A 72,089-nucleotide genomic window follows, 5' to 3' on the forward strand; every position below is an offset into this window, starting at 1 on the left:
TCTCACATGTCTTCAGGCACGCATGGAGCCTCCAAGACCAAATGGTGGAGTATTTGGCTGTGCCAAAAAATTCACTGATGACACAGAAAATAAATCTTTCAAAGTAGTTATGCAACCTGAGAAAACACAGTGCATCCTACTGTGTGCATCCTAAGTCTGTCTATGAACACATTATTTCTATATTTTTCTCTTCTGTAAGCTTCAGCATTGAAAACCATTATTTCAAATAAATATTTTACCTTTTATTTGTAAAGACATGCCATAGAGAATGCAAGTCATTATTTCCCTATGCATTTTTCAGGTTAGAGAATTTCTATTTTAATGGTCAATTATATCATATTTTAAATTTGTAACAGACTCTTTTTTATATTGAAACATTCTTTGCCTTGTTTTATTTTGAATGTTTCAATATAAAAATGAAGATTAGAAAAAAGGAACAAAACAATTGCTCATCCTAAGAAATCTCATTAGGGAAGTAGGTTTTGTTCTTTCCATACTCGTTGTCATTTCTCAATTTCAGTAATCATTAATATTTTTAAAACTGCCAGCAGATACAATATTCCTTTTTAGCCACTGTTTCTATTTTCAAATGATCTTTTTAACTTTCAGTTTTATTTTTCTATTGTTTTCAGAGTATTACTAATTCCTCCAAGTTTATTTTAAATCTTGTATAAGCCTTCTTATAACCAAACAACTTTTTCTGTAAAGTAAGTTGTGTGTGGATGATATTTTAAGAACATGTGATATTAATATATTCTGAAATACACATTAGAGTTATTTTCATAAAACTAACTCTTCAATAAGGAATCTGAAATTTGGGAACAAACAGAGGTGCTCTTTGAAATTTTTTTCACATTAATGTCACTACTTATCTAAACAATTTAGAGGAACTTCTCTTGACTAAACTTCAAAAAGTGTTGATACTTTTCAGTCTTGAGAAGTGATATGGTCAGCAAGACAATTTTTGAAACATAAAATATAAAAGAAGAAAATAAAAACCTTCCCCCAAATAACCATGGGATAAGCAAGGCAATAAGCTGTCAAATCAATAAATACAAACTTGTGCAATACTTTAGAACTGGGAGATAACCAAGGACTCCTTGAGGCAATTTGATGATGCCGATGCAAATTAAAAACTCAAATGACTCCTTACACTCATCTTTACTGAGAAAACCATTGGGAACTCTTTCACTTCCCTTTTTCCTTGTAAAGCTTATCCTTGACAATGACACATGCAGAGAGTTAAAAAAAATATTGCTGTGAAATACACAATGTTTCTATGACATCAAGTGCAGCTAGTAGTTTAAAGTGTGCTTGGGGTGGAGGGGAGGAGCCTGTGACCAGAGTTGATTTGGCTTGATTAAAAGTAATCCAGGAGAGTAACGATGGTGCATAGACTAGCCAGGTGGTGGCTCGGACTTCAGTTGCTCCACTGAGGGTCAGATGACTTCATCTTTCTCTGCTGTGGTCTCCTCGTCATCACACAGGGAATAACATTATTAATAGCTCTGTCATAAGGTGGCTATGAGTTCATAAGTTAGTCTTCATAAACATATAAAGTACTTTGAACAATGTCCGGTGTTTATTTCTGTGAAAATTCTTTAACAGACAATTTTTTAAAAAAAGCAGCTTCGCTTCACAGGAAGAATTTAACGGAATACACAGAGAATTCCTATATGCTCACTACAGGCTCACCCCCCACAACTTCCCTACTATGAACATGGTGTACTAGAGTAAGTAACATGGTAACATTTGTTACCATGGATGAACGCACATTGACAGGTTATCACCCAAAGCCTGTAGTTTACTTAAGATTCACTCTTGGTGTTCTATATTCTGTGGGTTTTGGAGTATGTATAACGTCCATGTATTTTAGTAATAAGAAGTGGTTTTGGTGTTAGAGACTAGACGGTGACACTTTTGTTACAAATGGAATATTGGGGGATTGTTAATGAAATTCCTTTCTATAGGGAAACGTAATTCTCCCTAAAGTTTCTTCCCCACCCACTGGAAGTTATGATGAGCAGTCACTTGGTGGTTAACATGCATGAGCTAATGGGGGAAAAAAAATGTGGTTTCTGTAAGAGGAAATCATGATGACTGGACCATCATGGTTCTTTGTAAGACGGTGCCAAAGGAGAAAGAAGTAGATAATATTTAAGATTTAGAAAAAGCAAAAGAAAAGTTTTCATGTTAGTGAAGTTATGTTACAGGTTTATTTATTTATTTCTTTTGTAGAGGGAGGCTAATGACATTTTGCTGAATTGCTTGTACTCAGTTTTAACAAAAATAAAATTAATTATTTTGCAGAAAAGGGAAGGATAGCATGGAATCAATCCATTGCATGGAAGATTGAAGACATAAATTAGTGTACATCAATTTCGGTCATTTAGGTAATTTAGGTCAATGTATGTCAATTCGTAAATTACTGAGATACATTAATATACAGAAGATGGAGATTTTCTCACTTCCACCCTAATATAAATTCCTAAACAAATGTAACTGATATCCATATCTTTTGTGTAGATACTGTTGAATAGGCTATCATGTTAACCTACAGAACATGCCTTGCCTCAGTCAGTTGGACCAAAGTCATATAGAAATAGGTCTGATTAAGACAGTGCATTAAAAAGGAAACTAACAGGGGAGGTTTGGGTTCCTCTGGACCGCAAAATTGTGACTGTAATGAGAAACATATATTCATATAAACCAAAGCCTAAGGAAAGTTTTAATTAATGAATACAGAAAACCACAAAAGGATTAAATGGAAATAACTGACCCCACTATATGGAATAACCCCATCTATTGGGCTAAACTCCCCTAATCTTTATCTGATAGTACCCCATCAATCTACTCGTTTGTCAATTAACATACATGTTAAGTTGCTTCAGTTGTGTCTATCTCTTTACAACCATATGGACTGTAACCCACTAGGTTCCTCTGTCCATGAGATATGCCAGGCCAGAATACTGAAGTTGGTTGCCATGCTCTCCTCCAGAGGATCTTCCTGACCCAGGGATCAAACCCATGTCCGGCCCTGGCAGCCAAGTTCTTTACCACTAGCACCAGGGAAGCCTGGCTTTATCGTAATTGCTTATCTAAAATGGCAGAGTCTTCTTTAGACCTGGAAAAGTTCATAAATTCATTCAGAAAATATTTATTGAGCATCTACATGCCAGGCAGTCACAAGCCTAAAAGTCTGCAATAAAGACAAAGCCCATGTCCTCTTTCAATTAAAAGAAAATAAATCTTGGTTGAAAGAATGAAAGAGAATTGTGTGCGTTTTACAAATTTGACAAGCGTTAATGGAAGAAACAGATTTAAAATGTTCTGCGATGAAGTTCTGATAAGCCTTATTTATTTATCTCCAGTAAGTTTACGGTACAGACACTCTGTGTTCCGATAGAGTCTATTTCTTTTCTTGTATTGTCCAATAGGCGCACGTATCTGGTGCACAAGGAGAGAGCGCATGCGTCCTTTTGTGTGAATCTCTAGGTATTTCATAGCACGGGAATGGGAATTGAAAGGGTGTTTTAGCTGTTCCTTACTGTTTGTGTCGCTTTCTTGGGCTTTACATCAGCAAGTGCTCAAGGTTTAATGCAAGTTTTCCTTTTAATGCTATGTTGCTGGGGAGGCTATGCGATGGGTGGCTCATTTGCTTTCATACTATCCCTAAAAAGGCTAATCTGTTTCTTGTGAATATTCTGTGTCCTGGGTTTCCCACTATTCAGGAGTGTAGCCAGAGGAGGGCAATTTGAACTTCTTTGGACTGAGAGAATCACCTCAGGTCTAATGGGAGTTTCAAAAGGAACACCCACCAGTACCAGGACTCAGCCAGCACTGTTAAACCCTCTATTACCCTCCCCCACCTCCCATCTTCCTTCCTAAGAGGTAAAAGTAGTGTTCCCATTTAACTCTTTCATATCCACTAGTAGGTAGAATGCACTATCAATAACCACAATGAACTATTATGTTTTCGGGATAATTGTTTTTAATCAATTATGTATTTTCTTATTAAAAACGTATACACACACACACATATATCTTTTAAAAAAGAAAGAGAAGGTAAAAGAGGGAAAAATAGCATTTCAGAGGTATTCTGCTAGTTACTTTCTTTTCTTCTTCTCCTTATATTTAATCATCATCCTTAATATTTCCTTATAATTCATATTTAGAGAAAACAAAACCGAGGCTCAAAGAGGTCGACTAATTTACACACACTGCTTGCCTAGGAAGTCGAATCAAGGCATTTCTGACCCAGAGTCAGTGATCTTTCTACTTGAATTACATGCATCATTGCCATGCATTTTTTTTTAACTTTGTGTGGAGGCATCAGGATTTATTAAGCACTGTATTCACGCCTAAAGACCAGATTTAAAAAAGAAAAAGCTGCTCTCTAAAGTCATGATGTGTAAGTATTTGGTTTTGAATACATGGAGGTAGTCTTTTTGTTCTCTCTCACCTAGCCTTTCTTCCACATCTTAATTACACATTTTTTTTTTTTAATTGAGGCAACAAATTCCTTCCTTCTTAAATATGTGCCCCACAACAACCCAGAGCCCAGAACATAAACAAAGACACATTTGGGAGCTCCTGCAGAGATCTATATCCAAGATCAGCAGATCCTGCAATTTGCTATTTCCTCCTCCTCCCCTCTCCCCAGATGGGGGCTTATGTAAGCCTCCCTGAGGCAATACATGTACGGTTTTAGGGGGAGATGACTGAAAACCTTGGTTGGTGTTGTTGCTGGTATTAGATGATTGTAAGGAACTACTCTGCCGGAGTGTCTTTTCAGCTTTATAATATAATTGGGAACCCTGAAGCTGTTAAAGTAAATGAATTTCCTGTATTTACCTTACTCTGCTGATGAATATCCACAATACTGGGGATCTCATCTAAAATTTAGAAAGGTGTTTGGTAGTACAGCTTAAAAAAATCTGAAACTTGCAGTAGCATGCACTGCTATTTCCAGGCAGTTTAGCATCATTAAAGTAAAAGCCATATAAATCCAACTTCCTATTTTCACATTGTAGAAATCTCTGCTAAGTGCCACGAACAAAGAAATGCACAACACATGAGGGCTTTTTCCTTTAATATGAAAACTCCCTTAAACGGGAAGTCTAAAACCTTCCCAAAATGGACTTGTTTTCAGCTTGCTCATCTTTTCCACTCCCTGCCTGTTTTTTTTTTTTAATTATTTCATGTCCATTTTTGGTGACAATTTATTATTTGAAGTCCTCTTCCAGGAACAGGAAAACTTTGTAAAAAGAGCATGAAACAAACTTTATATGCAAAACAAACGTATCACAGATTAGTAGAGACAGTTCCTAAGCAGATTGTGTTCTCAAAGTTTGCCTGAAAGAATGCCATTTGGAGCCTGGAACATATTTTTCATAGGAACATTGTAAAATGGTTGTTAAGTTCTAAGGTCAGTATTTTGAGCCCATGTGACGTATGAAGTAGCTCGGCTGTGGATCTGTATTATTCAAACTGTTTGGTGATACATCATTTAGGATACTATTATGGCAACATTACCTGTTAGGACATTGGATACAGAGTAACTGGATAGCATCACAAGCTTGATAGTATCACCTAGCTCCAGGCACAATGAACTCCTCAGTATTCCTCATGTGAGGATTAAACACTGTGACATGAGCATATGAATTATGATGGTATATGAGTTCAGTGATGATCATGGTTTGCTCAAGTGTCAGGTTGTGTGGTTTAGGATAATGTTCTCCACTTCTCTTTCATACATGCATAAGTAGGAGTCTTATAGCATCAACATTTGTTATTGGCTCTGTCTTGTGATTTACAGGCCATGTGATCCTGGGGCAACACCTGTCATGATGGGAAATACTGCGAGGGCATGGCTCATACATTCCTTCTTTACTGGAATTGCACTTTGCTTCTCTTGGGTTCCATATATCTGCCTTTTCCCCATCTCTCCTCATGCTGAATGTGAGGGTCTAGGATTATGCAATACACTGGGAACTAACTGTGGTTTAGGTAGACCATTTAGATGGTTCGAATGCTCACATCAGTGGACTCACTGGGCTGGAACTTGTACACATAAAGGGTACTCTGACCTTTATTGTCTCACAACAGTTAGTTAACTTGCTGTTTGCCCATCCTTCCTTTTACATTTTCTACTGCCATAAATCCTTGTGCTGCTGTGAGTGAACATGCTGGAGGATAGAACTTTCTTCTCTGAGCGTCCTTGTATAGACATAGTTTGGTCCAGAGACTGGACTTTGGCTCACTTTCCTTACACATAGGTTCTTACAAGGAAAGACTTTGCTTTCCTCTCTTTGCCATCTTCCCCACTTATCTCAAGATAGTGATGAAGATTCAAGGGCAAAACACAAAGAAAAGAACCATTAATCCCTTGTTGAGTGTCTAAAAGCTATCACAATTTGATTATAATATATAGTTGTATTAAATCAGTAAATCTGTTTCTGAGTTGTCCGAGGTTGAATTAACCAGGTGGGAAAAAACAAGACGCTGAGTCCTGCTCTGAGAAATTGGAAGTGGAGACTGATCATACTTCAACGGGGACAATATGAGCATCAGTTTATGAAAGGAAGAGCCAGGGAAAGATGTCTCATGAATTTCTCAGCTGCTTTAGACAAGTTCTCCAGAGGTCCCTTTTGAAGAGGCCTTGCCATCCTTCAGTTGTTGTTGCTGTTTTTTTTTGTTGTTTGTTTTTTGACTGCATTTTTTTATTTGGTCCAGAAATTGACCAAAAAAAAAAAAAAAAAAAAGTCACAAATTTTCTTACTACTTCTAGTTTGCTTAATTAGTGCAATGTATTTTGCATAACCACTCTTTCAGAACCATATTTAAAGTAAATGTAAAGCTTTCAGAATCTAGCATGCTGCCAAAGGAAATTTAGGGCCATTTTGCCAATTACAGAGATATTTTAGATGAAAGAGGTGTAGAACAAGCATTTGTACTATGTACGTTTTAAACTGTGGTTGTGAAATCATTTCAGTGGATAATAATTAGCTTTAAAAATGGAATAGAAAAAGCAGATCAGAATAAAATATATCAAAGTGAATTGCATTTGGTAAAGATTAGTTTTTGGACTTTTGTTTCAGTGATAGAGATGTGTGTTCTGTACCATGAGGAAAACTGTATCTCTTATGGAAGGTCTTGGTCAAAAGTTTAAAAGCTACTGATCTTTACTAATGGTTTATGTAAGATGTATCAAATTAGTCATTTTTTTGTAGGGTTGGGGTACAGGATAAATGGGTACAGATTATTGTCTCTCAGGTTCTTTGCCTATAAGGGAGGCCAACTTCCTCAGGGGAACAGAGGCTTGTAGATTTAGGACAAATACTTATATATCTCAACTGTCTATAGGCATGTATAAGATAGAACACTTAGCTTGTGGTATCATGCTCTTTCTGCAAATATCAAACTTTCTGCTAATCAATAAACAGCACTATTAACTAATAAATAATTATACTAGCAATACTTAATTAGAACATATTTAAATCAATATTCCAGTACAGTCACATACCTTCCAGGTAAACTTCAATCATCCTTTAGCCCAATCCTAAATTTTTCTCACAAATCTAAGTAAAAGCTTTCAGTCTGAATTACTTTTTCCCCCTCTGGGTCTCTCTTCCACTTTGTGTCTTTCCTCTTGTGTCTGCTTTTTCTTAAAAATCCCTTCCATTTTCCTCTTCTCCATGGCATTTTGCTCCAATCAGAAGTGGGACAAAATTGGAAAATCCCTCATGAAGGTCTTTTTTTCTAATCAAGAGTAATTTTTTTCATACAACTATTTCTTTTCTCTTAGCCCCCTTTGAAGCCTGAAGCTAGTATAAAAGATAATTTGAAATTAGCATACAATAGGGCTTTTTTACTAGCCTCTAAAGACATTTTTTTGCAGATGTATAGCTTGTCCGAGGTCACTGATCCCTGACAGAAAATTGCTTCTTTTTTAAAGGGCCCTTACACATGTTTCTTTAGAACACATAAAAATATTGCTCAAAGCACAATGTGGTGTGTAAGCAGAGATATGATTTCCTCTTAGTGAACTTAACAACCTTTCTTTTCACCCTACATACCTTTCAAAGGAAATAGTAAATGATTCCAGAATCCATGCCTTTCAAAATTAATGGTAAAATGCTTCATTGCAAATATATCCTGATCAAACACATTTTATTTTGACTTTCTGTGGAGAAGGCATGTCAAAACAGAACTGGTATATAGGAAATGTCAGTGAATCAGACCAAGCTTTTTCTCCGGAAGATTCTCCTATCTTCTATCTGGGGAAAGTGTCTACAGTTCTTTTAATGACAGTTTTTTAATGAGTATTACATGTAATTAAATGCACCAATCTTAAAAGTTGATTTCTTTGAGTTGTGAAAATCATATACACCTATGTAGCTACCACTTAAAACAATAAAATATTCCCATCACCTAGAGTCCCCATGGGGCCAATTCCAATCAATTTCCCATCTACTTCTCAGTGCAACTACTTACTGATTTTTATCACTATAAATTAACTATAAATCAGTTTTGCCTTGTATTCTTGAAAGTTGTCTTAATGGAATCATGTAGTATGTACCCATTTGTATCTAGTTTCTGGTGTTTTGGGGATTCATCATGTTATTGCATCTATTAACATTTCATTTCTCTTTACTGTTGAGCAGTGTTTTCCCATATGACTATACAACAATTTGACTTTTTCTATTGATGGACCATTGATTTGTTTTTGGTGATCAGGAATAAAAGTACTATAAACACTTTTTTAAAAGGAATTATATATTTATTTTTGGCTGTGTTGGATCTTAGTTGCAGCATGTGGGATCTTAGTTCCCAAACCAGGGATTAAACCAATGTCCCCTGCATTGTAAGGTATATTCTTAACCACTGGACCACCAGGGAAGTCTCCCTGGGAACATTTCTGTACATGTATTTTTTTGTGAACTTATCTTTTAATTTGGAGGTGGGGTAAATACTTAAGAGCAGAATTGTTGGGTCTTTAAGTCAATATTTCAACTTTATTAGAAACAGATCTGCAGCTTTTAAGAAACTCTTGAAGGGTTTCTTAAGTCCCCAACTTTTAAAAAATATATTGCTTTTAGGGTATCTGTGCAGATGTTTTTGGTTTTTTTTAGAGTCGTTTCTCACTTCTCTTCCTTAGGCCTCAATTACTTTACAATGAGTGCTGGACTCTGTCTTACGTCTGTAATGTATTAGGGTATTAATACATGTTTAAATGCTTTCCATAGATTCTTGGATAACAGATTAATGACATAATGGATAAATTTTACTAGAATATAAAGTTAATGAGGATAGAAGCACTGTTCTGTTCACTGCTATAACCCAAACTCTTAGACTGGTACCTGCACAGAGTAGGTGTTCAATATGTACCAAATAAATGAATACATTAATTAATGAAGTATTAACTATATGTTGGGAAGCATCCAAATAAGTTTTACATATAGCATTTCACTTAATTCTCACTCCCAATCTTTTAGCTAATTCCTCTTTTTACTTTATTTTCTAAAAGAAGAAATTGAGCATAGAGAGGTTAGATAATATGTCCTTGATCACATAGTAAATGAGCTAGGATTTATGTCCAGGTGATATCTTTTCAAAGCCAATAATCAGTACACTATATATAATAGGTAAGCAACAAGGACCTACTGTATAGCACAGGGAACTATACTCAATCTCTCATAATACTGTTTTCCAGAAAAGAGTCTGGAAAAAAAAAAAATATATATATATATATATTTTAGTTGCTCAGTCAGGTTTGACTCTCTGTGACCCCATGGACTATAGCCCGCCAGGCTCCTCTGTCCATGAAATTCTCCAGGCAAGAATACTGGAGTGAGTAGCCATTCCTTTCTCCAAAGATCTTCCTTATGCAGGGATCAAACCTGGGTCTCATGCATTGCAGGCAGGTTCTTTACCATCTGAACCACCAGGAGGAGGAGAAGAGGGAAACAGAGGATGAGGTGGTTGGATAGCACCACCAACTCAATGGACATGCATTTGATAAATCTCGGAGATAGTGAAGGAGAGCGAAAGTTTGGCCCGCTGCTGTCCGTGAGGTTGCAAAGAGTTGGACATGACTTAGTGACTGAACAGTAAAAACATATATTATATATATAATATATATGTGTAACTGAATCACTTTATACTTTAATACAACTTTGTAAATTAACTATATCTCAATAAATAAGAAATGATAAAAAATACAAAAATAAAGACTTTTGTATTTCATGCTTAATAAGTTTTGTTTCAAGACACCCAAAACCTTTTTCTGCTTTTCCATTTTTTTAAATTGTATAGCTATATTATATATATATATATATTTAAATTTTGGCTGTACTGGGTCTTCAATGCAGCATATAGGTTTTCTCTAGTTGTGATGTGTGGTCTTAGTTGACCCACAGCGTGTGGGTTCTTAGTTCCCTGACCAGGGATTGAATCCACGTCCCCTGTATTGGAAGAAATGTCCCAAATTGTGTGTTTTTTGAAGAAAAAATCCTGAGGAGGAAAGCTTACTGTCTTAGCATGAAAATTCTTTCATTTTTATTCTTAGAACTAAATGACTTTCCTTCAAATTACATTCTGGTTCATTTCTATAATGGGAAATAGGTTCCCACTTCAGGTTTATTGCAGACAAAAACTTGAAAGTACACACACACACACACACACACACACACACACACACACACACACACACAATTCTTGAATACATTTGTTTTGTTTTAATTCATTTTGTCTCACATTAGGTAAGGATGGAAGTTTACATGTTTCTTGTGTGGACTGGAAACAGTGTTGACTCCAAATACGTTATTGCTGTTATAAAGACTGAATTGTAAAACCCTTCATGGTGTCCTATGGATTTTAGGATATTATGATAGGAGGTTGACATTTTCATAACTCTTAGCCATTCCTCATTAGATAGTTTTAAGTGATGTAAGATTCTATCTCCTCAGTCTTTTCATGGACTACTGTGGTCTGCTCTGAGTGCCAGGGAAGTTATTAATAAGAATGGGCTAGTTCATTTTAATGAACTGGCTTTGTGAACAGAGCCTGCATTTGCTTGCTGTTAAAAAAAAAAAATCATTCCTTGCCATCTCTGCACAACTTTCTTACAGCTAAATAATGTCTCTGGCTACCTTGATAGGAAAATCTAAATAAGTGGATTCTGATTAATATTTATCTCTATGTAGTCAAATGAGGATGAAATATGTTTCAAAATGATTCTTGTTAATGAAATTGCTCCTCAATTATTATGTGTGGAGCAGACCCCCTTACTAAAAGACAGAATGACCTCTGATCTTTCCACTGTATCGTGTAATGTTCAACAGCCTTTCCTGAATACTTTAGAGGCAGTTACCTCTTACTGCAGTAAGCCAGAGATAAACAAGTTTTAAAGCTAGAAAATGGTGACTAGAAATTAGTTCATAAGCCTAAACATGATAATTATAACTACTTTCCATCAGAATTTTGAATGGTTTCACATCTTTTTTGGCAGCACTCTTTAACCATGTATTAAGTTATTTATATCCCCTCCCCCCAAAAGTGTCAGTCCTTATCTTTTCAGCTTAGCCAAAAAGATAGCAGATCTGAAATTCTGTGAAATTAGGTCCATTTTCTTTGCCAAGGATAGAGAAGAAAAACAGCCCCCAAATCATTAATATATATTTTCCTAAGAAACTATTAAAGCAATCTTTCTTAAGCAACAATCTCAAAAGTGCTATGACTCAAATAATTTGTTATTGTTGCTTTTGATTCAGCCATTTTCTTTTTCCTGTAGAACAGTTCTAAACATAAAACCAGGGCTGTTCATTTTACTTAGTACTCTCAAACACCAAACAAGATTATAATTCCTTGCCTATGATCTCCTGTAATTCTAGCTCATTCTGTGAAAGCAAAGAGCTGTTTTGGCATTTCACATTTCTGCTGCTTCATCACCAAGGCCAAGCCCTGTATCTGCAGCCTCTTACCACATTCACAGCACATACATCTCTGAACAATCTCATGTTTTCAGTGTCTTTTCAACAGAGGACTCTAATCTTGTGATGCTCAGATGCCATACCAGATTTAGGTTTTGCTGACAGTACCCTAACTTTCTAGAATTTAAAACATTTTAAAATGCAGTTTTGAAGCAAATGATGACAATTGTGTGTGTGTGCGTGTGTATGCTTATATAGCCTGTCTCAGAGTTATTCCCAGACTCAATGGAACCCTAGCCCTGTATCATATAGAAAAGAGTAAGTTATTCTAGTAATCAGAGTAGAACTGTTTCAGGTATTTAGGATCAGTCTGTCACCAAGAGAAAAACCACTAAGAAAGAAGTTAATGTGAATGTTTTAATATAAAAGAATACAAATGTTTTTGCTTGAATTTTTGAAAGTGTTGTCTAAAACACTGAATTATTTTGTGTTAAAATGAAGGATCTTGATGGCAGGCTTTTCTCAGGATTAGCCTGGGGATAGAAATGTAACTAAGGGCACTTTTCTCAGGTGACTGCCCCTTCAGGGAGGACATTGTTTAAGACTTTCTGAGAACCGGAGGCTGAGGTCTGAGTTGGGAGAAGAAAAACCATGGTTGACTCAGTCCATGCAAAATAATGAGAGTGATTCACCAAATATTTCTCCCTTACAAAAACTTAAAAGTACTTAAAGAAACAAACAACCTTTATGTACTAGGGCATTTAACTTTGTATAGGTAGGTGCAGGCTGTATGTCTACAATTATTTAAATTTGTGGAATATGAGGTGATATTAGCTTCCCTGGTGACTCAGATGATAAAGAATCTGCCTGCAGTATAGGAGACCCCTGTTAGATCCCTGGATCAGGAAGATCCCATGGAGAAGGGACTAGCTACCCATTCCACCATTTTTGCCTGGAGAATTTAATGGACAGAGAAGCCTGGCGGGCTGCAGGCCATGCGCGGTCACAAAGAGTCAGACATGACTGAGTGACTAACACACACATATTCAACAGGATTGTCTGAAGTGCAAAAAATGAGCAGATTCAATACACATATTTATACAATGGGCTTCCCTGGTGGCTCAGTGGTAAAGAATCTGTCTGCCATTGCAAGAGATGTGGGTTTAGTCCCTGGGTCAGGAGGACCCCTGGAGAAGGGAGTGTCAACCCACTCCAGTATTCTTGCCTGGGTAATTCCATGGACAGAGGAGCCTAGCAGGCTACAGTCCATGGGGTCAGAAAAGAAGAATGACATGACTTACCAGCTAACCAACAATTTATATAACAATTGAAAGGTAACAATGTTTTCCTATGTTTTGTCTCTTTTACCCTTCCCATAAAACATTGCAGTAGGTTTAAATTATCATTCCCAATTTATGGCTGAGAACACTGAGGTTCAGTTGCCCAGAATTATGCAGCCAATAAAAGTAACAGTGACGTCCCGAATTAAATCCACCTTTGAAGATGTCATATATTGAATCTCCTTATCACAGATTCTACTGTCTTTATTCCTGTTTCCTCTGTTCTTTATTTCAGAAATATTTTTCTTCCAAACATCTCCTAAAGTCAAATAAAGACTAGATATTGCTCCCAAGGGCTCCCACATCATTATATTCTCTAGTATTTCTTGCAGATATAGGAAGGCATGTCAATTAGATAGCATACCATCTGTATCAGGAAACTTACATTCAAATTAAGATTTTGCCCTTTTTATCACATGAGCCAGAAGGTAGGTGGATTCTGCCACAAGCCCTGTCCACCTGGGCTTGCCAGACACAGGACTAACCTTGTAGTAGGGGCCCTCTACTTGAATGGTAAAGCTAGGGCATGAAGCCCAAGTTTGGTTTCAAAGATTTTTGAGTAGGACAAGGTGAAGCACAAAGTAATGGGTAAGTTAGGCTATAGTCATAACTTGACTTCTCCCTTACAACATGGATTACCTTTGAGTGATTCCTTTGGTGGATGGCACAACTCTCAATTTTGGATTAATGCTAGGATGGCAGGTTGTGGAGACAGTAGCCTGTCTTGGATCACTGTCTTGCTAGCCATATGATCTGGGGAAGGTTATCCTTTATGTCTCCAGTTTCATTTTAATAAACCTTGGACTGATGTAAAGATTAAAGGATAGAAGATATGCAGATATTTAGAGGAGTGTCTAAAGCAAGGTGAGTACTCATCAGAGATTATTTATTATTATCATTATATTTATATTTCCTTGAGGGACGTGTAATAGCAAAAGCAACAAAGAAACCAATAAGGGTGAAGTGTATGCATGAGGCATAAGGGGTCGAAGCAGGCTTTGAATGCTGGGATTACCTGAGGAACAAGGCAGGCATTCACTTTGTGCATCGAGCTAACATTAGAGAATGAGTAAGTTGCAAATACAAGGTGAACCTGGGGGGATGTCACTGAATAGACTCAGGGTACAGTGTAGAAACCTAAGAAGTTGTGCTGGTCTAGGGGTCTGGGCTGGAGAGGTCTTGTGCTGGACCAATGGCATGAAGCACAGTCTGAGTCTGCATGATGCCTCCAGGCTTGCAGGTCTCACTTCCAGATTGGCTTGAGGACTGGGACAGGATAAAATCGGGAGTGAAAAGCTGGAGTCTGAGAGAAGAGCTGAAAATGAAGTGCTAAATTCTTTTCTATGAACCCTAATCTCTGTAAATACTCACAGAAGGAAGAATAAATCAGTCAAGGTGGGAGTAGTTAACTACAACTATGGAGGAACCAGAGCTGAGTCAGGTGAACAAGATTTGTGTGATGCATAAGCAGAAAATGGAAGAAAAAAGGTCAAAAGTTCTGAAACTTGGATGAAGGTGAGGTGTAGTCATAAGTCAGTGGGAGTCTTGTTCTGGTTAATACAGATAGGAGATGTGAGAGTAAATAGGTAGGAAAGACTGGATTAAGGAGTATTTGATCAGTCCCCGATAGGAAAGTAAATATGATAAGAAAGACAAAGCAAATAATAAATTGTTCTAAGGAGAGAAATGAAGCATAATACTCAAACACAAAATTGCACATAACACATAGAACAGTGCCCCAGGAAAATTAGTTTGAGACAGAATAAGAGAATGAAAAAATCCTTTTCTGAACACCTACTATGGGCCAACGAGACATGCATCATTTATTATGACAATCTTATTTGTATATGGTAATATGACAATTTTCCCCAAACAGAAACAACCTAGGCATAGAAGATAAATCAACAAGCCCAAAGTCACTGGAAAGACTGGAACAGATTTCAAGTTCAGCTTGCTTGATTCCAAAGCATGTTCCATTTTCCTGTAGTGGATAGTTGTCTGCACTGGGGTAAAGCGGGTAAGGAGAAGCTAGAATGATCCAGGCCACCAAGGATGCAAGTCCGGATGAATAGAGTGACGTGAGACCAGCACAGCTTTCACGGTAAATGGTAGCTTTTTTTCTCTTCTTTTTCCAAGCACAGTGTTTGTGTCTTTCCTGCTGCCAATCCCATTCATCATGTACTCTGGCCATTGTCATGCCTGTCTGAGTCTTACCATTATTGCTTTTGCTGTGTTTTTCATGTTTGTATTCTGAGTGTTCTTTGCAAAGTGTCTTAAAACAAATCATCAAAGGGTGCTTGCAAGTGGGGTGAGTAGACCCTCCATGGAAAGCAAGCCAGTCTAGCTTTGAAAGTAGATCAACCTGGTCTTAGGCCATAGATTCAGTACTTACCAACTCTGCTTTTAGTCAATGCACATAATTAAAAAAAAAAAAATCTCAGCTTCCTCATCTATAAAAATATATTAGAGTAAAACATCATTCATAGGATTGTGGGGAGGAATGATGTCGGGTACAATACGTTACACAAAGTTCCTGGATCTAATGGAGGAGTCATAAATTTAGCTCTTTTCCTCCTTCCTTTCAGTGAATTGAACTATTAAACATTTCAGAGATTGTGTTATAGAAGAATGGAAGTACACGAGTAAAAAATAACAAAAAGTTAAGTGCATTAATAAAGATGCAAGTAAACAGAGTATTGTGATTGATGATCATTCTATAAATCATGGTTAATGATGCTTTGTCCCCAAAGCTATGTATATTAGTCTTTAGACAAAGCCTCAGTTCATAACCTGTATATTCATTAAACTCAAAATAGGCAAATGAGTTGTACTTAAAAGTCTATAGACTGAATAAAGTCACTTCTTAAGTAACATTTTCTATTTGTTATTGGTCCATCTGGACCTCAAGGATAAATGATATTACTTATCAACTAATTCATACAATGATGAGAATGAGAGATAATATAACTGATGACAGAATCAAGATGAAAAATTATTCCAATAGGCTCAAATAATGAACCAAAACTAACAAGACAAAATTTAACAGGAATAAAGTTGAGACCTGCATTCAGGTCAGTTAATAATGTTAATTCCGTATTATAGGAGAGAAGAGACAGGTCTAGAAAACAATTCATATGAAATCTATCCTAGGATTTTAGTTGACCCAAACTAAATGAGCTTAAATATGACTTTGAAAAAATACTTAGAGCATGACACACAGGGCCTAAGAAATGAATTGAAGGCAATGGGAAACTGTAAAAGGGTTTGCACTGTCTTTTCTGTTAGTATACATTTATCATCATCCAGTTGAGTTCCTATACTGATCAAGTATTTTCTTTTGTTGTTTACCGATATTTCCAAAGTCTTTGGGAGAGATGTATCTTCCATTGTTCCTGGGTGAAAATTTGGTCTCTTACCATTTGTTGTATTTTAGTTATGACACCTCTTCAGCAGCCCAGTGAGGGCACAGAAGTTTGGGCTGTGTGATGCAGAGGCGATATTTGTTGTGTTATGTGCACACTCATAGCTGTGCACACTCATAGCTGTGCACATCTAGGAGAGCCAGATGGTGTTTAAGTCTCAAGCATGGAAAAAAGAACGTTTTTCCCAAGCGAGATCTTCCAAATGTTCTAGTCAACTCTTAACTCTGACATCTTCCTACTCTCTCAAATTTATGAGATTCTATACCCCTGGAAAATCCCATGGACGGAGGAGCATGGTAGGCTGCAGTCCATGGGGTCGCGAAGAGTCGGACACGACTGAGCGACTTCACTTTCACCTTTCACTTTCATGCATTGGAGAAGGAAATGGCAACCCACTCCAGTGTTCTTGCCTGGAAAATCCCAGGGACGGGGGAGCCTGGCAGGCTGCCGTCTATGGGGTCGCACAGAGTCGGACACAACTGAAGCGACTTAGCAGCAGCATACCCCTTTGGGGATTCTCATGTGCTCTACACTGGGGCTGGCAGAGTGCAGCTGTGAATATTGGCTATGGCCAAGGTCACTGGTCATTCTCCTCATTAGATAAGCAGTGCTAACCCTTCTGTACACAACTGTGATTGCAACAACCATCACTAACTAGTTTGGTACTCAATGTGAGTCACTTTCTAGAAGTAGCTCTTATCCCTACTCAGTGACATGCTGCCATCTAGAGTCTTGTGTTTGGCCAAGGAATGTCTACAAGTTGGCCATAACTACCGATCCTTATTGCCCCTGTCGATGGATCTGTGGCTTCCAAAGTCAAACACGCAAACAAACCCACAAAACCTGCCTTCGGACTTTTTCAACATTCCATAGAGAATTACTAGGATTTTGTGAAACTCATTGTTTCTTCCACTCTCTTGGCTGTCTGGTCAGGGGCCACACCTTTCAGTGAGGGAAAGAAAGTCTTCGTGCTACAGACTTTCTCTTCTCCACTGGTCAGACTATTTAGAATTTTTGAGAAAGCTGGTTGGAAAAGATAATATTGGTATAGAAGTAATTAACAGTAAAGTTTTTCTTTTGGATTTGTGCACATGTTTGTGGGGAGGGTCTATGGTAGCACCAAACTTCTTGAATGGAACCACTGTATCTGGTTCTGCAGATTTGCTTCTAATATCAGAGTACCTTCCATACTCTTAAAATTCATGCACTTTGATGGTGAAACAGGCAGGGGTGAGGGTAATGTTTGTTCTTGGATACTTGAAATTATTTTCAGCTACTATGTCAAGTTCCCCTAGTGATACAAGCCGTTTCCGTGAAGATATCTTCCATACTTCCTTAGCCAATGATATCCTTTATCCATTTGTAATCCTAAAATGCCAGTTTAAGTAAACATAGAAGAATCAGTGGACATGTTGGTGTCTTAATTTTATTTTTTATTGAATTCACCGCAGGTGGACTACTTCCTTCCAGAAGATAATGACAAAAGGGCCATCAAGATGACGGAATGGGTTGAAGGCCAAGCCCTCTGAGGAATATTTGTATGAATTGAGGACATTTCCCTTGTAGAAGCGAAGACAGAACAGACAGGGTGATTATTTTAAATATACCAGAAGGGATTTTTATGTAGAGTCGATATATGTTTAACTTTAGAGGGCAGAACTCAGACCCAGAAGTAGAATTTGTACTGAGGCAGATTAAGTAACAAGTCTGAAATAGCCTGAGCTCTTAAAAAATGAATTCAGTTGCCCTTGTGTAGCAGCAGATTCTCTATCATTGAAACAATGTAAACTGAAGCTCATAGTTATCTGACGGAATTTGATAGTAGTGAGGCAGCTAGATGCATAATAGAGGTGACTTTGAATTTAAAGGCTCTATAAGTCCCTGTATCTAGACCCAAGGATGTGCGTTGCAATATTTCTGCCTCTCACACCTTTCTAGAAGTTTTGCTCTTCTCTCTACTATTTTTGATATTTATCTTCAACTTTTGGATTTCTACTTGCGGTGATATGAATAATTGACATGAGTTGGCTGAAAGGCCAGTTTGCACTCTGCAGGTACCTGTTTCTTCACCTTGAAATAACTGCAGCATTACTTTCAGTATACTACTATATGACTACAACTATTTTCCTGGGTGGGAGGATGATGAATAAGAGAAAAAGACATTAGAGATGGGAATGATGCAAAAGTTGCCTTTATTTGATGATTCATTCATCTAGGCACAAGTATATTTGCAATTAAAATTTATTAGAAAAACTCATCATTTCAAAATTGTTTATTATTCCAATCACTTTGCTTACTCACAATTACACAGAAATAAAACTTGCCAGGGTGAAACACAGGAGTCATACTTAATTTTCTAGATAGTGGAATGGGACATTCTGAACATGTTCTTATTTTCAATTTGAGTGATACCTTATTCTTGATTAAGAATTGATCAGTAGGAATAAGATCTCCCTTATCCATCTATCAAGAGAGCACTACATTCAGCTTTTGAAAACTTATATCAAACTTAGCAAGAATTGTTAACAGGAGTTCTCTGTTTTCCTTTTAACTTAAATAACAGTCCATTTAAAGAATGGAAAGAGAGTTGTTCTTCTATGTAATATCATTCTAAAGGTAAATAAGAAAGTCTGGAGACGACAGTTGAAAATTCACTCACTAACTTTTGGAAATGTGAAAGAGAATATCATAGTTGTTATTATTAGATAGTTTAATCATTCTGACTCTTTGCAATCCCACTGACTGGAGCACGCCAGGCTTCCCTATCCATCACCAGCTCCGGGAGCTTACTCAAACTCATGTCCATCGAGTCGGTGATGCCATCCAACCATCTCATCCTCTCCTGTCCCCTTCTCCTCCCGCCTTCAATCTTTCCCAGCATCAAAGTCTCTTCAAATAAGTCAGTTGTTCACATCAGGTGGCCAAAGTATTGGAGTTTCAGCTTCAGCATCAGTCCTTCCAATGAATATTCAGGATTGATTTTCTTTAGGATTGACTGGTTTGATCTCCTTGCAGTCCAAGGGACTCTGAAGAGTCTTCTCCAACACCACAGCTCAAAAGTGTCAATTCTTTGGCACTCAGCTTTTTTAATAGTCCAACTCTCACATCTATACATGACTACTGGAAAAACCATTGCTTTGACTAGATGGACCTTTGTTGCCAAAGTAATGTCTCTGCTTTTTAATATGCTGTCTAGGTTGGTCATAGCTTTTCTTCCAAGGAGCAAGTATCTTTTAATTTCATGGCTGCAATCACCAACTGCAGTGATTTTAGGGCCCAAGAAAATAAAGTCTCTCACTGTTTCCACCATTTCCCCATCTGTTTGCCATGAAGTGATGGGACCAGATGACATGATCTTCGTTTTCTGAATGTTGAGTTTTAAGCCAGCTTTTTCACTCTCCTCTTTCACTTTCATCAAGAGACTCTTTAGTTCCTCTTCACTTTCTGCCATAAGGGTGATGTCATCTGCATATCTGAGGTTATTGATATTTCTTCTGTCAATCTTGATTCCAGCTTGTGCTTCATCCAGCCCAGAATTTTACATGATGTACTCTGCATAGAAGTTCAATAAGCAGGGTGACAATATACAGCCTTGATGTACTCTTTTCCCAATTTGGCGCCAGTCTTTTGTCCCATGTCCATTTCTAACTGTTGCTTCCTGACCTGCATATAGATTTCTCAGGAGGCAGGTAAGGTGGTTTGGTATTCCCATCTCTTGAAGAATTTTCCACAGTTTGTTGTGATCTACACAGTCAAAGCCTTTGGCATAGTCAACAAAACAGAAGTAGATATTTTTGTGGAACTTTCTTGCTTTTTTGATGATCCAATGGATGTTGGCAATTTGATCTCTGGTTCCTCTGTCTTTTCTAAAACCAACTGGAACATCTGGAAGTTCACAGTTCATGTACTGTTGAAGCCTGGCTTGGAGAATTTTGAGCATTACTTTGCTAGCATGTGAGATGAGTGCAATTGTCTTTATTACCTAAAAGTATTTCTCAGCACTTACGGCATAACTTTTATGTAGTTGTTTTAAAATTCTCCAGATTGTAGGAAAATATCTCATATTTTTTAGGTACTCAGATATTTTTAAAATGTTGAATAAATAATCTCAACAGTACTGCAGTTGAACTCAATTTCTTTAAGAAATTTTCATCGTTATTGAAAACTTTAGGGTGACAGTCATTCACTTGGAAAAAAGAATATAGGCACAGTAGATTATAAAGCAAAAGCATAATATTCAATCCATCACAGTAATTAGATTCATTAATTGTAATAAGAGAGTTGGAAGACAACCATCATGGATTAATCTGTTATGGTTCAGAGAGCTGCAACTATTCATGGCTTTAAAGCTAAGTTTTACATAAATACATATATTATAATATTGTGGAATTTGTACCATCACATAAAATAAGAGTACTTACAGTCTCCTTGCTTTTCTATAGTCACCTTATTTTTGCTCTATACAAATTACCTAGATGGATATTACATACTGTTGTTGTTGCTGTTATTCAGTCGCTAAGTCACGTCTGAACCTTTGTGAACCAATGAATTGCAGCACAATAGGCTTCCTTGTCCTTCACTATCTCCTGGAGTTTACTCTTGTCCATTGAGTCTGTGATACCATCCAATGATCTCATCCTCTGTCTCTCCCTTCTTCTCCTGCCCTCAGTCTTTCCCAACATCAGAGTCTTTTCCAATGAGCTGACTCTTCACATCAAGTGGCCAAAGTATTGAAGCTTCAGCTTCAGCATCAGCCCTTCCAGTGAATATTCATGGTTGATTTCCTTTAGGATTGATTGGTTTGATCTCCTTGCTGTCTAAGGGAGTCTCAAGAGTCTTCTCCAGCACCAGAGTTTGAAAACATCAATATGTCAGCTCTCACCCTTCGTTATGGTCTGACTCTCACATCCATACATGACTACTGGAAAAACCCTAGCCTTGATTATACGGACCTTTGTCAGCAAAGTGATGTCTTGGCTTTTTAATATGCTGTCTAGGTTTGTCATAGCTTTTCTTCCAAGGAGCAAGTATCTTTTAATTTCCTGGCTGCAGTCACCATCTGCAGTGATTTTGAAGGCCAAGAATATAAAATCTGTCACTGTTTCCATTGTTTCCCCATTTACTTGCCATGAAGTGATGGGAACATCATCTTAGTTTCTTGAATGCTGAGTTACATACGATAGTAGTCAATACACTATGGTAGTGTATAATATACGTATTGCACACTATCATAGTCAGTATTCCATATATAATGCCTATATATATACATATATATTACTTGAATGCAGTCTAAAATAAATAGGTGGCCTGACACATCTATATTAAAGTAATTATTTTTTTAATAAACAGAATATTGATTCTGTGTACTCAGAAATAAGAATTTCATTAAGTAATAAATTCTGATCTCTAGTCCAAGTGTAGCTTTGACATCTGTAGTGTTTGAGCTGAGTGGGTAAGACAGTACAACTCTTAAAACGTGCAGCTGGCAAAGTGCCCTGGCCAAATTCAGAAAACATGTACAACTCAAGGAAATGAACATGAGGAATTCTAGAAAACGGAACAGAATTGCAATCCTAAACTCAGAAGGATAATGCGATCTTGTTTTCAGATATAATTTGGACGGACAATTATGTGAATTTACTTGTGGAATTGACTACAACCTACGAAATTTTCTAGTGTCAAAGCTTAATTCTAGGTACTTGAGGACAGAAAACATTTTAAATAATGAGGAATAACTACAGAAAACAGCATTATATATGTATATATACCATAATATATTGAGTTTTGAGACATTACAATATTCTATTATTTCTTTCTATGTTTACTTGCCACTCTTGGGTACTCAGGGGTCATTCTGAGAAAATACAATTGTAATAGTTAATTTTGATTAATAGATTAATGGGTTGTAGCTTGAGAAGAAAAAAAAGGTTTCTCATCTTTGGGATGTCCATTCAGAACTACAAAGAAATATATTTCTTTTTTATCATTAATGTATATCCTTTGCTGCCCTTCCCTGGAGTTTTACATTTAGAATAGTTTGAAATATCATTTAATTAAAAAACATTGTGCCAGTGCAATAGAAATAATACATAAAGTTTTTAAAGACACAATCAAGGAAGTAGGAGGAAAAAAGAGCATGAGAGAGAAGGAGAACCAAGCAGAAGTTTGTTTTCTCTGGAATATTAATTTGAGGGTTTGAGGGGAGAGTTGGGGAAAAGAGTGAAGTTACACTAACATTATGGGCTAGAAATGCTGCCACATATCCATTGAGAGAAAAATGCCTTACAAATATTTTTCAAATGATTTAAAGTTGGCTAAATCCAATGCATGTTTTTACCATGAATTTTCTATTTAAAATGTTTAAAAAAATAATGGATTTTAAAGGGAAAATCTAATCCATATGTCACTGATTCATTCACACTTATCATAGTGTTTTGTGTGAGCAAGTTGGTGTCCAAAAACATTTAGTTTTTTCCAACCAGGAAGTCACATTTTTATAGCACTGAAAAGGACCTTGAACCTGAAAATCCTCAAATTTCATTTTAAACTCAGAACACAAGGAATTTGAGTGAGTTCTAAACTTGGCAATGTGCCTTCACCCTAGTTAACATATTGATGGAGTTATATATTCACGAACATATGGGTTAAAAGTGGAGCTGTTAATTCTGTTTTGATATTGATGCTGGATATATTGTTTGCCTTTCCAGTTTGTTTGCCATGAGGAAACAATTGGCCAGTTGTTTTATTATTTTTAAAAAATTATATATTTACCCATATCCTTAAATATACAATAAGTGTTATCAAATATGTAACAAAGCTAGTGTATGGAAAATGTATAATTTCCCCTAAGGGTTATTTGCTAATATGGAACACAGGCCTCTAAAATGTGATGAAAGGAAGGACTGTGGAACAATGGGTCATGATGGCTAATTTTATGGGGAACACATGCATACAATATAATTTAAAACACATGCTAAGGCAGTTATAGTAAAAGGCTCAGAGAATTAGAATGGAATTCTGCTTCATAAAAAAAGAAAACAGTTCCTTCTTTCTCCTGATGAAATTGCACTTCTCTTCTAGGAAAAAGATCCCATTCACTAATGCTTTAACAACTGAAAAGCCCACCCACAAGCTTCACATCTTTTCTCTTAAATCTCTTCCTTCAGGTATGGCTCATCCATTGTGGTTGATGTTTAGAGATGTGATATGAAACTAAAGACAAACAGTCCAATATTACCTGAAATCTTTCTAATACAATATTTATTAACTTTTTTCATAATTAAAATATTTTGCTATTTATTTAATCTCTCTCTTACAGAATGTGCTATATTCTAGTAACAGGAATTTTAAGAACGAGGAATGGGTCATTCTGCCCATTCCCATTTCTAGGCAGAAAACCTAAAGCAAGTCAGAGTGTTGAGTGCTGAGTGTATTATTTGGAAGATCTTTAAGGGTAGCCACACTATAAGCTTATCTGAGAAATTGTTTGCATTTATTTAACCACAATTTTTTAAAATCTCCCAATAGAAAACAAACCAAAAATAAAAAAAGAAAAATCTCTTATGATTCAAGTTTATCTTCCCTCCCCCTTTTCAATCTTTCATGAAGATGAATAATTCATTAGTAACAAATTCTTCATAATTTATCATATCCTAGAGTATAAATGTCAATTAATCATTAAAATTCAAACAAACTTTTTTGAAAGTTTGTTGATACAATTTGTATAAAAATTTTTGAGGAGTGTGATTTTATACAATTCATCTTAGGCCTTCTCCTATAGATAACCTATTCCAGTTTATTTCACTTTTACATGTTTTATTTCTTTAAGAACTCAACAATAAATAATTGGGTACTTGCTTTTAATCCACAGCCTCCAAACTAGAACAATTGTTAAGATAAAGATTTAACTTATATTTAAACTGTATGTTACAGTTCATAAAATGTGATCTGCTTTTTGCTAGAATTAATCAGATTGTACCAGGAAATGCCCCTGTAGCTGGGCTGTTTTTTCCAGCTTTTGATTCTTATCCATCTGGTCTACCTTGTTGGTAGCTCTCTGATCAGCATGTCACTATGACCCACTTCCTCTCCATGAAGTAGATTCATGGTCACATCCTATGATTTAATAATTTTCCTGAAATTCCAAGGCTTTAATTCTGACTATGACAGTTTCTTGTAGATGTTGAACACATTAAGCTTTCGTATTCTGTTTATCAACTTTGTAATTTTCTAGACTTATTACTATTGTTTTAAAGGGCTTTCCTGGTAGCTCTGCTGGTAAAGAATCTGCCTGCCAATTCTGGAGACACAAGAGACGTGGGTTTGAACTCGGGGTTGAGAAGATTCCCTGGAGAAGGAAATGGCAACCCACTCCAGTATTCTTACCTTGAGAATTCTATGGACAGTGGAGCCTGGTGAGCTGCGGTCCATGGGGTCACAAAGAATCAGACGCAACTAAGCATGCACACACATTACTATTGTTTTAAGAATTTTTGTTAACTTCTATATGCCATATAGAGTAAAAATTATACAGTTGTATATTTGAGATAATTATGGCTGAAACTTATAGTATATTTATCTTCAAGTTTTCTCTATGTACACTTATTTTTTGCATAGATGTGATCAATTATGTTGTGGACTTCTTTAACATATCAATTCCTACATCACTAAAATAATTTAGAAAACACGACTTCTAATGAGTATATACTATTTCATTTACTTAAAGATTTCTTTATTGTTGAAATCTTCATTTCCTTCAGAATCTTTCACTTGTGGAATTATAGGACCAAAGGCATGAAGTTCTTTCATTCTCCTTATTATCAACAAATTCCTTTCAAAAAAGGCTGCCCAATTTATTCTTCCTCATAATGTATAGCAGAGGCTAGCTTGTCACACCCTCACCAGCACTTAGTGATAATATTTTTCAAATTTTTATATTTATTTCCTTTGGTATATTTCTTTAATTACTAGTGAGAGAGAATAACTTTTTGAGTATTTTTCATTTGTATTTCCTTTGAATTTTGGATCCATATCCTTCATAATTTTTATGATTTATGCTTTCATGTTTTTACTTATTTGTTGACCGCATGTGTATATGTATATAGATACTATGCATATGTATTTATATATTCAATCTTTCCAAATGTTTTTATTGGCATTAAAAAGAAAAATGACCTAACTTTTTTCACGGTTCATCATCATTTTCCTCTGTGAGTGCTTCCACTGGTTTCATGTTTAATAAGCTCTTTCTCAGAAATTCTTTACCTCACTGGAATACTTGTTATACTTGTCACTGTCTTCCTAGGCTGGATGCACCAAAGACCAAGGACATAGTTTTACTTACTTGTGCATTCTCAATACTCACTGATCAGCAGAATGCCTGGAAACATACTAATGTCTAATGACATTTTTGGTAAAAATCCACAAGCAATGCTATTGTATTATCCTTTAGTTTTTGAAAAATAAGTTGGACTTCATTTAAGAATTAAATAGGTTCTTTGGAAAGCCATGGTAAACAGAGAGAAGGTCATAGGGTAGAGGTTTGTCAAAATTTTGTTGTGTAAGTCATGAAAAACATAATTAAATAGAAAAATCAGAGATAATGTACTTTGAATAAATAGTTTTTATACTTCTCTGGATTTAATGTTATTTCAGTGATTTTTAATAAAGGAATATATCTACAATATGATGTTTCTTAGGGTAACTTGCTGTGGTAGGCATAATTCTGAGATGACCCCTGTGGCCCATCCCCTTTCTCCTTCCTCCTGCCAGGTGTCTGTGTCCTGTATGAGAGATATCTAGGATATGATAGCTGTCATTTTCATGACTATGTTACCTTATATGGCCAAAGTAAGAGGATTTGACAGATAAAATCAAGGTCCCTAATCAGTGTAAAAGAAGGTTTAGGCCTTCTCTGAGATCAGATGCTTCATTTCCTCTTGGCTTTGGAGAAATGAGCCACCGTGAGTACTACAGCAGCAAGAAAATGAATTCTGCCAATCATATCAGCTTGGGAGAGGATACTGAGTCTCAGACTGGAATGCAGCCTTAACCAACACCTGAATCACTGTCGAGGAAGATTCTAAGGGGAGGACCCAGTTAAGCCAGGCTCAGACTCCAGACCCCCTGGAAACTGTGAGATAAAGCTGCTACATTTGTGGTAAGTTGTTCTGCAACAACAGGAAATGAATATGCTTAGAAGTATCTATCAAACACATTAGAAATTTTGTAAACATTTTATGCAAAAGTTTGATCTTGGGAGGAGGCGGAGAGGAGCAACCCCATGTCCACGGAGCAGCAGCTGCAAGGGCACAGGAGGGCCAAGAGGAGCTACTACATGTTCAAGGTCAGGAGGGGCGGCCCTGAGGAGATACCGCTCGTCCAAAATAAGGAGCAGCAGCTGCGCTTTGCTGGAGCAGCAGTGAAGAGATACCCCATGCCCAAGGTAAGAGAAACCCAACTAAGACAGTAGGTGTTGTGAGAGAGCATCAGAGGGCAGACACACGGAAACCATAATCACAGAAAACTAGCCAATCTGATCACACGGACCACAGCCTTGTCTAACAATGAAACTAAGCCATGCCCTGTGGGGCCACCAAAGCTGAGGGGGGTCATGGTGGAGAGGTCTGACAAAATGTAGTCCACTAGAGAAGGGAATGGCAAACCACTTCAGTATAATTGCCTTGACAACCCCATGAACAGTATGAAAAGGCAAAATGATAGGATACTGAAAGGGGAACTCCCCAGGTCAGTAGGTGCCCAATATGCTACTGGAGATCAGTGAAGAAATAACTCCAGAAAGAATGAAGGGATGGAACAAAGCAAAAACAATACCCAGCTGTGGATGTGACTGGTGATAGAAGCAAGGTCCTTTGCTGTAAAGAGCAATATTTCATAGGAACCTGGAATGTCAGGTCCATGAATCAAGGCAAGTTGGAAGTGGCCAAACAGGAGATGGCAAGAGTGAATGTTGACATTCTAGGAATCAGCAAACTAAAATAGACTGGAATGGGTATATTTAGCTAGATGACCATTGTATCTACTACTGTGGGCAGGAATCTCTTAGAAGATATGGAGTAGCCATCATGGTCAACAAAAGAGTCTGAAATGCAGTACGTGGATGTAATCTCAAAAATGACAGAATGATCTCTGTTCGTTTCCAAGGCAAACCATTCAATATTACAGTAATTCAAGCCTATGCCCCGACCAGTAACGCTGAAGTTGACCTACAAGACCTTTTAGAACTAACATCCAAAAGAGATGTCCTTTTCATTCTAGGGGACTGGAATGCAAAAGTAGGAAGTCAAAAAACACCTGGAGTAACAGGCAAATTTGGCCTTGGAATATGGAATGAAGTAGGGCAAAGGCTAATAGAGTTTTGCCAAGGGAATGCACTGGTCATAGCAAACACCCTCTTCCAACAACACAAGAGAAGACTCTACACATGGACATCACTAGATGGTCAACACCGAAATCAGATTGATTATATTCTTTGCAGCCAAAGATGGAGAAGCTCTATACAGTCAACAAAAACAAGACCAGGAGCTGACTGTGGCTCAGATCATGAACTCCTTATTGCCAAATTCAGACTTAAATTGAAGAAAGTGGGGAAAACCACTAGACCATTCAGGTATGACCTAAATCAAACCCCTTATGATTATACAGTGGAAGTGAGAAATAGATTTAAGGGACTAGATCTGATAGACAGAGTGCCTGGAAAAGTATGGATGGAGGTTTGGCACACTGTATCGGAGACAGGGATCAAGATCATCATCATGGAAAAGAAATGCAAAACAGCAAAATGGCCGTCTGAGGAGGCCTTACAAATAGCTGTGAAAAGAAGAGGAGTGAAAAGCAAAGGAGAAAAGGAAAGATAAGCATCTGAATGCAGAGTTCCAAAGAAGAGTAAGGAGAGATAAGAAAGCCTTCCTCAGCGATCAATGCAAAGAAATAGAGGAAAATTAAAGAATAGGAGACTAGAGGCCTCTTCAAGAAAATTAGAGATCCCAAGGGAACATTTCATGCAAAGACGGGCTCGATAAAGGACAGAAATGGTATGGACCTAACAGAAGTAGAAGATATTAAGAAGAGGTGGCAAGAATACACGGAAGAACTGTACAAAAAAGAGCTTCACGACCCAGATAATCACGATGGTGTGATCACTCACTTAGAGCCAGAAATCCTGGAATGTGAAGTCAAGTGGGCCTTAGAAAGTATCACTACGAAGAAAGATAAGGTGGTGATGGAATTCCAGAAGAGCTATTTCATATCCTGAAAGATTGTACTGTGAAAGTGCTGCATTCAATATTCCAGCAAATTTGGAAAACTCGGCAGTGGCCCCAGGACTGGAAAAGGTCAGTTTTCATTCCAATCCCAAAGAAAGGCAATGCCAAAGAATGCTCAAACTACCACACAGTTGCACTCATCTCATATGCTAGTAAAGTAATGCTTAAAATTCTCCAAGCCAGGATTTAGCAGTTCATGAACCATGAACTTCCAGATGTTCAAGCTGGTTTTAGAAAAGGCAGAGGAACCAGGGATCAAATTGCCAACATCTGCTGGATCATGGAGAAAGCAAGAGAGTTCCAGAAAAACATCTATTTCTGCTTTATTGACTATGCCAAAGCCTTTGACTGTGTGGATCACAATAAACTGTGGAAAGTTCTGAGAGAGATGGGAATACCAGACCACCTGACCTGCCTCTTGAGAAACCTGTATGCAGGTCAGGAAGCAACAGTTAGAACTGGACATGGAACAACAGACTGGTTCCAAATAGGAAAAGGAGTACGTCAAGGCTGTATATTGTCACCCTGCTTATTTAACTTATATGCAGAGTACATCATGAGAAACGCTGGGCTGGAAGAAACACAAGCTGGAATCAAGATTGCCAGGGCAAATATCAATAGCCTCAGATATGCAGATGACACCACCCTTATGGCAGAAAGTGAAGAGGGACTAAAAACCTGCTTGATGAAAGTGAAAGTGGAGAGTGAAAAAGTTGGCTTAAAGCTCAACATTCAGAAAACTAAGATCATGGCATCCAGTCCCATCACTTCATGGGAAATAGATGGGGAAACAGTGGAAACAGTATCAGACTTTATTTGGTGGGGGGGGGGGGGCTCCAAAATCAATGCAGATGGTGGTTGCAGCCATGAAATTAAAAGTTGCTTACTCCTTGGAAGGAAAGTTATGACCAACCTAGATAGCCTATTGAAAAGCAGAGACATTACTTTGCCAACAAAGATCCATCTAATCAAAGCTATAGTTTTTGAGTCATCATTATGGATGTGACAGTTGGAACATAAAGAAGGCTGAGCATTCAAGAATTGATGCTTTTGATCTGTGGTGTTGGAGAAGACTCTTGAGAGTCCCTTGGACTGCAAGGAGATCCACCTAGTCCATTCTGAAGGAGATCAGCCCTGGGATTTCTTTGGAAGGGATGATGCTGAAGCTGAAACTCCAGTACTTTGGCCAGCTCACGTGAAGAGTTGACTCATTGGAAAAGACCCTGATGCTGGGAGGGATTGGGGGCAGGAGGAGAAGGGGATCACAGAGGATAGATGATTGGATGGCATCACTGACTCTATGGACATGAGTTTGAGTGAAATCTGGGAGTTGGTGATGGACAGGGAGGCCTGGCATGCTGCAATTCATGGGGTCACAAAGAGTCAGACACAACTGAGCGACTGAACTGAACTAAAGAAATAATTATGATTTTTGCTTAGCCATGATGATATTTAAGTATTTGTGAAAATGAAAACCTTGAAACATAAATAATCAATTGAAGTGTTGAATAGTTAAACAATGGACTTTAGAAATTGAAGTTGTGAATTGATACATGTATTTATTGCCTTTTCCCCCCAGGCTTCATGTGGATAATAAGTGAATTCTATCTAAGAAAACTGAGCATGGGGAGGATCCCCTGGAGAAGGGAAAGCCTACCCACTCTAGCATTCTGGCCTGGAGAATTCCACGGACTGTATAGTCCATGGGGTTGCACAAAAAAAGAAAAATCAAGTATGAAATATAATTATAAAATGATTGAGAAACAATTATGAAAATAGAAAAAGGTAAAGTATATTCACAAACTTAACCATGAGGGAAAATAGGGTCAGTGTACTAGATTCTAAAGGAACCTGACTTTCCTAATAAGTACTCTGGATACTAGAAGTCAAGGAAGAAATATGTTCAAAAGTTGGATCAAATATGTTTTCTATATGGAATTCTATATTCAACCAAAATGAATATAAAGACTAAATAAATAACTTAAACATCTAATCTTCCCAATGCATTTTTAAAGGTAGTTATCAGAGAATGTGCTAGAGCAAAATGAAATGTTAAGTAAGGAAGAGCAAATTACAGCAACTAGGGAAAAGTGGACCCCAGGAGAGAGATGAGCAGTAGTGCCAGGGTGTCAACTTTGTCTGTGGCACAGAGACTAATCAATAGACAGAAATCCAAGAATGGAGCGACCAATAGAAGCAAAGCCTCTAGGGAGAAAAAGGAATGAAACTTGTTAGGAGAGATGATATTATGAATCATTTTGAGAAAAGAAAGTATATATGTCTAGCAAATCCTTTAAGTAAGAAATTAATTAGATAGGGGATTGATTATACAAATTATAATAAATTCCTACAATGAAATACTATACAATGATTAAGAAGAATGAGAACAAATCTATATGTATTAATTTGGAGTGAGTGAAAGTCGCTCAGTAGTGTCCAACTATTTGCAATCCCATGGACTATACAGTCCATGGAATTCTCCAGGTCAGAATATTGGAGTGGGTAGCCTTTCCCTTCTCCAGGGGATCTTCCCAACCCAGGAATCATACCCAGGTCTCCTGCATTGCAGGCATACGCTCTACCAGCTGAGCCACAGTTCAGTTCAGTTGCTCAGCCGTGTCTGACTCTTTGTGACCCCATGAACCGCAGCATTCCAGGCCTCCCTGTCCATCACCAACTCCAGGAGTCCACCCAAACCCATGTCCATTGAGTTGGTGATGCCGTCCAACCATCTCATCCTCTGTCATCCCCTTCTCCTCCTGCCCTCAATCTTTCCCAGCATCAGGGTCTTTTCAAATGAGTTAGCTCTTTGCATGAGGTGGCCAAAGTATTGGAGTTTCAGCTTCAACATCAGTCCCTCCAATGAACCCCCAGGACTGATCTTCTTTAGGATGGACTGGTTGGATCTCCTTGCAGTCCAAGGGACTCTCAAGAGTCTTCTCCAACACCACAGTTCAAAAGCATCAATTCTTTTGGACTCAGCTTTCTTTATAGTCCCAACTCTCACATCCATACATGACCTCTGGTAAAACCATAGCCTTGACTAGACAGACCTTTGTTGACAAAGTAATGTCTCTGCTTTTTGATATGCTCTGTAGGTTGGTCATAACTTTCCTTCCAAGGAGTAAGCATCTTTTAATTTCATGGCTGCAATCACCATCTGCAGTGATTTTGGAGCCCAGAAAAATAAAGTCAACCACTGGTTCCACTGTTTCCTCATCTATTTGCCATGAAGTGATGGGACCGGATGCCACGATCTTAGTTTTCTGAATGTTGAGCTTTAAGCCAACTTTTTCATTCTCCTCTTTCACTTTCATCGAGAGGCTCTTTAGTTCTTCTTCACTTTCTGCCATAAAGGTGGTGTCATCTGCATATCTGAGGTTATTGATATTTGCCCTGGCAATCTTGATTCCAGCTTGTTTTTCCAGCCCAGCATTTCTCATGATGTACTCTGCATATAAGTTAAATAAGCAGGGTGACAATATACAGCCTTGCCAAGGGAAGCCCTATATTGATTTGGAAAAAAATCTCTAAAGTGTGTTATAGCATGAAAAGGCAAGGTAAGGATATTATGATTCCCTTATTTGCTCTTAAAAAGGTATATATACAGGTTTAATATAGTTAGATTCTATATACACAGACTAACTCTGGAGGGGTGTATAGTAATCTTGTAATGGTTGCAATGGTGAGAAAAATGGAGAACTGAGGAAAGTGCTCAATGAAATGATGAAATATTGAAAGACAAAGCAAATTAAAAAACATGGAAAAGCAATATATATCTGTTAAAATGATGCAGTGAGATACTATACAATAACATGAATGTTTTCCATAGATTATAAGTAAACATTATATAAAAAGTCCCTGACATTCAAATTTTTTGAATTCAAATTTTGTAAATATAGGCACATATAGAAAAAATAATGAGACATATGCACAAAAATAATAATGGTGGCAGGCAGTAGCATAATTTATATTTTCACACTGCAGTATTTTGAATATGAGAAAAAATGATTGTAAAAAATGAATGTCTTTACTTATAACATAGGTAAGCTAAACATTTAAAATTCTTCTAAAAATAGATTAGACTGTTTATTTTAGTGATCATCATTTTAATCTTTGTCTTAAAATATTTTAAAATATATCTATACGAAATTCTTTCTAGAGGAGTACCAAGGAATTCATTTACCACTGGAAATTTTAATCTAGCTAGGGAAACAAGACACATGTAAAATAATAACTGAAAATATAACATATTAACTGTATGTGACAGTGAAATAGTATAGATATATCAGATTTTATAAGAAGGAAAGATCACTTTTGCATGGAGAATATAGTCAGCTTGAAGAATGGGTAAGAATTAATCACGGGGAAAAAAAAGACAAAAGACTTCAAGTAGAAAACTTGCCATGAGCAAAGGAACAGAGCAAGTGAGTTGGGGGACATTTTCACTCTCAGATCATTGGCTTGGGATAGTAAGAGTAGAACAGCTTCCAGTTTTCAAAGACGTTTCACATAATTGACTCAGGTATGATATAAGCAGGGTGAAGTGATGGAAACAAGCACCCTGCAGACAGACAGTTGGGTTTTCAAAATTCTAGCTCTGCCACGACTTCATGTGACCTAGAGAAAGTCAACTTTTAAGGCAATAATGCCTAAAGCGAGTGTTGCTGTGAGGGTTAAAAGTGAGAACATGGGGAAATCATGTAACACTCTACTTGGCATGCAATGGTTGCTGATTACAACTCTATGTTGGAGTAGAATTTGGTCCCCTGCTTCTGTCAATGCATTCCATCCTCACCACATCAGAGTGGAGTAATGGGAAGAATGATTCGTCTCATTTTGTAGGTAAGAAAACAAGTCTCAAAGATGTTAACTTATTTACAGTCATTAGAGCTAATAAGCTAATGGACTCAGATCATCTGAGTTTTAGCTCAGTGACAATGACTTTCCATAATGACTGCAACTTTATATATACACAAAGAGAATTGTGATGTGGGATTTTTTTCAGTTGAAATCAGTTGTTTGGTCCTCATGAGGCTTCATTAGATGCTATTTCATCTGATGGATTCACCACAACTCAGTCTGTTCCTTGATTTTGTAGGCTCATAAACATGATTTTCTGAGCACATAGAGGAGTATATTGACCTTTCTGGAACAAACTCACATTAATTAATTTCTCATGGGAAGTTTCTTGAGAAGAATACTCTTTCTTAAGTATCTGTGTGAACTTAGTACCTAGCGCAGGATCTGGAACAAACCAGAATGTCAATACATTTCATTTGATCATAAGACTGGAATTCTAAGTTCTTAATTTATGACTATAAATGCCAAAGGCCTTAAATCTTACACTCTCAGAAGAAAAAATAAAACCATATAAAACCAAATAAGACTCAGAAAGGCCCTTTCTGAGCACATCATTCAGAGCAAGGGACATTGAGTCATTCAAATACTTACTTACTTAGGGCATGATGCACTCATACCCAGAAGAGGTGTCTGGACTTTCTCTCACTGCATGGCCTCACACACCTGATTCTTGAGAATGACTGTGTATGTCTCTGAATACATCTTGCCATTAGTTTTTTAGTTTCACTTTCAGATGGCATCTTGCTTTCAGTGTCTACAGGATATTTTGCTGTCTTCCCTGAGTCTGATGAAGTGGCCTCAACCTTTTTACCTCTAGAAGCAAACACTGGGTGACATTCACTCTCTGTCATCTTGGTTAAGAAAGCCTCCCCTTCTCTCTTCACAGAAGGATATCAGAATTGCAGCTGAGTGAGAGTGACATTTCAGGATAACCTTGACTTCCCTCTAACATACAAACAAAAGTAAATCATTTGCAAACTTTGAACTATTAATAGTAACAAATTACTTGCAACAGAGCTTGCAACAGATTGTGACACACCATTGGATCTTGACCTCTGTGTCTAGTGGAGAAAATAAATGGTTGTTTTGATCTCTTGAATTTTTTCCTAGTAGAGAGGGTGGTAACACACAGAGCAAGCACAATTTTTAACTTGACTCATGCTAAGTAGACAGCTGATTTTATATTATAAAGGAAGACGTCTTTCCTTACACTCTTAAGGAAGAATTGCATCAAGTTCTTTCCCAGTGGGGCATTTTTTTAATGTCTAGAAAAAGATGAGGAAATACATATATATTGTTATTTTAAAAGATTGTGAGTTGAAATCATAATTGAACAAATAAACAGAAGAAAGAAAGATAGGAAAAAAAGGAGAAAAAAATAATCTCTGTACTCTATTCTTTTTTGGATTTAAGAACTCTAAATATAAACTAAGAGCTTTCCTTTTTTCCACTAAGTGGAGAACTTCTAATTCTAGCAGACTTTTGAGCGATGATGGCTTAACTGTGCTTTCTCATCCTCTCCTTGTGTTTGAGGGTCAGAAGAAGGGTCATTAGGGACTTGTATTTCCTGTCTCATCTTTTCCTTCCTCTTTTCTTAACACTTGTGGGAAATCAACTTTATAAAACACTAAAGAGTGCCATGTTCACTAACTTATGGAAAGTCCTCTATAATTCTCACTTATCTACTAAAATTTCCAAGTAGACTCTTCTCCCAGAGCACAGACCAGAAAGACCCTTCATATAAAAGAGAAATATCACTTTATAAGCTTCCTCTTAATTGAATCAGAGTTACTATTATTTTCATTTTCTTGTCTATTTTTAAGGATTTCTTTGAATGCCACCTGTACTCCACTTCTTGCCCCCTTGAAAATTCCTGAGAGAAGGAATTTATATGAATTTATTTGCTAAACCTCATCACTCTCTATCTGCATCATCATTCTCTGCAGTTTCATGCTTCTTTTTGAAATGTAAAATGTTTCACTATGGATAAAGAATCACCTTCAACCAAGAATGCAGATGTTAATAATGTCCTTTCTTCTCAAGCATATAGGGTAAGCCTATTAAGTAGTTTGAAGTCTTGGATTTTTCTTCCTGATCAAGATTGGTTCCTCTCTTGCAGTGTCTGGGTAGATGTGGGTGAGAGGTGACATTCCCTCGTGACTATTCCCAACAGCTAATAGAATAAAAATACAACTTAATAGAATTTTTCTAGGACAAATGCTGGAGGATAGGAAGGAATATTCTATTATATGGGACCTACAAAGCATTCCTCTGTTATGGTAAAAAAGGTAATAATAGATATGAAAAGGGTAGATATTGAGAGTTTTAATGACATTTTCCCATTCACTCTATTTCCTATTTTAGTCAGTAGATAACTGACTCCTGAGATTAAAAGGACAGTTCAGTTCAGTTCAGTTCAGTTCTGTCTGACTCTTTGCTACCCCATGAATCGCAGCATGCCAGGCCTCCCTGTTCATCACCATCTCCCGGAGTTCACTCAGACTCACGTCCATCGAGTCCGTGATGCCATCCAGCCATCTATCTCATCCTCAGTCGTCCCCTTCTCCTCCTGCCCCCAATCCCTCCCAGCATCAGAGTTTTTTCCAATGAGTCAACTCTTCTCATGAGGTGGCCAAAGTACTGGAGTTTCAACTTTAGCATCATTCCTTCCAAAGAAATCCCAGGACTGACCTCCTTCAGAATAGATTGGTTGGATCTCCTTGCAATCCAAGGGACTCTCAAGAGTCTTCTCCAACACCACAGTTCAAAAGCATCAATTCTTCGGTGCTCAGCTTTCTTCACAGTCCAACTCTCACATCCATACATGACCACAGGAAAAACCATAGCCTTGACTAGCTGGACCTTAGTCAGCAAAGTAAGGTCTCTGCTCTTGAATATGCTATCTAGGTTGGTCATAACTTTTCTTCCAAGGAGTAAGCGTCTTTTAATTTCATGGCTGCAGTCACCATCTGCAGTGATTCTGGAGTCCAAAAAATAAAGTTTAACACTGTTTCCACTGTTTCCCCATCTATTTCCCATGAAGTTATGGGACCGGGTGCCATGATCTTTGTTTTCTGAATGTTGAGATTTAAGCCAACTTTTTCACTCTCCTCTTTCATTTTCATCAAGAGGCTTTTTAGCTCCTTTTCACTTTCTGCCATAAGGGTGGTGTCATCTGCATATCTGAGGTTATTGATATTTCTCTGAGAAATCTTGATTCCAGCTTGTGTTTCTTCCATTCCACCATTTCTCATGATGTACTCTGCATAGAAGTTAAATAAGCAGGGTAACAATATACAGCCTTGACGCACTCCTTTTCCTATTTGGAACCAGTCTGTTGTTCCATGTCTAGTTCTAACTGTTGCTTCCTGACCTGCATACAGATTTCTCAAGAGGCAGGTTAGGTGGTCTGGTATTTCCATCTCTTTCAGAATTTTCCACAGTTTATTGTAACCCACACAGTCAAAGGCTTTGGCATAGTCAATGAAGCAGAAATAGATGCTTTTCTGGAACTCTCTTGCTTTTTCCATGATCCAGAGGATGTTGGCAATTTGATCTCTGGTTCCTCTGCCTTTCTAAAGTCAGCTTGAATGTCAGGGATTTCACGGTTCATGTATTGCTGAAGTCTGGCTTGGAGAATTTTGAGCATTACTTTACTAGCATGTGAGATGAGTGCCATTGTGCGGTAGTTTGAGCATTCTTTGGCATTGCTTTTCTTTGGAATTGGAATGAAAACTGACCTTTTCCAGTCCTGTGGCCACTGCTGAGTTTTCCAAATTTGCTGGCATATCGAGTGCAGCACTTTCACAGCATCATCTTTCAGGATTTGAAACAGCTCAATTGGAATTCCATCACCTCCACTAGCTTTGTTTGTAGTGATGCTTTCTAAGGCCCACTTGACTTCACATTCCAAGATGTCTGGTTCTAGATTAGTGATCACATCATCATGACTATCTGGGTCGTGAAGATCTTTTTTGTACAGTTCTTCCATGTATTCTTGCCACCTCTTCTTAATATCTCCTGCTTCTGTTAGGTCCAGACAATTTCTATCCTTTATTAAGCCCATCTTTGCATGAAATGTTCCCTTAGTATCTCTAATTTTCTTGAAGAGATCTCTAGTCTTTCCCAATCTGTTGTTTTCCTCAATTTCTTTGCATTGATCGCTGAAGAAGGCTTTCTTATCTCTTCTTGCTATTTTTTGGAACTCTGCATTCAGATGCTTATATCTTTCCTTTTCTCCTTTGCTTTTTGCCTCTCTTCTTTTCACAGCTATTTGTAAGGCCTCCCCAGACAGCCGTTTTGCTTTTTTGCATTTCTTTTCCATGGGAATGGTCTTGATCCCTGTCTCCTGCACAATGTCACGAACCTCATTCCATAGTTCATCAGGCACTCTATCTATCAGATCTAGGCCCTTAAATCTATTTCTCACTTCCACTGTATAATCATAAGGGATTTGATTTAGGTCATACCTGAATGGTCTAGCGGCTTTCCCTACTTTCTTCAATTTAAGTCTGAATTTGGTAATAAGGAGTTCATGATCTGAGCCACAGTCAGCTCCTGGTCTTGTTTTTGTTGACTGTATAGAGCTTCTCCATCTTTGGCTGCAAAGAATATAATCAATCTGATTTCGGTGTTGACCATCTGGTGATGTCCATGTGTAGAGTCTTCTCCTGTGTTGTTGGAAGAACAAAGAAAAATTAAGGGAAGAACAGAAGACATATTAAGGACCAGGATGCAAGATGAGAAGACCAGCATCTGCAGGTACAATGGGACAATGCTTTTCCATGTATTAATACAAAGTCCATCAAGGTGCTCAGTGAACAAAAGGAGTTATGTATTCCTAAGAAGCAAGAGAGAAGGGAAGAATCTTGAGATCCTAGCTTCCTTTTAAAGCACTTATAGTTTTAGATGACTTCTCCTCCATTTGTAAAATTAGAAATATATAATCTTAGAGCTCAGAGCAACCCCAGATACCATTTAACTGAACCAATTCAGCACTTTTCCCTAGGGCTTACTTGAAAGAGACCTCATTATGACTCTGATTGAGCCAAAGGTGGTTCTAATTAACTTGGACAGATTTGTAGACAGGATCTTTGACAACACTGACCCTAATGTACCCACAACTGGCTGTAACATCATAGCAATTTTCCAAAAACCTGGGGACTCTGCGGCCGATCAGCTCCTTCTATGGTTCTCATCTTTAGTCAACCTCATGCATCAAACAAAATGCAACATTTCTGGTTACCAATCCTTGTTTATTCAGTTATTTTTATCCTGCTGTAAGCCTATACCCCTTCAACTCTCCATTCAATTTCTCTTAAACATTTTTCTCCTCTGTCATTGTAAACCTTTCTTCCTTCATAAAAAAAATTGACTCACACCTCAACTTCTTCAGGTGGTACTCTCTTCTCACTTGTTCTTACCAAAATTTGGCTGTCCTTCAAGGCCACTGTTTCTATTATATCTGTTTTGAGAGGAAACTGCTCCTTTTCCTATACTCCATGCCCTTGTGGCCATAAGTGGCAGGATGTAGCACTCTTGAATTCTAGAGGACTCAGACTCAACATGTTTAGGACATTAAAGAAGCTGACCCAATTGTAATACAATAGGAAATAGTGGAGGATGCAACATGTTGAAAAATAAATGTCTCTTGTAAACAACAGCAGCTGCTTTCCACCAAACTTGCTAGATCTTCCAGTTTTCCCAAAGAACACAGATATTCATGTTTCATTGGTGATATCTTTCTACTTTAAACATTGACAGCAAATTTAAAATATATGAACACTATGGAGTAGTTAAAATTTATCTATAGGCTAGGCATGGCTGGAGAAGGCAATGTCAACCCACTCCAGTACTCTTGTCTGGAAAATCCCATGGGCAGAGGAGCCTGGTAGGCTGTAGTCCATGGGGTCGCTAAGAGTCAGACACGACTGAGAGACTTCATTTTCACTTTTCACTTTCATGCATTGGAGAAGGAAATGGCAACACACTCCAGTGTTCTTGCCTGGAGAATCCCAGGGATGGGGGAACCTAGTGGGCTGCTGTCTATGGAGTCGCACAGAGTCGGACACGACTGAAGCGACATAGCAGCAGCAGCAGCAGGAGTGCCCTGTAGTCTGCAAGTTTAACTAGACTCACTGTCAACTCCCAATATATTCCTCCTTCATCTTTATACCAAACCCTCCCTCTTTTGAAATCTGATTTATTAACCTTATTGACTTTAGCCTTGACCTGTGGAATGACCGTCTTATTCTGCCTGCAGACATTTACTCCATACAATGCATCCTTTACTCTGTAAGTCGCTTCTTTCCACCTATGGCTGGGGTTGGCAATTTTTTTTTCTGTTAAAGATCAAAAGGTAAGTATTGTTGAATTTGTGGGCCATATGGAATGTCACAACAGCTCATTGTAGCATGAAATAGTCACAAACAATATAAAAATTAGTGAATGTAGCTATATTCTAGTCAAACTTTGTTTACAGAAACAAGGTGTAGATTGGATTTGGCCAGTGGCTTGTATGTAGTTTGCTAACTCTTAACCTCAGAGATGAAGAATTCCCTAGCGTGGAATATAAAACCTTGCATGATTTGTCTCCTGTCTGCTTTGCCAACTTTATCTCCTATTTCTTTCCCTCTGAATTAACCAGCCATGATAATAAATCACAATTATCATTTATTCAGCGCTTTCAATATGCCAGTTACTTTCCTAAACCTTTTACCTATATTAAATTTTCTAAATGAAAAAGAAGGGTAGTAAATAGGCATTTTCATTTATAGATGAGTAAACTGAGGCTCAGAGAGATGAATTGGTTTGCCCAAGGTCACACAGACAATAAATAAAAATTCTAGGATTTGAACTGAGACAGTCCAGTTTCAATGGCTGTGCTCTTACCCACTGTATTACCCAGCCTCTCCAAGGTCTTCCCTACATTCTTACCTTAAAGGAGACTGTACCATGCTGTACTCCCCTTATCTGATACTCCCCTTTCGACTCCCACCTGGGAAACTAGATCAAGTCTTTCTTTTTTGGCAAGTCTTCCATTATTTCACAGTTCTACACTGACAGGGTTTACAGGCTTCCTGTTCTGGGCTTAATAGCTATTTCTGGATGCACTGATTACTATGTTTCAAAAAACAATTCCGTAATTGTCTACTATTGAAATTAGTGGTCTCCTTCCAATCAAGATTTAAGTGCTGTTCTTCTTTGCATGGTTCCTGACACAGGAGGTGCACAATAATTATTTGCTGAATTGAATTCAAAGATTAATTTATCCTAGAACTTTCAGTACTTTTGATTTACCCATCCGTTTCTTTTTCTTTTTTTTTATGGTAGAAGGGATGGTTAGAGTCTTGGTGTGTTTCAGAAACAGATCTCAAGATATAGATTAGTGTACAAAAAATTGATCTGGAAAGGGAAGAAGGCAATGGTAGAAGAATGAAGAAATGAGATGAGGCAAAGCAGACAATGAGATGCACCTTATCAAGGCTCCCACTGCTGTGGTTCACTAGAGCTTAATCCTGCTAGGGAAACCCTGAAAGCTGATGCAGAGCATATAACTCCAAGTTATTCTACACAAGGGATAAAGTTGCTACGGTATTTATACACCAATTCCTTTCATTATTTGGTTGGAGGCGACTCCCAGGGGGAAGTTAATAACCAAATAGATCCAGAATGCTGTGCAGGCAAAGCAACCTTTGATGGCTTAAGAAAGCCCTAAGGCAAAGAAATACAGGTGCTGGTAGCTGCAAGTCCAGCCAGCATGCACTAAATTGTGAGGGCTGGCATATACGGGCATGGTGCCCATAGCTTCTGCTCCGTTTTCCCTCCAAATGTCTGATACTGATTGTAAGGTGAGAAGATAATTTCTCCTCTTTTCCACTTTGCCAAAATGAGGCTTTTAAAGGTATTGCTAGAGGTAGAACTTTCATAATTGTTACAATAATCCCCATTTTGTGATGTCTATAAGGACAATAGCATCTTTATTGTTTTTCAGGCTAGGTGACCTCTAGTATACACTAAACTATCTTCTTTGCTTATCTTTTGGGATTGTCTTTGAAGACAGCCTTCAATTCCAGAACTTAGATTAGTGGTTGATTTATGTATTCTCTTAACATGAGAGCTATGGCGTTACTGTTTGTCTCACATCTTTTTCTTTCATATAAGGCAAAATATTTGGTTGGGCTTCCCTGGTCGCTCAGATTGTAAAGAGGCTGCCTGTAATGCAGGAAACCCAGGTTTGATCCCTGGATTGGGAAGATCCCCTGGAGAAGGAAATGGCTACCCACTCCAGGATTCTGGCCTGGAGAATTCCATGGACAGAGGAGCCTGGTGGGCTGCAGTCCATAGGGTCACAAAAAGTCAGATGCAACTGAGTGAATCACATTTTCAGAATCTTTAGTTATCATTTAAAGCAAATATTATAATGGTTTATACAGCATTTTAGTTGTTTGAGCAGACCTGTTGAGTAAGACATAATGGTTGCCTTTTAGAGTGTGCCAAGTAGTGCCCAGGATAAATAAAGAAGAATGAAAGAAATAAAAAATCAAAGAAAAGGGAGGTATGGGGGAGGGGTTGACTAATTATAAGAAAAAAGTAATTAAAGGATATTCAAAGTTTATCTAATATTAGGAGAGTTTCTTGTTATTTGAGTATTCCAAAGTCTCTCATACTGTGGGTTGACTCTCAATCTAAAAAAAAAAAAATTAAAAACAGTGCTATTTGGGCCAAGAATCATTTATCTCATACATCCTCCTTAATGTTGATAGAGAAAAAGCTCTTAAGACTTTTTCTTTATTCAGGTCTTAAAGTAAGAGAGTTGCAGCTGGCAGGGAGGAGAGAAAAGGGATTTAGAAGAATTTGAGCAGGTGTGATAGTCAAGGGTACTGACTATAGCTGAGAAAAAGGGGTAGAGAGAGATGGATGAGTAAATGATGAGTCTGAGGCTCATCACTCAGGAAACCAAGTGACTGACTTCACAGCTGAGCAGGATCGGACCACCGGGCAGTTGGCTGCATTGTGATGGAAAGCTGCAAATTCAGTTTGAGCAGAACAAAGGTGAAAGTGCTCTTGACTTTCCCAGGTAGACTGTACAGACATGAAACACAAACCACTAAATCCCCGTAGGAATGAATGGATCTGGCGGGGGATTCCAAAAATAGCAATAACAATAACTGTGGTGGTAATGACAACAATAAATATTTCCATTTTTGTAGTAGAGGGAGTGAAGGTTATTATTTTAGGAGTTTCTCACATAGTTTGGCAGGATTCTGTCACACTCACCAGAAATATCCATTATTTTGGACAGTCCATCTTGCTTCATTGTCATCCTTTACTAGCCCTCCTGGAAAATAAAAATTAAAGTTTAGGAACAGCAATAAAAGTACAAAGATGATTTTGCCGACAGACGACATATGAAAGCTGAATACTGTCTGTTAAAACCACCATCTTTTTCCCAAAAGTATCTATTTCATTTATTTTGGCTGATGTGGTGGAGAATGTTTTCTTTTGTGAACATTGAAATAGTTAGAAGCATGATTCATGTAGCACCTAGTATGTGTAAAGCCCTTTACAGACATTATCTCCCATCCTTCCAGCCCTGCTTCCATTTTTCCTGTGAGGAATTGAAGGTACTGTGAATGACTTGGTGTGTCCCTGGGCCTCACCGTCTTTCCTCTATTACCAAACATTACTTTTGGGATCACACGTGAGCAATGAGAGTTCCCAGCAATTGAGAAAGGACAGAAGCAGAACCCAGGTCTATCCATAACTTCTGCAAGGTCACTTGGCCTCCATACACACCTGTGGCATAACTGTCAACACCTGTCTTCATCATCTGTATCACTGTGTTTGTCAGGGTTCTTCAGAGAGCAGTACCTGTGGGAGATGTCTGTCTGTCTGTCTATCTATTCATCCATCCCTCTATCTATACCCTTTCAGCCTTGAGATTTAGCCCTCAATTTTCCCATTGATAGACTCAGTGCTTTCTTCTAGAGTTACCCCTTTGCATTAACATTTTTTAATGTTTAATATTTTATGTTCTATGTGGGCTTTATTTTCAAATTGAGCTTCCCTATATATTTATCACATTTAATTTTCAAGAAAAACCCTCCTCATTTATACTAACAATTTATACTTTAAAGAGACAAAGTAGAAGTCTTCTTTGCCATTGGGAACAAGCTGAAGAGACAAGATTGGGACTCAAGTTTTTACCTGTTTTCAAAGCTTCTGCAGTTTTCATTACATTATCTTATCTCAATAAATGATTTTGTATGGTAGTCTCAACAGTAGAGTACTAAAAAAAAGAGAATTATAATGACAATTTGTTGAACTGCATTCTGTTAGGCAGTAAAACATAATTCCATTCAGAATTCTGTCTACTTAGGAAGTGGGCAATCAGTCAATATATCTATTTGAAGAATTATTAAGCAGTATGGGAATTCTCCTAATATATCATTAAATCATAATTATTAGACTTCGTGGAGGCTGAGATAAGACTAAAATATTAATTGTAATGCATCTACATATAAATTATACACAATATATATGAGTATTATCACAGCATATAGAGTATATATGTGGAAGTTCTCATCCTTTCATCAATTTGATGCTCTATGGGAAGGGTCTTGGGCAGGAGGTTCCATACCAGCACTGAAGTTTAACCTTAAGTGGGATTAATAGAGTACAGAAAAAGAGAAAGGGAGAACCTAATTTCCATTTCCATTTTACCTTCCTTTGTTCTGTGGAGCCCGATCACTGAATGGAGAGTCAACAAGCCTCCTCCTGAGTCCACAACGGCCGCAGCAAGACAGTACTATCATAAGGGCGGCCCACCTAGGCCAAGGACATGATGAAAAATGTAATGCTCCAGAGGGTTTTAGAGAGCTGGATACCAATGTCTCACAGAATTCAGCCCCTGGACTACAGCCAAGCAGAGAGAGAGGGAGAGATACCATGAGTGGATCTGGCTGCAAATGGCACCAGTACATGCTACAAAAATTCAAACGTAAGACCAGTAACATTTCAAAGCTCATTAGCTACTGAACAGTAAGTAAATGTAAAGCAAAGGTAGGGGATGCCAAGTCCTCTACTGAGAGGTCACATGAGTCCCTTTCACAGATACCTGGACTCCATTTTACAAAGTATCAAAGAGGGAGGGTTCAGAAATAGAATTTGGATAATTAACCCAATAGATTGAACACACTTAGAGTATTTAAACTGTTAAACCAAACTCAGTTGACAGCTATATTGGATATTGGTCATTTCCCCACTGAATTATCTAGTGGATAGGATGCATGTGGAAGAGCAGAACACTTAGAGATGAAAATACAGAAAATGCATCTTACTAAATGTCCCTGTTATAATGTGAGTATCATATTTATGGCAAAATAACCTGACCAAGAATTTGACAGTAGTTTACTTTTTCCTGGAGCAATTTCATGAAGGAATAAATATAACAAGTATTTTTCTTTACACATCTTTTATTACTCAACCTCAGTCACCACTCTATACAATCAAACCTTTATAGACTGAAGCCAGTGATTACTTATCCTACTTAGGAAAAGGTGAACAGATTGCCATATGGATAGGCAGTATCATATGGTGACTAAGAACACAGACTCTGGAGCCAGAATGTGTGGATTTGAATTCTTGTTCTTCTCCTCCTGACTTAAAGACAAGTCACCTAAATTCTCTGTGCCTTAATAACCTCATTTGTAAAATATGTTTGTGTTTAGTCCCTCAGTTGTGTCTGACTCTTGTGACCCCCATGAGCTGAAGCCCTTCATACTCCTTTGTCTGTGGGATTTTTCAGGCAAGAATACTGGAGTGGTTTGCCACTTCTTCCTCCAAGGGACATGTTTCCTCAGGTTGTGATTGCTAAACAACCTAATGCATTTGAACTGCCCACATATAGTATTATTATTGAGTTTAGTTCTTATTGTTACTGTTTTTGGAAAACCCAAGCTCACAGAGTTCACAGCCAGAATTTTCCAGCCCTAAAAGATGGCAGGTCTCTGCTGGGAGAAGTGTAAGCAAGGGCAACCTGTGTGGGACTGTGGCCCTCTGTTACAAGAGTGAAGAGGGTGGTAAGTACGTGGGCAATGCCAGTTTGATAGTGGGACCCAGAGGTGGATGGGGGCATGGTATCAAGTTGCCAAAGACAATGCTTTGAGACCTGGACAATTGTCCTAGGGTCAAGATGGTTCTGTGAAGGGCAGAGGCTGGGAGTGGTGGAGTTGCCAGCTCAGCACTAGATCCTGATGTCTTCAAGTGGGGAGACTCTTACATAGGAGCACCCACCTCCAAAATATGATTGGTTTTTTACTAGACATGCTGGTAGGACTCAGAGCTAGATGTAATTTGGTTTTATAAATAAAATCATGAAATCTTTCTTCTTCCTAACGTCAATGAGAAAATCAATAGCCATTGATTATAGTAATGGCCAAAACTAGAATGTATTTGACAAAACAATGTTTTTAAGAGACCATTGAGCTGTGTTCCATGCAGTGCTGTTTTCAGACAGGTTTCTTCAATATTGTTAATCAATGTTTTCTTCTAAATAGTTGAGAATATGGATTAAATTGTATTATGATTGATTATCTTCTTAAAATTATCTTGAAGAAAAAAGCAGAGTGGAAATTCTTGCTTTAAGAATGTAATTGTAGCTTCTATGCTGAATCTCTAGAAAATGTCTAAGTCTGAAACCAAATGACATCTGTGAAGTTGGATAAAAAATCTAATTCATGAGCTACAGGGCAAATATCATGTTAATGTAAATCTGCAAATTTTTAGACCTAATAAGTCCATACTATTGGAAAAATTCAATCACATGCTCATTACACTGCCCTATGCTTTCATTTCCTGACTGCGACTGGAAATTATTCTCGTTAAACAGAGGCATATGGGAAACACAGTCCCAGGGAATAGAAATTCAGATCCTCAGAGCAGCAATTTCTCCCTAATGTAAGAAAAAATATAAGAGAAGCAGATTGAGTAAGACATGCTCCCAGAGTAAATTGGGAGCACCATGATAACAACTTAGATTTTCCTTCCTCTCAAATGTAAGAAAATGTTGGTTTCTTTTGAAATATAGAAGAAAAGTTACTTTTCATGGCCTGAGATTCCATAGCTAGCACCTCTTTGGTATTTTTGCATATTTTCCCCAAATTTTAGCTAGTAGGCAAAAAATTTTATAACTATTAATTTCCAAGGTAAAAAATGGCCATTGTTTAAATTAATGAAAGTAAAACAATTATTACATTAGTGATATTGACAATAGACATTAGTGATTTTGTGTTGTGATAAACTGTAAGCCCTACTGATTAAACACACACACACAGACACACACACACACATTTTGCAACCCAAAGTAGTAATATTCACTGTGCCTTTCTGAGTCAAGTTTGCACAAAGTAACAATATTTTTAAAAGGTAACATGGGATCCATGCAGTTATGAGAACTGTACCAGCATGTCCTAATGGTCAGAGATTCCTATCAAACTGAACTTTGAAGATAAAATTTTGTGGGAGGACATGATGTCATAGAATTCCAGATGCTACTGAGCTCTGCTGTCATGAACAACAAAAACGTTGTTTATAAAGCAGTTTTGAACATCTAAGTGAAGCTCTCATATAAGGGAAAAGAACAGTTAATATATTAAGAAGTGTGCGTACCTTCATTGGGAGGCATTGTACTCTTATAAGTGTACAAAAGATTCAGGATGGTTTGTCTTACTCTATTTTCATATTATTAATGACTTAATGGCAAGAAAGGTATCAAATAGTTTTATAAACAATGATAAACTTTTAAGTAATTTGCAATGTCTTATAACTATGTATATCACTCTTTGTATGCATATATGCTTGTGGACCATATAATCAATTCATCGGTATTAGTTAACTGATATTCAGTTATACTAATTAATAAATACTTTTTCATAGAAACATGAAAGTAAGTATAATTCTGTTAGAGGTATAGTTTTATTTACAGCCACCAAATGATTTGGCCTATAATCCAGGTGCTTCTAATTACCTATCTGTTTAATGCTATAGTTAGTACCTGGAAGAGAACAAGCAACCTGACATAACCTAGATCTTGAAAAAGAAGGTAAACATCATCGCAATAAACATTATTACAAAGGAACATTCAGTATAACAGTGATGTTTTTGGTCTTAAAAGCTGATACAAAACAACAATGTTTTGTTACCTTGGTTACAGCCAATTCTGCACAATATGCCTCCTCAGGCTCTGAAGGGACTTTATGTATGTAGGATATTGAGGGAGGTAGTAGCACAGAGAAGATGATATATTTTTACAATTTTTTTGTTCTGCTATTAAATAATTGTTTTGTGTAAAGCTGTTTTCATCAAGTAAATTAAAATATACTTAGGCAAGCATAACTCTCCCATGTAAAACCATCCTTAACCATACCTCTGAATACTTCTCAGTTACCCCCAAAGACACAACCTCAGGCCTCTGGAAAGGAAATAGCCAAGAGTTCTGTGGTCAACATGAACGTTGAAAGTGGCTCTACATGCATTTCTGTCCAGCCCTGGAATATGAGAGTTACTAGGATTGAAAAAGAAAAGAAGACACTTTGGCTAGAGCTGTTTCCTCTTTTATGCCCTTTCTTGGCCTTGAAAACATGGAGAAGTGAGTCACCCCTATGTGGCAGGGAAGGGATGGAAGTGCTGAAGCAGAAAAAGAGCCAGAGTGTAGAATGCTCCTTATTCTACCACTGCTACTTCCTTGGGACAAGGGAAACCTACATTCTGGTTGCAATGGTCAAGAGCAACTCCATGTCGAGGAAGTAGTCAATCAATGCAAGGATCGTAGAAGCTGGCATCACTATTTCCTCATCATCCAGTGTTACATCAGGTTCAATTCTCCCTGTAATGAAAGAAAGCAGGAAAGATGCACCCTCTCTCTCCTCCTTCCCTCTCCTCTTCATTTGCAGTCCCAAATGTGTTTGAAGGTGCAGAACAATAAGTGGCAGAAATGGTTAGCTGTTGTTTAATAACTGTTCTTCCCTCCTTTGCTTAGTTCCAGGAGACGGCAATGGCACCCCACTCCAGTACTCTTGCCTGGAAAATCCCATGGATGGAGGAGCCTGGTGGGCTACAGTCCATGGGGTCGCTAACAGTCGGAGACGACTGAGCGACTTCACTTTGACTTTTCACTTTCATGCATTGGAGAAGGAAATGGCAACCCACTCCAGTGTTCTTGCCTGGAGAATCCCAGGGACGGCGGAGCCCTGTGGGCTGCCATCTATGGGGTTGCACAGAGTTGGACACGACTGAAGCGACTTAGTAGTAGTAGTAGAACTCTGATGAATCATACTGATATTGTCTTGAATTAATGATAAATCCATAAAAGTTCTATATTCTCCTGCCTCTATTGTAGCTAGTTGTAGCTACAACTACAACATTATTGCTGTTATGATCAAGTTCTGGACCACAAGATTTGAGCATCAATGTTGAATGTAACTTCTGGGTCATGTCCTTAAAGGAAAAGAGTGTTCTATATATTGTCCTTTTCTCTCTTCCTGCTAATAAGAACAAAGGTACGATGGCCAGGGTAGAAAGAAGTGTCTTGGACTATGCTTTGAAAACTACATGTTGAACATGGAAGAGCCACAAGTTAGAAGAGACTTGGGTTACTGGCTGTCAAATCTCTTTCCTTGTCCTTGACTTAAGTGCTCAAACTTTTCACTGGGAGAGAAATAAGCTTCTAACTTACATCATAAACTGTTCTATTGGATCTCTCTGTGTTACAGAATTGGGGCTGTGATATTTCCAAAATTTACATAGAGTTAAATCAGAGCGTCTCAAACTTTAATGTGCATATGAATCACCCAGGGATCATGTTAAAATGCAGATTCTGATTCAGCTTAAGTATGATGAATACACTTTCTCTGCCAGCCTGTCTAGGCTATGGTGCCCAGCTGTTTAGTCTAAATGTTACTGTGAAGGTATTTTGTAGATCTGATTAGCATCTACACTTGGGTGCCTTTAAGTGGTTTACTATCAATAATGAGGGTGAACCTAATCCAATAAGGGGGCCACTTAAGAACATAAAGTAAGGCTTCCAAAGAAGAAAGGAATTCTGTCTCAAGACTGTAATAGAAAGACAGAAATTTTGTCTAAGTTTCTAACCCAGTGGTCTTATGGATTTCAGGTTTGTTGGTTCCCACAATCTCACAAGCCAATTTTGTAAACCCCTCTCCCTATCTCTAGGAACACACACACACACCCACACCCACACACACCCACACACACACATCCCTTATTGTTTCTGTTTACTTGGAGAATTGCAATTAATACAGTAGGACTGGGGCAAGTCATAAGAGTCTATATATTTTTTTCTTTTTTCCTTTCTCTCTCTCTCTTTTTTTCTTTCAGCTGTGCTGTGTGGTATGTGGGATCTTAGTTCTCTAACCAGAGATCAAACCCACACAATCAGCATTGGAAGCTCGGAGTCTTAACCACTGGACTGCCAGGGAAGTCCAGAGGCTTCATTTCTAATGCGTCCCCAGTGCTCCTAGTATGAGTGCTATGCTTTGCGTGGTGAGATTCTGCAGAACTGGTTGTCTGGAAACATGAGTTTCAGTCTAAACTTGTACAGAAATTTACTGCATGGGGCATGTCATTTGATGGGTAGATCTCATTTCCTCATCCCTGAGGTGAGAATGTTGGACTAAATGACCTCTGTGGCCACTTTCAGCTCTAATACATTAAACTTTTGTGATCTTAACTCTCCTGGTCAGAGGCCCTGGTGAGAAAGCAACCTGGGTCTTCAGCTGGTGGCAAGGCCAACCCCAGAGGTACATAAAAGCATGCGGTCTCATGCCTGGCTTCTTGGAGAGGTAGCATTGGTTTGCTGTGTTACTCATCTAGTGTGGACATTTATTAGTGCAGAGGAGAAGGGCTTCCCTGGTGGCTCAGCTGGTAAAGAATTCGCCTGCAATGTGGGAGACCTGGGTTCAATCTCTGGGTTGAGAAGATCCCCTGGAGAAGGGAATGGCTATCCACTCTAGTATTCTGGCCTGGAGAATTCCATGGAGTGTATAGTCCAAGGGGTCACAAAGTGTTGGACATGACTGGGTGACTTTCACTTCACTTTCATCTGATTAAAAAGAGAAATTCAAGAGCTTAATCATATTTTCACACTTCCTAATGCAAAGAACTTCCCTGGTGACTCAGAGGTTAAAGTGTCTGCTTGTAATGCTGGAGACCTGGGTTCGATCCTTGGGTCGGGAAGATCCCCTGGAGAAGGAAATGGCAACCAACTCCAGTATTTTTGCCTGGAGAATCCCATGGACTGAGGAGCCTGGTGGGCTACAGTCCACAGGGTTGCAAAGAGTCGGACATGACTGAGTGACTTCACTTCACTTCACTTCAATACAAAGAAAAGAGGCAGTCCTAGTTGCATAAATGACTGTTTTGTGTTATTCACTTACATGTTATAATAACTTTTATATAATAATCTTTACTTATGAGGGGAATATATTAATGAACTTACCTACTTCCTAACTTGAGCATTATTAGAATTTGGATTTGGAAAATTTTAATAATAGCATAATTACTTAGATGTTTCTTTACAAATAGCAAAGAGCTTGAAAATTATAACCTGCTAAATTGTACATCTTTTTGAATGCTCTAATGCCTTGTCAATCAGGTAGTATTTTTGAATCAAATGTTCCTTGGATAGTGTGATCTGTACCTATCCGTGAGCTTTGTTTTCTAACATCCTATATTGAGAAGGGCTTTGTGGTTATCCTTTGGAAGCACAAAGAAAGTGAAACTGTGATCATTCTTTAATGATGGAAACCTGTTTCCATCTATAATGTAGAACATTTGTTCTTAAAATAGGTATATTTAAATATGCAATATAATTCAGTGGCTCCATAGACAAATTTTAATGAAGGATTAAAGTTCCTTTACTTGCTCTTTGTCTGAGTTTTTGACCATAAAGCAGCATGAAAACTGTGTTTTATGCAAGTACAAAATGCTAATAGATTGTTTACTGATGGTGCTTTGGTTAAGCTTACACCAATATAGTATAGGACAGGAATGATACTCTGGGAACATAGACCTCCTTATTTGAAATAAGGTTTTATATATATAAATTTATATGTATATATATTCACAGATATACATATATATACATATATAATCCATTTAAGATATATCTATATATATATAGACTATATAGATATGGTCTGTCTGAGATAAATAGCTTTCTTATCTCACCTGATAAACACTGTGGGAGGAGTTGTGTGTTCAGGCGACTGTGACGCTGTGTGTGAGTGCACATTTGCTACGCATGTGTATATGGAAGTGTGTGCACATGTGTTAAGTTGGGAATGGGAGTGGAAAGAAGTTCATTTCCTTTTTCACTGCATGTGAGTCTGAATGCAATTGAGAGACTGACATCATTTCCTTAATTTCTCAATGTCAAGCACTTTTTTTGTCTCTTCCCTTCCGCCTCCAACACAATTGCCTTAAGAGATTCTTCTAATAGATGCAACTCCTTTTTGCATCTGGAGGGCAAGGCTCCTAAAAAAAAAGAAAGCAGTAAAGTAAGGTGCTTGGGCAGAGCTAGGAATCTGTTCCTGCTTCTCACCAATGTGCTTTTTTTTCTCAGTAGTCAAGTGTTGGGGAAGGGAGAGAAGTTAGGATGCAAGGGGGGAAAAGTGTGAGTGTAAGATTTGAGCCCGTTTCTTTCTATTTTAAATTATCCCTTTAAAGGAAAACAGGATATAAAATTAAAAGAGATAGAACATGGCATCAGTGTAGGCTACTCTTCACCTACCTTCTTAATATAGCCCTGTTTTCTCTAAAGGAGGTTGACATAAGGGAGGTTAACCTTTTACGAACTAGTAATGATGTATTAGAAATCCTAGGATTCTAAATTGTTCGAAAGACAAACAAGGATCTTTCATAGTGTGACAGAAATCACCCCAGTGCTATGATTTGTGGGTGTTTGATTTTTAAAATTTTTAAACAACATGAATAACTTATGTTTGCTGCCCTTCTCTTGTCACGATTTTCATGTGTTGAGGAATGACAGTCCTCAGGAGCTACTGGGAAATGAAATCAGACAGTGAGAAATTTATCTTAGCTTGGAAGTAGAGATTTTGAAACATCAGAGCTCCTTGTGTTGTTTTAAACTGGTCAGAGAATTGTTAACTGCTTTTCACCAGGAATTCACTTCATTTGGCGGGAGAGTTTATACTCATCCACTTTTAACTGCTGCTCCGTTCCTACCGCAGTGTTGGTCTACTCAGAATGTGGGATCAGCTGCATATCTTTGGCCCTCTATCGAACCCTGAAAATATAATGGACCTATTCTGTAGTTAATTCACGGTGTCTGGTATGTCTCCAGCAGCTTAACAGATGGATCTCTAGTCAGCCTCCTCTCAAACTCTTTATTAAATATTTACAGAGCCAGATTGCAAATAGACCCAGCTTTGCCCCTGGAGTTATGTGCACTGACCTCTGGACCAGGGAGGATATCAACTTGGTTAGCTCAGGGAGGAGAGACAAAAATCTTCTGTCCAAAATATGTCCAGAAGCACACTGAGTGGTTAACTTACTTGTGGTGAGATTGCTTGTACTCCAACACTTTTTCCTGCAATAAACAGGACATTACCTTGAAAATACGAAGTTATTATTCATGTGGGAAGATAAAGATGTCCACCAAGTTCATGAATAAGCCCAAATATTTGGGGACAGGTTTTATCACTCCATTAAAAAAAAAAAAAAAAGGTTGAAAGGAATAATAGTGCCTCTCGCTTAAGTAGTACATACATAAATGGAGAGTTGCCAGGACAAAGTGCTAATGAGATGAGTATGTGAGAAACAAGTAAACGTGGAGATTTAAAAACACTGAAAATAAAATATCATGCATTGGACATGTAGAGGAAGGTGTTAAAATGAAAATGCCAAAGTCAGTCAAAAATTCTAATTGAATCAGGTGGAGTGGAGGAGAGGGTTTGGGGAGGAGCCTGGGAAGGGAAAGGGTCTAGAGGATGCTTATTCCAGCAGAGAGTGTTCTCGGGGGGGGGGGGGGGGGGGGGTGCAGTATCTGCAGACCAAGTGGTGTTTGAGTTAAGAGCAAAGGTAGTGATCACTGGACTGTAAATCTGTGAGAGAAGATTCTGGAATTCCAAGATATGCTGTAATGCTTCTAGAAAAAAATGCCAAGACCACGATCTTTATGCTGTATTTACGAGTTACATAATCACTAGGCCAAAGAAGACTTCTAGTCCATCTCCTTTTCTTTGGACAGTCCACTTTGAAATGGTTCCAGAGTCTTAGAGATTAATCCAGGAAATATCATTGTGCCAGATTGTAACCACACACTTAATTTTAATGCCACAAGATAAATTACTAACTCTATCCTTTAAAGGTATTTCAGTGGTTTCAGGAAATTTTTCAAGATCTTTTTATGTAAAATTTAAATGACAGTGCTAATTTGGCAGTATATGAAACCATAAAGGCTTTTTCGCTTGGCTAACTCCTTGAATGAAACCGTTATAATATGATAATAAATGTACTTTATGGTAAATAATCTTTATTATTATAAATACTGGATTTGTTGCTTCTCTTTTAGCCAAGAAAGTTACTAGCTCTTCTTGCAAAAAAAACTTTTGTTTCCAGTTCTATTGCCTTAGCCATTTGTCACTAACATTTTAAGTTGTCCATGCCACTATATTAAGAACTGTAGAAAGGCTATAAAGAAATAGATTCTTGACCCAATATTAGCACTTGGGTGGTTTATAATCTAGTCTTTGGAGAGGAGATATGCAGTATAAATAAAATGCCTTAAGAATACGTCCATAGAAAACTAAGTTTGCATAGCCAAAGACACATATACAGTGAATGAAGGTTATCAGTAGATAATCACATTATTTCTTAGAGGTGTGTTGATGATTCTATAGTACTGCAAATGATGGCTAACTTTAGTGTCTAGCATAATGTAGGAACTAGTGTTTGTTATTGATGATGTATTAAAGCAGTGCTTTGGTGTGATTGTTTAGATCCTTCCCAAATTTGTATGCTGACATTCTATTCTGTGTGTGTGCATGCTAAATTGCTTCAGTCGTGTCCAATGCTTTGGAGCCTATGGACCATAGCCTGCCAGTCTCCTCTGTCCATGGGATTCTCCAGGCAGGAATACTGGAGTGGGTTGCCACACTCTCCTTCGGGGGATCTTCCCGACCCAGGGATCAAACCCTCATATCCTGTGGCTCCTGCATTGCAGCTGAATTCTTTACCACTAGCATCACCTGGGAAGCACTCTAATCTGCAAGGTACTGGTATTAGAAGTTGGGGCCTTTGGAAGGTGTATAGGTCATGATGGTGGAACCCTCATGTACCTTATATAGTGCCCTTATAAAAGAGGCCACATGGAGCTTCCTAGCCCTTTCTGCCATGTGAGGGTATCAAGAGAAGTCTCGTCCTGGAAAAGGGCCTTTAGACAACCAAGCTGACACCCTGATCTCAGACTTCTAGCCTCCAGAACTGTGAGAAATACATTTCCGCTGATTATAAATGACCCGGTCTGTGATATCTTGTTATGATAGCCTGCATGAATTAAAGTAGATGGGCTCCCTGAAAATATTCTTCTCTTTAGGATATAATGTTAACATTGCAGTTCTGGGCTTTGTAAGTTAGAGAAGGTGTTAAACTGTTATTGTGTAGATGATTTAGGCAGACACATAAGCAAGGTTAAGAACCTCATCACTCAAGCACATCTATAGGAAATGCTGTATTTTGCAGGAAAGGCCCAGGTGAAAGATCAGCAATGCAGAACCACACCTCCGTTGACAACACACAGTTCTGATGGCCCAGGACCTGAGATGCTCTAAGGAGACTCTAGTGTTTCCAGGTTGTCTCACTGGAGCTGTTAGCAGGTAGATGCCACTCTGATTCCTTCTCCTCAGAGTGAAGTGAAAAACTGCACTGAATCTTGTAGCATCAAGGGCAATTGCCCCTTCTAGAGTCAGTTCTGAAGATTTCTAGCCATATTTGTTAATCCAAGGAAATGGTTTTATGGGTAAGGCAGCAACAGGGATGCTGTGTGTTCCTCATATTGGCCTTGTTGGAAGGTTTCTTTCAGTCTCTCAAAGAACGTGTATGCATGCGTGCTAAGTTGCTTCAGTTGTGTTCCACTCTTTGTGACAGTATAGACTTTAGACTGCCAGGCTCTTCTGTCCATGGATTCTCCAGGCAAGAATGCTGGGGTGGGTTGCCATTACCTTCTCCAGGTGATCTTCCTGACCCAGGGATTGAACCCATGACTGTTACATGTCCTGCCCTGGCAGCAGGTTCTTTACCATTAGCGACACCTGGGAAGCCCCTCTCAAAGGACATCAAAAAGCAAACGAGGCATTTGCATAATTGTATTTAAATCCTCAGAGGTCTAAAAATGGAAGATTATCACACATGCCTATCCTTGAGATGTGTGAGGAACAATGAAAGGATACAGCTTTTGTTCAGTTGCTACGTACTGCAATACGCTAGGCTTCCCTGTCCTTCACTATCTCCAGGAGTTTACTCAAAGTTATGTCCACTGAGTCAGTGAAGCTACCTAACTATCTCATCCTTTGCCACCAAAGCCTTCAGAAAAGAAAAGCAAAAGAATGGTTATATTTCAGAATTTATTTTGGGGTGGCTTTGAGTTTTTCTTTCTCTTTTTACAGACATAGCCTCATTACAAAGGAAAGTTTTGGATTTCCTCTTGAAACAGATGATATTTGTCTACTATATAATGAGAAGACCATTGTTGGAACTTAATTTTATTGTCCGCAAAATCCAAATAATAAAATACAAAAAAAGTGTTTTCTTGAGTTGTTAAAAGTCACATAGCCTCCAAAAGAGCACATTTCTTATTTTTCTTGTTTTAGAGTTCACCAACTAAGACAGACTGAGCTGGGCCATTACCATTCTCATCAGCTGAGATTTATATGATGCATGCATTGAAATGAACATCTGGACAGTTAGAGAATGAATTTCATTTGGAAGCCCTGTAGCATTTTTTCCATTTAAAATGTCCCTTTGGAAAATAAAATAAATAGGAAAACAATATCCACTAAAAGAGAAAGATTTTTTAAAGCCAGAATTATTAGAAATAGGATTATCAATGAGAATTTTTATTGCACACAATAAAGGTATAAGTGGGATCATAAAGCACGGTACAGAAATAAAAACCATTGACGGCTTGGGTTTTATCTCACTTTCAGAGAACCAGTGAACTTAAACTCATCTGTGACTTCCAAGGCAACTAGCTATAACCATAGTTCCACTGTCTCCAAGGCTTAAGAGGAGATTTTTCAGCCTGGATAAGTGTTTCATGGAGACATTTGATCCAGGTGCTTTATGTAGTAGGTTTGGTGATTCAGAGTGTGGCATTTAACAGTGTGAGTCAGAATTAGATGAATGTCTCAGTTTAATAGTTGAGTAGCTAATGGGAGGGCCACCTCTTGGATGAGTCAGTGAACACAGATCCTGCTGTGGGCCACTTGCTAAAAACTATGCAATCATTTTCACATGAAGCTAAGATGGTGACCTTGATGTTTTGCCCTTTCTAAGTTCATGTGATCAAGCTGCTCATCTCTGTTTCCTTAAAATAGACTTGAACCACAGAGCTACCTTTTATCTTCATTCATTTTTTTTTCCTGCACGTGTATTGTACCCTATTCATTATGTGAGAATAATGCAGTTATTATTTTTTAACTCAATGTATTTTGCTAGAGATAAGCTACACTTGCTATTTATAACCCCTCTTTCCTCCAAAAACATTTGAGGTGCGCTTGGAATAAAAGACACAGATATGCCAAAACTATTCAAGCAAGGACAGATGAATGTGATTATGGGCTATGCTAGGTCAAGAGAGTTACACCAGAATTTATAGGCTAAAGATAGCTCCTGAAACAGAGCAGCAAATTTAGCTTCGAGCTTTCTGAAAATTATTTTCAAGATGCATCATTTTGCCATCTCTGTAAATGTCAATGTCTGCATTAGTATCTTCTATTTTAGTATATAAGCTCATTTTAGCATGGTTTATCAATCAGATGGCAAGTTTTATTGAAGATCAGCTGTAGTCAGAACAGTATGTAAAGAGTGTGGAAGTAGAGCAAGACATCAAAGGGTAGGAGAAGCGATTGCTTGTCTCTGTCCTCAATGAGGTCACCGGTCAGTTGGATAAAACAAATCATACACTTGAGAAGTCTCTTACCACAGAACACACAAGCTAATGAATGTTAACAGAGTCCTAACTGGGAAGATGAGTGTGGGAAAATATAGCTCTTAATATATTCATGGCCTGATACTTGTCGGAGCAGTTGCAAATGAGAAGCCGAAGGATGGTTTTCAAGGAAGCCTTTCTCTCCTCTACCAGCCTCAGGAATGGCTGTCCCAGGACAGCTGTCACAGAATTGTCCCCGGACAGGTTCTGTGGGATTAGGGTGGCAGAACTAGTGTCTAGTCAGCTAATGGCACTGGGTTCTATTTAACCTATGCACCCCTCTATAATCTGGAAATTAAAAGAAAGAAGGGGGAAAGAAAGAAAGAAGGGAAAAAGAAAGGAAGGAGAGAGACAGGGAAGGAAGGAGAGAGGGAAATGAGAAAAGAAATCTTAACCAACATCAAGGACTTCTTATTATGCTAATATGAAAATCATTTAAGTAAATTTTTTGTGTCTTTTTTTTCTTTTCTCAAACTTAATTGTTATAAGAGAGTCAGAGATTATTGATGTTTTTATGGAGTAAAAACCAGACATATTTTTTCCTGTGTCTTAGGAAGCAATTTTTGAAAGGCTACAAAGATGCTGGACAGATAAATTACTAGGTTCATGAAAAATGGCATCAGTAGATAGCCACACAAGGCTTCTTATCATTTACTCCAAGGCAGATCTTGATATGATCTAACAGAAGGAGGTTTGCTGCCTCATATTTGCACCAAATTTGGGACAGAGAGACACACTAGTCTCCAAGATCCATTGTTAGAGAACTAGATGGGCTTTGAACCAAGTGTGCCCACCATGTGGAAAAGGAAGGTGTGGTTTCATAGAAAAGAAGTCAAGGAAACAGAGAAAGGAAGCAGTTGTACCACGCGTGTTCTTAAACTTCTGCTCTTCTCCTAAGTCATGTCAGTCATGTCCGACTCTGTGCGACCCCATAGACGGCGGCCCACCAGGCTCCCATCCGCGGGATTTTCCAGGCAAGCATACTGGAGTGGGTTGCCATTTCCTTCCCCAGTGCAGGAAAGTGAAAAGTGACAATGAAGTTGCTCAGTCGTGTCTGACTCTTTGCGACCCCATGGACTGTAGCCTACCAGGCTCCTCATCCATGGGATTTCCCAGGTAAGAGTACTGGAGTAGGTTGCCATTGCCCAACCCAAATAAATCACACTATCACCGATGAACCACACTATAGTGAGGGATGAGTAAGGGTGAAGAGAGAGTTCAGACAGATGATTCAAGTGGGGTGGTTTTCAACCTTGGCCCCCCAGTAGGCTTACTCGGGAAACTAAATATATAACACACACTTATGGACTCTCTTTCTGTCTCTCTGTCTCTTTCATAAACACACACACACACACACACACACACACACACACACACACACACACACACACACACACAGGATGCCTGGACAACAAGTATGTGGCTATAGTTAAAAAGCAGGAAAACGGAAAAATGAAGCTCCCCTAAACAGAGGACTTTCCTGAATTTACAGTAATTGCCTGTGTGTGTAAGTGAGATTCAGTTGATATTTGCTGAATGAACTCCTAAAGAATGTATTGAATGTTGACCATAGGTGAGTTTCTCACCATTTCTCATTGCCCATGTACTGAGAATTCTTCTTTGGGAGACTCTGTCTTTGTAAGACTATGCCTTAATTAACAATCATCACACCTAGACTGGGCTAGCAGTTGTGCTTCAAAGTTCCAAGGGAGTTACTCTATGCTAAAGCAGAAGGTGAAGACTGGGCATTTCTGGGAAAAGGAGAAAGAAAGAGGAGAGTGGCAAAAAGGTGATAAGAGACAGGCATGCTTAGTAGGACTGTCCTAAGATGTGACTGACCATTCCATGAACACCCAGATCTTCGCTGAAGACTGCAATGCTCTCTAACAGTTTGTATGAATAAATTCCTCAGAAATCAGTGAGAGGGCTAATTTCTGCATGCTATGGTCAAGGAACTGAAGCAGCCTTACTGCAAATAGGCAGCTGTGGATGAAATTAGGTTGTATAGGATACTGAATGCATCAGTCAGAACTTCTGTTGGTATATAAACACTTAATCTGTAGGCTCTTAGAAAAGTGAATTTTTCTACAGAGACTGTTAATGTACCTATTTGCCCTATACAAAGTAGGTTAATTCCTCAGGGTCCTGGTTAGTATAGCATTACATCAGAAATACAATAATAAGGTAATAAAGGTACCAGCATTTTTATTCTAAAATATGGCAGTTTAAATGTTGAAGCATGAATAGAAATGGAATAATACTCAAACTTTTTATCAATTTTCACAAGTTATAATGGATATTCCAATTATTTTGTATAAATTACATTACCAATTCTAAAAGTTGCATAAATTTTTAAATCTCTGGAAGGAAAAAGTGTTATAATTTGACTTGCAAATATTTTTAGCAAACAAAACAAGCTTTAGAAAGCGACAAAAATGAGAATAGGATGTATACAAATATAAAGTGTTACTGAACAGACTGGGATAGCTAAATCTTCTGTGAAGCTGAGAGATGTGTGCATTCAAGAAAATACCAATTTAGCTAGTATTGTTTGCAAACTTTGCAGTTATACACATAAATGTGTCTCTTCTCTTCCTTTTGTATTGCCACCAGCTTAGAGAGCCTTCATTTACCCATCCTTCATTAGGACAATCAATTTATCTCTGATACTCAAACTCAATCTCAATCTCTTAAAATAATCTGCTATTTAAACATGACCAAAGTGCAGTGCACACCAATGGCTTATTGTAGGCGCTAAACATTAGTCATTCGGATACTGTATTTTCTGAGTTCCTGTATGGTTCTGAAAAGCCTTTTTATTATCACTGTACCTGAAACTTGATTGGATATGCAATTCATGGAGTACATTTTCTACAGAACCTAGTAGACATTTCCTGCTAATCTTTCAGGCTCAAATGATGCTGTGGAAAATTAGGGACTCCTGATTTTATCTTCTGGTGTGTGACTTGGATTATCTGGAGGTAGGCTGGAGAAATCTTTCTTTATCATTGAAATTTAATAGTGAACCAGGTTATGTTTTAGCTTTGATTGTTCTGAATTACTTTTGCCTGGATTAGAGAACATTCTCTTTATACTTACATATTTTTACCCCATTATCTTAGGGAAATTTTGTTTTATATCCCTTAATATGTTTCTGGTTTTATGGTTGAGCTTTTATTCTTCAAAGATGTCAACTGTCTTATGTAAGCACATCTTTATATGTCCTTAATGTTGTCTTCATTCCTTCCTTCCCCTCTTCTTCCCTTTCTACCTTCCTCTCTTCTTCCTCTTTCCTTCCTTTGTTTCATCCTTTTTTACCCCTTTCTTTCTTCCCCTCTCCATCTTTATATATATATACACATATACATGCATTCTCTGTATTTATTGTGATTATCAGTCAGTTCAGTTCAGTTCAGTCACTCAGTCGTGTCCGACTCTGTGACCCCATGAATTGCAGCACGCCAGGCCTCCCTGTCCATCACCAACTCCTGGAGTTCACTCAGACCCACGTCCATCGTGTCAGTGATGCCATCCAGCCATCTCATCCTCTGTCATCCCCTTCTCCTCCTGCTTCCAATCCCGCCCAGCATCAGAGTCTTTTCTAATGAGTCAACTCTTCACATGAGGTGGCCAAAGTACTGGAGTTTCAGCTTCAGCATCATTCCCTCCAAAGAAATCCCAGGGCTCACCTCCTTCAGAATGGATTGGTTGGAACTCCTTGCAGTCCAAGAGACTTTCAAGAGTCTTCTCCAACACCACAGTTCAAAAGCATCAATTCTTTGGCTTTCTTCACAGTTCACCTCTCACATCCATACATGACCACTGGAAAAACCATAGCCTTGACTAGATGGACATTTGTTGGCAAAGTAATGTCTCTGCTTTTCAGTATGCTATCTAGGTTGGTCATAACTTTTCTTCCAAGGAGTAAGCGTCTTTTAATTTCATGGCTGCAGTCACCATCTGCAGTGATTCTGGAGCCCCAAAAAAGAAAGTCTGACACTGTTTGCACTATTTCCCCATCTATTTCCCATGAAGGGATGGGACCAGATGCCATGATCTTTGTTTTCTGAATGTTGAGCTTTAAGCCAACTTTTTCACTCTCCTCTTTCACTTTCATCAAGAGGCTTTTTAGTTCTTCTTCACTTTCTGCCATAAGGGTGGTGTCATCTGCATGTCTGAGGTTATTGATATTTGTCCCGGCAATCTTGATTCCAGCTTGTGCTTCTTCCAGCCCAGCGTTTTTCATGATGGACTCTGCATAGAAGTTAAATAAGCAGGGTAACAAATTATTAATTTTGAGTAGCAATTTTTATTTTTAGCCTTGCCTATTTCATTTCTTCTAGTTTAGAATTGATTATTGTGTTTCATAATGTCACTTTGAACATTGATTTTTTTTAATCCTGGATGGTTTCTTTTCAGGTCTTTTCATTTTCTTTTTTTTGAATGAAAATTTTCTTATTACATTCCCATAGTACAATGTATTTATAGAAAAGAATTCTTTTGTTTTGCTGTGCTTTCCTTCATACCCAATGTATTTTTTTTTTAACTTGGGCATTTTTTTCTCTGTTTTTTATTCATTACTCATTGATCAGTCTCCTTTCTCCCTCATAATGTCTTTGAATTGTTGGTATAAGGGTTCTTTTGGTCTCCCTTATACTTAATGTAAACTATTTGGTGCAGATTATCTGGTCTGCTGATTTTAGTGGTCAAATGCAAACTTTACTCCTTTGCTATCATGGCTGATAGCTTTGTGTGTGTGTGTGTGTGTGTGTGTGTGTGTGTGTTGTGTGTATGTGGCTTCTCCTTGGAGCTACAGTTTGAGAGCATGATGAAAATGAGTTTAAGCTGAGGTTGTGCTGAATATCTTAAATCATGATTTTCTCTAAGCAACAGGGCTTTTATTTCATCTCAATTCAGATCATCCCCCTTTCATGTAAACTCTGAAAACTTAACTATTCTCATGTTTTACATTTCTTCCTTTTGACCATATCTCATAGGAACAATTTCCACTACCCTCAGTTAGAAGAAGAAAGAATTTAATGTGTTTCTCCAGAGTTTGGCAGGGTTATTGAAAATCATCAGTATGTTTCTGACTGAGCATTGTTTCCAGAATATTGGTGAAGGTTTAAAACCCAATTATGTCACCCGCACTGCATTGCTTTATTCTAGAATCTGTTGCTTCATTTTACTTTCTTTACTTATCAATACTTACTACTTTCAGTTATGCATCTTTGTTTTTTATTTCTTTTAAAAAATTAGTTCATTTGAAAAGGAAGAATGGAAAATGGAAATATGACCTAACTTTACTGTGTGACTTAGCCCCCACGCATTACTGTGTTATCTTTCATCTTTACTCAAACTATAAGCAATCAACTTTTAGTTTATATTCTCAAACTTATCTAATTTATTTTTTAAATTTCAAGAAAAACTACCACTTAGACAAGTCTTATATATTTATTATCTGTTGAATAGAGTGATCTCATTTTCACTTATACTGAGTTACAGCTTTCTAATTTAATGTGAGCTATATTCTTGTATTCAAAGTGTATTGTGTAAGTCTGTGTGCAGTCTGTCCATATGGTTTATTGTTTGGCCAAATTTGATCATGGACCATGCTATTCTTTGCTGTAAAAGACCTATACTTTTTCATTTGCTGGTTTCCTATGCTAATTTCATAACATGCTTCAAACTCTCTCATTATGTTGTAAAGGTTTTTTCATTCTTCTGTGAAATAATAGAAATTGAAATGTTGTAGATAGACAGCGGATGAAGCTTTATTTAATTAAACAAAAATAATGAGTTAGACCATGTTATTGAAAAGTGGGGAGGGTGTTGTGGGAAGCCCTAGGATATAAGAAGAATGCTAAGTGTTGTTAAGATTAGAGTCTTTATTTTGAATGATATTAATAAATGAAGAAAATAGAGTCAGTTATTTTTCATCATGTATCTCATTAAAAAAGCTAGATTGTCATGATTTTTAATTTCTCAACTGGTAGCCTTGGCTTGGTTCTCACCCTCAGCTTCAGCACTGAGTCCTTATCTTAAGGACAAAAGCTGACGATATCTACAGACTGGATGCAATTAAGGCCAGGCTCACGAAAGACAGGGCTGGGAGGTGTGGAGAGCATCTCCACAGGTAGTAAAAATACTTCAAGTTTGGGAATAATAATGATGGAATTGCTACATTTGAGTTATTTGAGCTTCTTCCTTTCATTTTTCTAATGTTTAAGATGGTTGAACACAATTTTTTTCCTATGGCATAACTGGTTACATTATCCAGTGGGCTTGTAACTCCTGTTCTTTTGTTTTGTTTTATTTTTTAATTTAGAGAGGAAAAACAGTAGGAAATATGCAAAGTCTTCTTGAGTGAATAATCTGAATTTTAGAAAGGATCCACTGACTTCTTTCCCAGCAGTGATTTTCCATCTGAGTGGCTCCTGGGTAGTTAGTACAGAAAGCTATGTTGGTGCTGGCTGGGTGCAAATTGCCTTTTTCTGAAGATGCCTGCTTTGTACTGTTACCTGCCTACAGAACAACAAGGCCCCTCCAGTAGAGAAGCCTTTTAACCAAATATCAAACAAATTAACCTTTTAGTGTGTTCCTAGGAGCCTTTCAAGAGGAAGAATGCTCTGGTGACATCACTGATGGCAAAGGTTAGCCTAAAAGTAAAATGAAATCATCCGGCCAGGCAGACCCTGCGGGAGAATCAAGCCTTGTAATTAGATTGAAGCCTCCTAGGAAACGGAGCCCTGTTGCAGGAAAAGCGTTTGCAGAAGCTAACTGGGGTAAGCTTTTGCATCAGTGCTGGTCCAGCGCATCACTTACAGACTTGAAAATAGCTGTGATGGTGCCTGATGATTGAGTCATTCCTTAATCTTAGCATCCTAGGCAAACATGAGTTACATGACGAACTTGTCCTAGCTGTGGCTTCAGACTCCAGAAACAGTTCAGTCCTCAGATTGGCTGATACTGGGGGTGTTTTCTGAGAGTTGAGGGGATTGGACAGCCCTGTGGCAGGCAGATGCTGAGAGCTTTGCCTGATGGCTCTGCAGACTGACCTCAGCTAACTGCTGCTGTCCCTGCCTTGTCATCCCCTCTCGTTCCTATATCTTTTCTTCACAGTGTGAGTTGTTAACTGAGCCTTGGAATTGTTCTAAATGACTTCTGTGGTAAATTAATGGAAAAATCTAGTTATTAAGCCAATAAGCTGTTTTACCCCATTTAGGCTGCTTGAACAAAATATCGTAGCCTGAAAGTGACGTGAAACTGTTAGTTGCTCAGTCATGTCCAACTCTTTGTGACCCCAACTGAGTGGCTTCTCAATAATAGAGATGCATTTCTCACAATTCTGGAGACTGGGAAGTCCAAGATCAAGGCACTGGCAGAGTCTGTGTCTGATGAGAGCCTGCTTCCCATAGACAGCTATCTTTTTGCTGTAACCTCACTTATGGAAGGGGCTAGGGAGCTCCTGGGATCCCTTTCATAAAGACATTAATCCCATTCATGAGGGCAGAGTCCTCGTGATCTAATCACCTCCAAAGGCCCCAACCCCTAATACAATCACCTGTAGGAGTTAAGATTTTAACACATTAATCTGAGGAAGGGGGGAACACAGCTATTTAGACTATAGCATAAGCTGAGAATCCTCCTTGCTGTAGCAATACAAACAAGAAACGGAGTGAGTTTGGAGGAATGAAAAGGTGAGCACAGAACCAACTTTTTTACTCTTACCTTATCCTCAGAAAATTACCACAACTTTGATCTACACAGAGTACTTTTAGTATGTTAAGGGAAGACTGAATGTTTCAGGATTTCTCTGGGTTTCAAGTGTCTGTTAGTCATTGAATGAAAAGGCAGTTAAGTCCAGGACCCATCACTTACTACCTGTGTGACAAAGGCATGGTACATAAGCTCTCTGATACTGCAATTTCTTATCTATAAAATAAAAATGATGAAATAGTCCCTGGCACAGAATCAGCACGCATAAGCTTTAGAGTGCTATTATTTGAGGCCAAAAGGTATATGGGAGTTGTCATTTATTTTGGTAGCCATATTGTAACAGCACTAACAAAATGAGCTAAAATTTTTGTTCCCTTACTGTCTGCCAGTTATTGGGCTAAGCATAGAATATCATGATATCATCCAGGACTCTCACCAATTTGCCTTATGCTCATTGCACAGGTGAGGAAACTAGGCATTTAGATCACATCCTAGATGCTAACACAATAAGTAAGTGTTCATGAAAGAATCACAGAAAGAAGCTCTAAGAACAGGCTCATCTCATGAAAATATGTGTAATGGTAATGAATCATCTGTTCTAATCACATCACTATAGCTATCCTAAACCAAAACCCTCCTCTTGAGCTCACATTAAATTTGTTTATTTCTCATATCTGGATTGCTTTTACATTCTGCACCAGCTAATCTCTGGTCTTATTTCAAGTCAGAATCTGGATATTATTTACCATCTGCCTCCAAGGGAGGCACTTGCCAAGTCCCTTAATTTGCTATAATTGGCAGGTTTTCAGTGTACATAATTTATACCAAAAAAATCTACCCTGAAAAAGAAGATTAATTAAAGCGTTTCTTCTGGGTCCCTAAAAGTGCAGTGGTTTCCAAGAGGATGACTTTAAGGCCTTAAGGTCTTCTGTGTGTATAGGCTATCACAGCTGAGCACATTAAAAATGTATGTTGGGTTGGTCCCTGGTGCCTCTGAGCTGGTCAGAAAGATGTCATTGGCACCTGGGTAACATCACAAATACTCACTGAATTAAGCAGTTCACATTTGCATTTGAGTCTTTTGTTCCAAGCTTTCCAGACACTGGAAACTACTAGACTGCAGTATAATTTATGGATACCTCCATGTTGGCAATTCTGTCACTGATATGATAGGAAACACTGGAAAAAATACACCCAGATGTACAGAATTCTAAATAGAGTAAGTGAGAGACCACAAACTAATTCAGACAGGCAGCACATGTGGTTAGTAAATAGATGATCTATAGGATTTTTTTTTTTTTTTTTTTTTTTGGTCTCTTTTCTCATCTTTCTCTTTCTTGGGCTTCTTCTAAGCTCATGATCCAAAGTGGGATATGCCCTAGATGTGGTGGAGGCATTCTGGTCTTTCCCCAGGTTCTGGGTAATTTTACCCCAGGAGTTTATTCCTTATCTACACCTCTCAAAAGCTGGTAAGTTTATACTGCATTCTAAGGAAGAAACTTCTATATTTTCTACCTTTTTCCAGAGTGGTTTTGTGATTTCCCAGTCTGTGGGTGGATTACGTAGACTAGAGCAGAAAAGGACATAAAGTTGTCACACAGTTCCCCTTTCCAAGAATGCTTGTTTGCTCATACTTACGTAGTGTTTCCCCCACTTACCTTCAACATCTCAGCTCAAATTTGGCCAGACTTGTTTCTGCCCCATCTTGACCCAACTAATTAAGGTACAGTCCTCTGTGCTTCAGAGAAGATATCTGAAGATTAGAAATTGGGCCAAAACACCCTATGGGAGCAAAGGTCACTCAAAGATTAACAAGAGGAATGCACTTAGGTCACCTTATTGTTCACTCTTAATTAAAAATTCCAGATTTTATGAAGCTACACATTAAGGTGTAGCTTTTTGCACAGTAAAGATAAAAATAATTTCTGCCAAGTGGAGCAGATAACTCCAAAGGCTCATAGTCTTGTTGAATATGAACCAGTTTTTTAATCTACTCTATAATTTTAGGATGGAGGAGCCTGGTGGGCTGCAGTCCTAGGGGTCGCTAAGGGTTGGACATGACTGAGTGACTTTACTTTCACTTTTCACTTTCATGCATGGAGAAGGAAATGGCAACCCGCTCCAGTATTCTTGTCTGGAGAATCCTAGGGACAGGGAGCCTGATGGGCTGCTGTCTATGGGGTCGTACAGAGTCGGACATGACTGAAGCGACTTAGCAATAGCAGCAGCAGCTACAATTTTATCCTAAGATTGTCTCTATCTAGCTAGTTTTTGAAGGGCTCTTTGATCTGGTTATAACATCTGACTCCTTAATTGATAAGTTGACTAAAACATTCCTTTTCTGTGTGGGTGGGAGTCACAGTTTTGAACTCCACTGGAGTACAGTACTCTCCAGGCTCTTCCAGGTCAACTTGTCTCCCTTTGCCACCAAAGCTCCATGAAGATGGGCTCCTGAAGGAGTTTGGTGACTGAACCCTCAGTGCCTCATGCAGTGCCTGACATAGGACTCAACTCAAGAGGAGTGTGTTCTATGAGTAAATGATTATGCAGTTTAGTTCTGAGTCACTTACTTGTTCCAGGTGCAAGGACTCTATTGCCCAAAGAACAGCTTCTATTTTAATAAAATATAGACGTGGAGTCAGAAATGTTGTGAAGGTCTTTTTTTTATGACTTGATGACCTCTATGTGGCAGCTTTAGTCTTAAGGCCTCTTTATTACTTTTATTTTGCTTTCAGTGTCTTTGTATTAAGAATAGACAATGTTGTTCAATATTCATCTAAGCAGGGACTCTTCGGATGGATGTCTTTCAAAGAAAGTGATAGTTTTACTGGTCTTTCTTTTTCTTTTGTTTATTTTTTATTTTTTTAATGTTGCTTGAGGGGAGGTTTTTAAAATTTATTTTTAATCTAAGGATAATTGCTTTACAAGACTGTGTTAGTTTCTGCCATACATCAACACGAATCAGTCAGAGGTATACATATGTCTCTTCCCTGTGAACCTCCCTCCCACCCCTCATCCCTCCCCATACCTCTAGTTTGGTACATTTGAGTACCCTGAGTCATACAGCAAATTCCTGTCAGCCTTTTTTTTTTTTTTTAATTTAAGAATTCTTTGACCCTTTGTAAGAAAAACAAATTCCAAATAAGCAGTTCCATGGCTAACTTGATCTTATCAACTTCTGTGGTATGAAGTTATGCTTTAAAAGTAAGTATTTACCTAAAAAGATTAACACACATTAAAGATTAACATGTAGTTTGCAATTATTTATATTGAATAATTGTTTAGAAGACCAAATATATCTCTCTATATACATAATATATGACCTCCTACAAATCTAGAGGCAATTTCCGTAGATTGCTTTCCCATCTTTTCTTTTCTCTTACACTTACTAGCACAATAATGGATTTCCTGTCAAAGTACTGCTTTCATAACCTATTTTCCATCTCGTCTATATTTGGAAATGTATTTAAAGAGAGCTCTGAAGAGAAATGATGACTAGGATAGTTGTTTTCAGAAACTTATTTGGGAAAACTTATCATGTGATAGAGGATTAAATATGCTTCCAGTAGGTATCCGACATTGAAGACAACAAAAAATTAAGATAACATTTAATATTTATAAACATAAAAGTAGCCAAATTGGGTAAGTTTAAACTCCACCCACTGTCCAGAGATTGTCAACAAATGAAATTTTGTGGAAGACCACAGACATCGACCTTCATAATATTGTCAGGGTTGTCTTCTAGACCAAGAATTGGCAAGCTAGTTCATAAAAGACCAGAAAGTAAATACTGTTGATTTTCTGGACCATAAATGTCTGTCGCAGTGCCTCAGCCCTGTAGTTTTAGCACAGAAGCAAACTATAGACAGAACCTAAACAGATGGACATGATTGTGTTTCAATCAAACACTATTTACAAAAATAAGTGATGAGCTTTATTTGGCCTACAGGCTGCAGCTTGCTGACCTCTGTCTGCTCTAGACTCTCCTCATAGCTCACCTTCCTCTAGTTGGCCCACGAAATTAAAGTCCATATTCTTATACTGTATTTTGCTAAGTTATGAGGAAAAAAAAATAACCCACCTAAATTGCTTTGACCTGTAGAAGACACAATTGTTTGTCTTGGGCCCTTCCTCAAGAATATAATAATTATTATTATTTTTAAGACAAACAGGTATTAGAATGCTTGGAAAATATGCAGTTAAAAATAAGTAATACATGCATGGAAGTGTCTCAACATTGAGGACCAACTAAGCTTTGACAAGAGAGGAAATAAAATGTCCATCTAATTACTCTAAAGGGCTCATTAATTCACAAAAACCCAAAGTAAGTTTGACTAGGATTCTAGGCTGTAAACTTATTCTGTAATTTTATCCTTTAGCTCAGAGCAGTAGCATCTAAGACATAGAAACAACTAATATGTTAATTCCAGGGCTAGGTGATAACTTGACTGTTGCTCTCTTCATGTTACAGGAGGGTACAAACCTTCAGGCATTTGCTATAGAACATACTGAAACTTGCACACTGCTCTTTTGAGATAGAAACTCAGTCTTGAGCTCATTAATGATTGAGTGCAATGGCAATGTCCTTTATGTCAGAAATATTTAATGTATGTCCTTTACTCTGGGGATATTTAATGCATGAATTTGGTATACATTTCATGCCCAGTTCATAATGGAAAATTAAATAAGTGAATGAAAATACAAACAAGATGGAAATCCAAGCCCTCTGCCCTACTCCCAGAAACTGAGATGATGAAAAACTACCAACTAAAATACGGTGATCTGACAAAAGAAACAAACTTTTTTTTTCCTTGCGTCTAATTCCATTCTTTGTTCATTAACCCAAAGGCATTTAGTTAGCAATTTAAAGATCATTTTAATGGATACATATCTGTTTCTGACTCCCTTCCAACTTTATGTTCCAAAGAGAATGAAAAAATCTAGGAACTTCATCTAATTTAAATGCCCTTGTCTTTTTTCTTATCTAAACTTTCACCTTTAGCCTTAAGTTTGCAGCTAGAGCTTGGGGCAAAGCCCCCCCATCATGGCCTTTGTTGAAGTGAAACACTTGCATGAACTCCTGGGACAATAAAAGAAATGAGGCCAATATTTTTATAGAAATTATGCCTTTTAGAATAATTTTTTTTACTACAATATATACAATATACTAAGTATTATGGAGGTTTCCCCAGTGGCTCAACAGTAAAGAGTCTGTCTTCAGTGCAGGAGACACAGGTTCGATCCTTGAGTCAGGAAGAATCCCTGGAGAAGGAAATGGTAAACCACTCCAATATTCTTCCCTGGGAAATCCCATGGACAGAGAGGACTGGTGGGCTTCAGTCCATGGGGTAGCAAAAGAGCTGGACATGACTTAATGACTGAACAACAGTAGGTACTATGTCTTTCTGGGTACTTTACATATACTATTATTAGTGTAAACAATTCCAGAACCAATAAAATGTATCTCTTTCTGATAAATGCAAGAATCAGAAGGGTCACATGACTTGCCTCAGACAGGCACATAAGGGGGACATGGCAAGTCTGGGTCTCAAGCTGAGATCTATCCAGTAGGAATGGCTATTTCAGAGACACTATTGTTGCTCTTCATTACTATGCAGATGGAAGACATGAACAATATAGCATTTAAGGAATATGATGAGATCCCAGCTCCCTTTGGATGATATGACCTCCATTGGAGTCTCTGGTTCAGCTTACAACTTCTTTCTGTGGGGCTGGCCACAGCTGTCAGAAGGTCTTGATGAGGATACATCCCTGAATGGGGGAGTCCTTCTAGCTCTCTCCCATTACCCTGAGATAATCAGCCAGATCACATGACATTTAGAAGGAGGAAGGAGCATAGCAAGGTATATTTGGACATAATATCTATATACCAGGAATGAAGGGGATCTAGCAACTTTTTAAGAAAAGCGTTTTGAGAGCACCAATGAGCTGAAAGTCCAGGATACTGTTTCTCTCTGAAGCTGGACCAGCTGGAAATTTTTTCAACACAAGTTTCTGGGCCTTGCCCCTTAATATTAATAATGTGAGCTTAATAGGACTTATCAGGGCCCAGAATTCTTTTGTAATTACCATTCAACTTTAAGAACCACTGATAGGGACTAGTTAGGCAAATCTGGGAGTATCTAAGAGAGATGGTTGCCAAAAAGAATAACTCAAGGGGATTTTTAAAAAACTGATGCTAATGAGAGTTAGTATACCAAGGGGTCTTCTGTGCCCTAGAAGTGGTGGGAACACAAAACCCCCTAAGAACTATTTCT

The sequence above is a fragment of the Capricornis sumatraensis genome, chromosome 13 (assembly GCF_032405125.1).
Source record: "Capricornis sumatraensis isolate serow.1 chromosome 13, serow.2, whole genome shotgun sequence".
NCBI lineage: Eukaryota > Metazoa > Chordata > Mammalia > Artiodactyla > Bovidae > Capricornis > Capricornis sumatraensis.